General features: G+C 41.7%; 4 protein-coding genes across 8 annotated transcripts; 2 read left to right on the forward strand and 2 right to left on the reverse strand.

The window, feature by feature from the left end:
- Positions 1-22,410: 22,410 nt before the first annotated feature.
- MURE (ALBINO OR PALE-GREEN 13) lies at positions 22,411-27,062 on the reverse strand. Of its 3 annotated transcripts, XM_087328279.1 has the most exons (7): positions 26,166-27,062; positions 24,857-26,120; positions 24,664-24,780; positions 24,370-24,545; positions 23,418-23,563; positions 23,219-23,311; positions 22,411-22,816 (listed from the first exon to the last, which is right to left on the reverse strand). In XM_087328279.1, exons 1-6 carry the CDS (start codon positions 26,916-26,918, stop codon positions 23,293-23,295), a joined length of 2,475 nt encoding a protein of 824 aa, XP_087184405.1. In that variant the 5' UTR covers positions 26,919-27,062; the 3' UTR covers positions 22,411-22,816; positions 23,219-23,292. The 3 variants fall into 3 exon arrangements, with proteins under 3 accessions (XP_087184405.1, XP_087184404.1, XP_087184403.1); XM_087328278.1 differs by having other exon boundaries at positions 22,411-22,812; positions 24,857-27,062; XM_087328277.1 differs by having other exon boundaries at positions 24,857-27,062.
- Positions 27,063-31,808: 4,746 nt separating this feature from the next.
- LOC147856786 (pentatricopeptide repeat-containing protein At5g27110-like) lies at positions 31,809-35,029 on the forward strand. Its single transcript, XM_087328694.1, has one exon. It carries the CDS (start codon positions 32,001-32,003, stop codon positions 34,740-34,742), a length of 2,742 nt encoding a protein of 913 aa, XP_087184820.1. The 5' UTR covers positions 31,809-32,000; the 3' UTR covers positions 34,743-35,029.
- A 2,503-nt stretch (positions 35,030-37,532) lies between these two features.
- On the forward strand, positions 37,533-39,592 carry LOC147856787 (plant/protein). The gene is made up of 2 exons (XM_087328505.1): positions 37,533-37,869; positions 39,149-39,592. Exons 1-2 carry the CDS (start codon positions 37,579-37,581, stop codon positions 39,419-39,421), a joined length of 564 nt encoding a protein of 187 aa, XP_087184631.1. The 5' UTR covers positions 37,533-37,578; the 3' UTR covers positions 39,422-39,592.
- Positions 39,593-39,958: 366 nt separating this feature from the next.
- On the reverse strand, positions 39,959-44,852 carry LOC147856788 (uncharacterized). 3 transcript variants are annotated; one of them, XM_087328502.1, is made up of 12 exons: positions 44,616-44,852; positions 44,043-44,169; positions 42,744-42,871; positions 42,591-42,660; positions 42,414-42,516; positions 41,673-41,790; positions 41,441-41,522; positions 41,238-41,299; positions 40,984-41,056; positions 40,816-40,899; positions 40,431-40,511; positions 39,959-40,337 (listed from the first exon to the last, which is right to left on the reverse strand). In XM_087328502.1, the coding sequence occupies exons 1-12, from the start codon at positions 44,849-44,851 to the stop codon at positions 40,131-40,133; spliced, it is 1,371 nt and encodes a 456-aa protein (XP_087184628.1). In that variant the 5' UTR covers position 44,852; the 3' UTR covers positions 39,959-40,130. The 3 variants fall into 3 exon arrangements, with proteins under 3 accessions (XP_087184628.1, XP_087184629.1, XP_087184630.1); XM_087328503.1 differs by having other exon boundaries at positions 44,043-44,174; positions 44,616-44,819; XM_087328504.1 differs by lacking the exon at positions 44,616-44,852 and having other exon boundaries at positions 42,744-42,866; positions 44,043-44,175.
- Positions 44,853-60,948: the final 16,096 nt, after the last annotated feature.

Genomic DNA, 60,948 nt, shown 5'->3' on the forward strand with positions numbered 1-60,948 from the left:
TAGGGGCCTAATCTAGGTGTGGTCCATGTGACCACCACAATTCCCCCTTGTAAAAAAAAGTTACTGTGCAGTCGAAGCGCGACGAGGCGTGGATGACGGTTCCAGACGGGGGGATGACACGGGCGTGGGCGTAGGCATGAGTGTGGGCGAGGGCGGTGGTAGTTGATGGAAGGGCTTCATGCGAGACTGGTGAGCAAAGGTAGAGCGGTTGTTGGAGGCGCGGCGGAGCAGGTGTGTAGTGTCGCGTATCTGCTTTTGAACTTCGAAGGGACCGATCCATCGGTGCATGAGCGATTCGCTGAGACCGCGACGACGGATGGGGAAGTAGACGAGGACTTTGTCACCGACGTGGTATTGATGGTCGACACGGCCTATATCGTGTTGTCGTTTTTGGCGTAGTTGTGCCTGGTGCAGGTTGCTCGTGATGGCTTTGCGGAGGAGGGGCTGGAGTTGTTGTAGGTGGGACCACCAAGACACTGCGTTAGCGTGGAGTCGTGTGGTTGGTTGCAGGACTGCCACTTCTGGGGGTAAGCGCGGGTCCCTTCCGTAAAGGGCCCGAAATGGGCTAATGCGGGTAGAGGCTTGCACAGTTGTGTTGTAGGCATGCGTAACGAAGGGCAAGATTCGGTCCCAGGTTGAGTGCAGCGGATCGATGTAGGCTAAGATTTGTTGTTTTAAGGTTCGATTGAGGCGCTCCGTCAACCCATTCGTTTGCGGATGGTAGGGTGACGTGAATAACTGTTGGATTCCTAGTTGTGTTGAAACGAGGCGTAGGAGCTCACCGTTGAACTAGGGTCCTCGATCGGACAAGATTTGGAGTGGGCAACCGTGGGGGAAGATGATTTTCTCCAATAGTTTGGAGGCGATGGTCATAGCCTTTGCATCTGGGATAGCGGCCGTCTCAGCCCAACGCGTCAAGTACTCGGTGATGACGAGGATGAATTTGTTCCCTCCTTGTGACTCGGGAAAGGGGCCCATAATGTCCCATCCGACGATTTCAAATGGAGCTTGAACTTGTATCGGATGTAAGAGGCCTTGAACCACTTGAGGTGATTTGATGGCCGGACATAAGTTGCATGCTTTGATGTAGGAGGCGACCTCGTGGCGTAGCCCAGGCCAATAGAATTTGCGACGAATTTTGTCGAGCACCTTATGAAAACCCAAGTGGCCGGACAACGGGTGATCGTGGAAGAAACGAAGGTAAGACTGGCGTAGTTGCTCAGGCACGTAGACTCGGGGTTCTTTGCCTACTTGACAAAAAAGTAGGACATTATCCTGGATCATGAATTGCTTGGTGAGGGATGATGTCGGTTCAGCTCGTAGGCGGTGGCAGATATCTTGGATTTGTTTGTCGTGTTGTTGCATGTTGGCCATTTGGGACGAGGATATGGGGAAATCGATTGTGTTGGAGGTGATCTGGTTCGCCTGAAAGGATATGCGGGATAATCCATCGGCGACGATGTTTTGTGGACCATGGCGATAGCGCAGAGTGAATGTGTAATCCTGTAGCGCCAAAACCCAACGAAGTAAGCGGCCGGGTGGATGAGCCTTCTTTATGAGGGAGAGCAATGGCTGATGGTCGGTTTCGACTGATGTATTTGATCCGTGAAGGTATGGGTGGAAACGATGGCGAGGAACTCTTTTTCAGTTGTCGAGTAATTTTGTTCGGCTTTGGTAAGTGACCGACTGATGTAGGCAATCGGGCGGAGTTGGTCGTTGTCGTCGGATTGGAGCAGGACCGCACCAAGGCCGACATTGGAGGCATCCGTCTCTAGATGGAAAGGCTTCGTGAAATCAGGGTGGGCTAGGAGGTCAGAGGCTTGGAGTGTTCTCTTGAGCTGTAGGAAGCTGGATTCGCAGGCTTCGGTCCACAGGAAGGGTGCGTCTTTTTGTAGGAGCGCGCGTAGTGGGGCTGATAGGTCGGCTAGCCGTGGGATGAAACGAAGAGAGAACGTGAGGAGGCCGAGGAAGCGTTGAAGCTGCTTGACTGTGGTGGGGCGTGGGAATTTTTGGACTGCTTCTGTTTTCTCCGGGTCCATTTGTATTCCGTCGGAGGAGATGACGTACCCAAGGAAGCGGAGGCATGTACTACCCCATCGGCACTTCTTCCATTGCAGCTGCAATCGATAGCGTTGAACACAAGTTAGGACCTCCTGAAGGACTTGAAGGTGTTCTGCCCAAGTGCTTGTATGTACCAGAATATCGTCTAGATAGACGATGACGACACGGCGGGTGATGAGATCATCGAAGATGGCATTAGCCATTCGCTGGAATGTGCTCCCCGCATCAGATAGGCCAAAGGGCATCCGTGTGAACTGAAAAATGCCTTTCCTAGTGCGGAATGCAGTTTTGTGGGCATCGTGAGGATTCATCGGGATCTGCCAATATCCCGAGGCTAGATCGAGGGAGGTGAAGTACTTTGATTTGCCAAGCTGGTCGAGGAGGTCATCGATACGAGGGAGAGGGTATCGGTCATGGGTGGTGACATGGTTCAGTTGTCGGAAGTCGACACAAAAGCGGTAAGAACCATCCCCTTTCTTTACCATGTGTGGCTCCGAGATCCACTCGCTCTTGGAAGGTGTGATAATCCCTTGTTGGAGCATAGTTTTGATGGCGTTGTCGATGCGCTCGTGGTCGAGAGGCGAGCGACGTCGGGGAGCTGCGTTGATGGGGCGGGCGTTGCCTGTAGGAATCGTGTGGTGAATCGGAAAACGGACCGAGGGAGGTTTTACAGGTGGTGTAGACAACGAGGGAAAGGTGGCGAGGAGCCGTCTGATGTCGTTGATGCGCTCCGCCGGTGATATCAGGTACTGTGTGTTGCTGATGTGGGTGGTATCCCGCGGAGTAGTGAAGAGCGCGATCGGAATGTGATTTGGGAGGATGAGCTGTTGTGCGGAGAAATCGAGACAGGCTCGACTATGGAGGAACCAATCACATCCCAAGGTGATTGGGAACAACTGGCGCGGGAGGACGTAGAAACGATGGTGGATCTGGGCGGAACTAATGGTGAGCATGCACCTGACTTGCGTATGTGAGTGGTACACCCATTGTTGGTCGCCGAAGAGGATTTTAATGGGCGGTGCGTGGCTCGTGGGAAGTTGTAATTGGGTGACTAAATCTGCGCTGATGGAAGAGATGCTGTTGCCGGAGTCGAGGAGAACTTCTTGGGTCGTGTGCTGGAGGCGGGCGATTGTGGTACAAACGGGCGAAGTTGATGAAGTGGAGGCATGGACGTGCGGGGGCTGCTCGATCGTGGGAGAAACGGGAGAAGTTGAGGACGTGGAGACGTGGACGTGCGGGGGCGGCTCTCCCTGCGGCACCCCGCGCATTAGTTTTCCGGGAGCTCAGAGAGGGAGGCAGCGTCAGCTAATTGGACGTTCTGCTTCTGTTGGTGATTCTGCCACTTTCGGCAATGACGCCGAATGTGGCCATAGTTGTTGCAGTAGAAACATTTGGGGCGTCCCTGGCTGTCTCATTCGGGCAATGCACGCTTGGCACGTAATTGCGCGTTCTGGATGTCGATGTCCATGGGAGTGACGGCTGGTATAGTGTTTGTATGATCATGACTGAGATTACCTGGTGTGTGCATGTCGTGCGCGTCTGCAGCTTCGATGCGTTGGGTAGTGAGGATGGCTTCGTGTAGTGTCGTCGGGCCTTGATCGCGTACACGGCGGCGGAGGTCATGTCGTATACGCGGCCAGAAAAAAAACAACTTCATGTCCTCCGACATGTTGGCGTCAGCCCGGCGTAGGATCTGCACAAAACGAACCGCGAACTGGGTGATGGGTTCGCGTGGTTGTTGAGTAATTGACTCAAGTTGTTGTAGGGCCGTTTGGCGGGAGTCTTGATGAGCAAAATTCCGAATCATGGCTGCCCGTAACAGATCCCAGTCGTTGCGTGTCTCTTCGGGTTGTTGTACAAGCCATGTTGCCGCGATATTCTCGAGGAGTGTCTTCATCTCCATTGCCTTCTGAGGGTGTGGCCACTGGTGGTAACTGGCCACCATTTCGAAATGATCCAGCCAAGAGAGGACGTCTTCCGATGGTAGGCCGGAGAACGGTTTTGGGCGAACTCGAGAGTCTAGGAGATTTTGTTGTGGCTCGGATCGTGCTGAAAGAAAGGACAACATGGCTTGGTTAGTATGGTTAACTTGTAAAATGATGTTGGATAGAGCTTGAACCAGTTGGTCGATTGGCGATGTGGGCTGGTGTCCTTGATTGTGTTGTAGGAATTCCGGATTCATCGAGTTTGCGTTGCCGTCGTTGTCGTGTTGCATCGTGGCGGGCGTTGTTGGGGTCGTGAGTAGGGGTGGCTTGCCCGTCATCTCCACCAAGATGTGAAATGCTCAAGATGTGAAATGCTCTCAAGAATAGCCTCCTTTTCATTATGTCTCAAGTTACATTTTATAGACTCTCTCTTAGCGTGGAGGGTGTTCTCCCGCTCCAATTAGCTCTACTAATTATGGGGCTTGGTGGGGGCCTAGTTTGGGTGTGGTGCATGAGGCTTGGTAGGGGCCTAATTTGGGTGTGGTCTATGTGTGGTGCATGGGGCTTGGTAGGGGCCTAATCTAGGTGTGGTCCATGTGACCACCACAATATATTTATTTATGAGAAAAATAAAAAAATACAAAAAAATATGGTAACAAATAGAAAAAAGTGAACTTTCAACAGAAATTCGATGTAGTGCATCCGATTTCTGTTGAAAACCCATTTTTTCAATTTTTATTTATTTATTTATGGGAAAAATTAAAAAATTAAAAAAAAAAACCAAAACTTTTTAAAAAAATATGAAAATATGGTAAAAAATAGCAAAAAGTGGACTTTCAACAGAAAAGTCCACTTTTTGCTATTTTTTACCATATTTTCATATTTTAATTATTATTTTTTGTATTTTTTTTGAATTTTTAAATTTTTTCCAATAAATAAATTGATAAAATTTGAATGCACTGCATCGGATTTCTATTGAAAGTCCACTTTTTCTTATGTGTTTCCAAATTTCCATTGAAAACTATTTTTCCAATTTTTACTTATTTATTTACGAGAAAAATGAAAAAGTTTATTTATTTATTTACGGGAAATGTTTTATTTTTCCAATATTTATTTATTTATTTATTTACGGGAAATTCATGCAATGTATCATATTTTAGTCTATGTAGCTAGAATTCGATGCAATGCATTATGTGTTAATTGAAAATGCAAGAGTATTGTTTAATGGAAATTTTTAAAAAAATTACAAGACTTACAACAGGAATCTGATGCACTACATCCCATTCTAGATGTATAGAGTAAAATTCGACATGTTGCATCAAATCTAGATGGAATGAATCGGATTTCTGTATGACATCAAAGGCTTACTATGAGAATCTAAGAAAAACGAAAAACATCTTTACGAAAAACATTTTTTTAGATTCTAATGATTTTGGTAGAAAGCTTCTCTCACATAATCAAATATCGTAAATAGAAAGTACATAATTAAATATCATAATTCAAAAGTGAGGAAGAAGGATGCATCAAGCACATATACTCTTACATTGGATAATGTTTATATACTAGTGTATGACTTATCTTTGACCAAAACAAGTTATCTGCGACAAACCACAATGAAGATACTAAAAGAGGATCTGGAATGTGGCTTCAAACACAACATAAAGACAAACAAGAAGCATGACTCATAACCTCGATGAGGTTGGATTGTAGTTGGATGAAGACAATGCATTAGTTGCCATTGATGATGAGGATGAGACCGCGTAAACTCGTACTAGTTCATCTAATGGGTATGAAGATGATGGCATAAACTTGAAAAATGATTGTCCGGATACGTTAACTGTAAATATTGTATTGTACATCAAGATTTGGATTCATGAAATTCTATAAATATTGGTGTTAGTCATTTTGGACATTCATTTGTAAGTTTGGCATGTCCATTATTTAGGCATTTTTTTGAACACCTAAATTTCTGTACATGCTAAAAATCAATATATTTTTGGGTCATTTTTAAAAATCCTTTACGCATGAAGCACCCCTTTTTGTGTATCACCCTAATTTGTGTCATTTTTTTATGGAAAGTTCTCAAAATGCGACATATTACCTGTTTCAAATGTCCCGGTGTTAGTAGCCGAGCGCAAAAATCGGCACATCCTCGAAGTAGCACGGGCCATGATGAACGAGAAGCATATGCCCAAGTCATATTGGGCCGAACCTGTAAATACGGCCGTCTACCTAATGAACCGGTGCACAACATTTGGAGTGCACGAGGTCACTCCGCACGAGAAGTTCTTCGAAAAGAAGCCGGACCTATCGCATGTTCGAATATTCGGCTCCATTGCATACGTGCACATCCCCGACGAGAAGCGTCAAAAGCTTGACCCGAAGTCGGAGAAATGTATCCTCGTTGGATACTCACTGGAGCAAAAGGGGTACAAATGCTACAATCCCTCAACTTGAAAATCTCAAGTAAGTCGAGACGTTGTTTTTGACAAGTCTGCATCCTGGTACACACCAGAGACAACTTCGCCTCCGATTCCACTCGACCCGGAATCTGCCGAACAAGAGCGAGAAGGTGGAGATTGCCTCTAAGACATGTTCGAAGATAGCCCGGTTACCACAAAGCTAAGTGGGCCACAAGAACCCCCGAGCGATCAAAGCACATCACGGCCTAGCCTGAAGATGGAGACAGGCAAGGCGAAAATGTCGGAATACGAAGACGATCGCTTCGACGACGATGAGTCGACTCACTCACTCAATAGTGAGTTCGGCGGCTTCAATGTACCAATCGGAGCTAAGAAAGCCCTCATCTCTGCAAATGAAAAGCTCTGCCGCTCCACCCATGAAAAGAATCTGGTTAGCCGATTCAGCTACAACGACTACATGGCATATCATTATGCCTTTATGATGAAGGTGGCGACAACACACGAGCCGGAAACATTTTCCGAAGCAGCCAAGGATCCATGATGGATCGAAGCCATGAACGAGGAGATGCAAGCACTACGCAAGAACGAGACATGGGATCTCGTTCCCACATCACCACACAAAAAGGTGATCGAATGCAGATGGATTTACAAAGTGAAGTACAACGCCGACGGTTCCGTCAACCGCTATAAAGCGCAACTCGTAGCGAAAGGCTACGCACAAATGCACGGAGTTGACTATGAAGAGACCTTTGCCCCGGTGGCAAAGATGACGACGGTACAGACCGTAATTGTGCTTGCCGCGGCGAAAGGGTGGCACCTCCATCAAATGGACGTCAAGAACGCCTTTCTACAAGGCGAATTAGAAGAGGAGGTGAACATGATACAACCACCTGGCTTCAACTCAAGCACCCTTCCGAAAGCTGTATGCCGACTCAAGAAGCCACTCTACGGCCTCAAGCAAGCACTGCGTGCTTGGCATTCGAAGCTAACACAATATCTTCATAAAATCAGCTTCCGTATGTCAAAATCGAACAACTCCCTCTACATACGAAACAATTCCGCAATTCCGATCGTCATCATCTTATATGTGGATGACCTAGTCATTGGAGATGAGCATCTCATCGAAATCAATAAGGTCAAATCCCTCCTTTCCGACAAGTTTGAGATGACGGACATGAAGGAGCTTCACTACTTCCTCGGCATTGAGGTAATTCGGACTCTGGTCGGGATCATGATCTCTCAACGGCACTACATCCTCAACTTGTTATACAAGTTCGGTATGGCTGAGTGCAAATCCTCAGCAACCCCGCTTGACCACAATCTCAAACTAGATGCAAACTCCGGCACCAAAGCGTGTGAGACGACTCAGTATAGGCAACTCATCGGGAGTCTCATCTACCTCACGATCAATTGACCCGATCTCAGTTATCCATTCGGTCTCCTTAGTCAATTCATGCAAACACCACGGGATACTCACTTGGGTTGCGCTAAGCGAGTTCTACGATACATGAGCGGCACAATGGATTGCGGCATCCTCTACAAGACCGCGATGCCAATACGACACGAGGGGTACACAGACGCCGATTGGGCCGGCTACAAAGCCGATAGAAGATCAACCTCCGAATTTGTTTTTTCCCTCGGCAGCGGAGCAATATCCTGGAGCAGCAAAAAGCAACCAACTGTCGCTCTTTCGAGCACAGAGGCAGAATATAGGGGCGTGGCAGTGGCCGCATGTGAAGCCGTATGGCTCAAAAGGATACTCAAGGATCTGGGCGTACCCATCAAGGATCCGACTTCCCTTTACTGCGACAACATGAGCAATATCTATCTAGCTCGGAACCCGGTGTTCCACACGTTGACAAAGCACATCAAAGTGCACGATCACTTCATCTGAGAGCACGTTCTAGTTGGCGATGTCAACCTACAACACATTAGCACCAATCTCCAAATGGCCGACATCTTCACTAAAGCCTTAGGAGCCAACAAGCTATGGCAATTCATGACCGATCTCGGATTGACGATCCCTGACCTGCCAAGCTTGAGGGGGAGTATTGAAGACACTACGCAATAACACGTGGATTCCGCAACCGCGCAACGAAGCCGCAAAGAGCCGATCTACCGTGCAAAGCCGTGAAGAAAGACACAAGTCAAAGCACAGACTTCGCAACTACGCACAACGTGTTGGGAGACAGGTCCCTCCGGATGGGAAGGGAGAAGAAACCGGATGAGTACCCGGCTACAGAGAGCCGGATGGTGCAGACCCGGTATGAACCGGATGAGGAGTACTCGGCTACGAAGAGCTGGATGGTGCAGACCCGGTATGAACCGGATAAGGAGTACCCGGCTACGGAGAGCCGGATGGTGCAGACCCGGTATGAACCGGATGAGGAATACCTGGCTACGGAGAGCCGGATGGTGCAAACCCGGTATGAACCGGATGAAGAGACATATTCGTAAATATGTTTCTAAGAGTCCATCGAGACTATATTTGTAAATAGCCGAAAAGTCATATTAGTATAAATATGACTTAGGGCAAACTTTTATTGTGTAGTTGTCATTTTTCTTGTTGGTGCAAGAATAGAGAGTGCACGTAACTGTACAGAGAGAGAGAGAGAAAGAGGTCGTTGCCTTTGTTGTAACCGCCGCCTGTGGCGAAGATCTGTGAGCACGAGGTCAGTGCCTCAGTGAACTCACTGTTGTATATTCTAACCTAGTGATAGTTTGCAGCCTGTGGGCTGCCGTGGTTTTTCCCCTAGTTTGGGGTTTTCCATGTAAACATCCTGTGTACCTCCTCTCTCCTTTTTGTGTTGCGTGTTTTTCCGTTTCCTGTTTTCTGTGTAAGAGAAGAATCTCGGTTGTGGCCGAGCGTTGGACATAAGGAGCATTGAGTTCCCGTCACAACGCAAGCTGGAGCACAGATTCCGCAACTCCGCATAAATGCGAGTCGACGCGGACTCCGGAACGCGAGTCGAAGCGGATTTCGGATACCGTTTGAAACCGACCCGACTTGAGCTTGAGGGGGTGTGTTGAGAATCAACCTCAACTTGGTCTAGTGTGTGAACTCACCTTGAGAGTGAATAGACACTCCAACGGTCAAGAGTCACCATTATGTCACCACTTTGTATTCTAGCATTTAGTATGAGTCATAGAATCATATTCTATGACACATAACTTATGAGCTTTTACATTCCCCATGCTCCATGAGTCTTGTAGTTAATGAAGAAAGAGGGTGACTATATAAAGCACCCTCCTCCCACCTTGTATAATGTTGAGTCTTTCTCCTTTGTTAATATACTTTACCTTGTGTATTCTCTGTGTCTTACTGCTTGTCTCTCTCACACTCTCTCTCTCTCTCTCTCATACACACACATAGTTCATATCTATTCCACTACACATAATCCATCTCTTGATTCTTTACAATAGACATGTTGCTCATGGGTATCGAGATCCAAGTAGATGAGGATGTCATCTAGATAGACCACCATGAATTGGTAGACATACTCACGGAAGATATCATTCATCATGTGTTGGAATATGACAGGGGCATTGGTTACCCCAAATGGCATGACATGATACTCGAATAACCCGTATCGGGTTCGGAACGTCGTCTTCCATTCGTCTCCTAGACAGATGCACACACTCGTTCGAGCCGAAGGCGATCCAAAAGCTCTGGAATCAAAGGTAGTGGGTAGTGATTGCGGATCGTTACCTTCTTAAGTCCTCGGTAGTCAACACATATACGCAAGGCACCATCTTTTTTCTTGCCGAATAGGATTGGTGCCCAGACCGGAGATGTTGAGTGACGAATGAACCCTTTCGCCAAGTTTTCGTCAATGTATGCATAGAACGCATCCAACTCTTGCTTGGATAACTCCTAGATGGGACCAAAGGGAGGACAGGCATTGTCCTGGATGTCGATTGGATAGTTGTACGATCGATGCTCTGGCATTCAATCCGCATTCCGTTTCTCAAAGACATCAGAGAACTCCCAATATTTTGAAAGAATTGAGGTTGAATGTTCGATCGAAGTAGCAGCTTGAGCAAGATGGTCATCCTCAAGCTTCACTTGACCGGGCGAAGTGCCGATGTCATGAACAACTTTGAAGTTATTGTTAGCTTTGCCCATCCGAGTTGTGAAGTCGAGGTATTCCCTACGCCAATGCACAATGGGATTGTGCGTCACTAACCAGGAAAACCCTAGAATGACAAGATGTTGAGGGGAAGAAATTAGATCGAACGCTATCATTTCCCGATGAAATCCCATAATGAGCTCTAGTGGAATCGTTTCTTCTATGATGGTACCCAACAGGAGAGGTCGTCCATCAATAACCTCGACCGGAATAGGCTTTGTTTTGACGACCTTAGGGATTGAGTGTATATGGTCAAAGAGAACATCCATAAAACATGTTGTGGCTCTAGAATCAAGTAGGGCGGTGGGGCATATCGCCCAAGTCCCTATCTGCAAGCTCACCGATATTGTAAAACCATTTCGAGATGGCGCCTCATGAGTACAACTAATCATCTAACTGATGGAGCCCAGTTGCATAGCTCTTACTGCACCTAGGCCTTCCCATTTCCTGGTATGCAACTACCTTTCACCGGGCAAGAGGCAGCAAGATGTCCGAACACGCCACAATAGAAACACAAGTTGTTGTCTTGACGATGTTGTCATTATGTGCTGGTCAACGATCGGGGCCCCACTTTATTCACCTTCATCGGCATAGGTGAATCGGTGGTTGGGACTTGGTTCGGGACATATGGCGGGGTTGGAGATTGAGAGGAAGAAGGCGAAAAAGAAGACGGCCCGGGCCTTGTTGCCCGGCTCGTACGCTCCTCTTGACGGAGCTCGAAGAGGCAGTTATCACAACGTACCGCCTATTTTATCGTTTCATTCCGCGAGGTCCACTCTGGAAAATTTAGTAATAAATTTTTTACATCACCTCTCTATCCCCGACGAAAGTGATCACGTAGGGCTTGATCGCCCCACCTCACATCGTAGGCAAGTTGGCGGAATTTTGAGGCGTAGGTGGAGGTTGCGCGATTACTTTGTTGTAGGGAATAGATCTTAGTGAGCGCAACTCGACGTCGGTCTGTTGTCCTGAAGAAAACCGTCCCTAGGCGGAAACCGAGTTTAGCGTGTGTAAACCGGCCCTTACATGCGAGCACACTTTTCGTTGTATAGTAAGTAGGTAGGTACAAGTCGGCTGAGGTGAAATCCTAGGTAGCACGCATTCAATAGGGAGAGAATCGAGGTTTATCTTTGTCCGAAAGGACAGAGAATTAATATGATGTAACGAATGATAACGGCCTCCCTCCTTGGGCTATAAAAGAGAGGGAGAGGAATGGAAAAGGGATCGCTTTTGTGGAGGAGGAAGTGCTATCGGACTGGGACCAAGCTCTTCTCCTCCTTTCTCTGTATTTGCTTTGCGCAGGTTTTCGGGAGGCTGACTCTGCTCCGTGGAACGCCCGTGCGCTTCCGGCAAAGTCTCCATCTCGCTCTTCTGTATGTGAGTGGACAGGCGTCAGTGTTCGCCTTGCCGGCCTGTAGTTGTAACCGTCTTGATATATCTTTGTATATTTATATACATACGCGTTCATATACTCAGACTTCTAGTCGTCTCGTTTGTTGCGTTGTCGGACTGTGATTCTTGTGTGCTCCCGCGTCTGTGTGTGTGCAAGTGCGTCCGCTACCTTTCCGTTCTCCTCCTTCTCAACTATTCCTCGGTCCAAGACCCCCATGGCTCTGCCCTTCCACACGCACACGCGTAATAACACGACATCTTTGGTGAACCCGACGTGAACAAGCGGCAAAGGAATAGAAAGATGAACGGGTCGGATCTCGCGGACGCCATGGCTTCGGCTGTGGATCGGATAGTGAGTGCGCGCGAAGGCGCGGGCGCCCTCGATAGGGCCATTGAAGCGGTCGTCAGCGTAATAGGCCGGTTCGGTGGGAAGGACGCCACGAGCTATTTGGAGGCCTATCGGGCCAAGATGGTAATGAGAGACATTCCGGAAGAGAGGTGACTAACCGGATTCCCTCGACTGGCGATGCCGGGCATCCATGCGGAGGTGCTCGAGGTACGGGCTGAGAGCCGGACCTGGGAAGAGCCGGTCGTCAGCGAAATACGGCCTTGATGACGCGCTTCGGCTCTCGAAACGGGATTTCATGGAATGGGTAAAGACCCCTGAAAAGGGGAGAAACGCGTCAGTGCTCCTCCGGGAGTTTGAAGAACGCTTCGCGCGTCTTTCGGCGCTCGACCGGACCGTACTAGACACGAGTCGCGTCTTGTTGTTCGTTAAGTCGGTGGATGCGAGGGACCAGGAGCAAGTGGGTCTCCTGCTGGAGACTGATGACGGGCTGACGGCCGGCTGGGCCGTGGTGAAGAGAGTTTGTGGTCGTTTTGACAAACGGCGAGAGTGGGTCGATAAAGGATCAACAGGGGCAAGCTCTGTAGCAGCAAGGAATCTTGAGCCAACCCCGCCAGCACGAAGGGAAGAGACCCGAGACTGGCTCGGGACCGGATCGACTTCAACCGGCATGGTCAGAGGCTCAAGTGGAGGAGCAGCTCTAGAGGAGCTTACTAGGATGGTAAAGGACCTCCAAATTGCACAAGCACTGAAGGACGGCGGCGAACATGCCCGTGACTGAAAGCCTCTGGCTGGAAACCGGTGTTTGTGGTGCGACGCGATCGGCCACGTCCGGAGGGACTGCGGGGACTTCGCCGAGGCAATGAGAGCCAACGTGGTTACCTATGGAACGGTTGAACCCGAAGGGCCCTGGACCTGAATGTCGGACGAGGGGGTATGAAACGGCTGATAGAAGAAGCGGCGGCTCACCACGTGGAGACCGTCCACTACTCGGCGTCGGTCAGGGATCCGGGTCAGAGGTGGTGAGGCTCGGAAGATGGACGAAGCCAGATTCTGGCCGCTAATGCTGGAAAGCCTCACCGGCGAGCGACTAAGGAAAGAAGAAGCGGACCGCGCGGAAAAACGGGTCCGGGAGGTAACCGGGTGGAGTGACCCGGTCGAAGAGAAGACGGGCTTCGTTGAAGCCGCATGCCAGAACTACAAGGCTCTGGTGGAAGACAAGCGAGTAGGTAAAACCGGAGGGGCCGGGCCCTCGTAACGGTACGAGACCCGATTCGGCCAAAGGCAGAATGAGGCCGGTACGACCGGCGCACCGGATAAAGCCAAGAAGGCCGGGTATCGGTTGAGCATGGAAATCGAACGGACCACGGACCTGCGAAAGGTCCTAGAGGAACGTATCCTCGATAGCAAAGTGGAGCTGTCACTGAGGGAAGTGCTTGGGATCGCCAAGAAGGAGTTCCACGACTCCATTGTAGACTTGGTGAAGAGGAAGAGGCTGTCGACAAAGCCAAAGCCGGAGAAGCCGGTGGAAGTGCGAACGACGCATGTAGAGGACATGGCGCTAGAAGACGAGTTGGAAGAGAGCCACTATTCGAGGCCGCACTAGGCCAGAGCGACCACGGAAACCCCTGTTAAGATCGGGGATGTCCAGGAGCCGGTGGTGGCGTTGGTGGACCACGGTTCAGAAATCAACTTGATGTCCATGGACTTCTACAAGAAGGGGAAATGGCCGATCCACACCAAACACGGCTGGAAAATACAGGCAGCGACACGCGCCACAGAAGAACTACATGGAGCCTGCCCGAACATACGGGTGAAAATCGGTGATGTCGAGATCGACCAGCACTTCTTCGTGCAAGAGATATCCTCACATCCGGTTATACTAGGAGAACCATACATCACGGCGGCACGAACGGAGACCAAGGTGCTGGACAACGGTTCGGCCTATGCAAGAGTCAAGAGCCAGGACAAGCGTCACTCAGTCCAGTTCCTGACGGTGCGACCAAACCATGAGCGTAACCGCGAGACCCTCGGAGGCGAAACCCGAGGGGATTATTAGAGAGGGCTATCAAGGCATGGGGCCGCGATAGTCCGGACACCCCAGAAAAACCCCACAAATGTACAGTAGGGAAGAAGACCTGTACCATAGGTAGGAAATTTTGGTTCTCCGACAACAGGGGTTGTACTATAACCGGCGTCAACGGCCGGGAAAGGAAGCGAGCGAAGGAGCGGCTTAGGGGATGCAGAGTCCTCTCCCTCGATGAAGAGATCAGCGGCGCCGTGGAGGCGGTCTCTTTTGACGACACCTTGGGCGAGTTACGAAAGGTGATCGGGGAAGACCTTAGAGAAGACCGGACTGTTCTGGTTAGTTCGATGGGGATGTACGAAGTCATCGCGGACTTCGGGGAAAGGATCGGGTTGGATCGGACGGCCCGCGTGGATACAAAGTACAAGACTGTGGACCGGAAGGTGAGGCCAGTCGCGGCACCCTTGCCAGAGGGCAGCGAGGAGCAGATAAAAGGGGTCGCGTCGGACCCAAGTTTACGGAATCCGGCTGGCATAGGGCACCGGTTCACCAACATAACGCTATGAGAGCTCAAGATCGGTGGGGGCGGCTTTCTACTGTCGGTAGAAGAGGACCGGTTTCGGAGAATGCTCGGGAGGCACGGGAAGGCTTTCGCATTCTCATCGGAGGAGATCGGGTGCATAGACCCGACAGTTGTTGAACCGATGGTGATCTTCACGGTACCGCATGTACCGTGGAATCTCAAACCGATTCCGGTGCCGAGAGCTCACATCCCGAAGTTGATGGAGCTTCTGAAGCAAAAGGTGGAGATGGGCATCCTCAAACCATCGAGTGCCCCGTATTCGAATCGGTGGTTTACGGTGCGGAAGAAGAATGGCACGTTGCGCTTCATTCAGGACCTGCAACCGGTCAACAAAGTGACCATTCGGAATGCAGGAATCGGACCGACCATAGACGAGTTCGCAGTGGCCTTCGCCGGAAGGTCGATTTACTCTGTCGGTGATCTGTACTCGGGGTACGATCAGTTCCAACTAGCCGTGGAGAGCAGAGACATTATGACGATGCGGACTCCCCTCGACCTAGTGCGAATGTGTACCCTACCACAAGGAGGGACGAACTCGGTGGCTCACATGGTGAACGCGATGAACAAAGTGCTCACGGATTGTATCCCGAACATCACCATGCCATTCTTAGACGACATCCCGATCAAGGGATGCCCAGTGGAGAAAAAGGACGAGACGATCGGACCGGACAGATGTTGGAATTTCGTGGCGACTCACATCGATGACTGTGAAAAGGTGCTCCAGCAACTAGAAGGCGCGAGGCTCACCTTCTTCGGGGAAAAATTGGCCTTCCGGCAATCAGAGATCATGGTCGTCAGGCACCTATGCGGACCATACGGTCGGAAACCGTCTCCGACCAAGGTGGAAGCCATCTCCGCGATGAAGCATGACTGCAATTCAGTTACGGAGGTACGGAGATTCTTGGGAGCATGCGCGTTCTACCATATCTGGATCCCGCATTACGCCCATGTCGTAGAGCCGTTGTATGGGTTGCTGAAGAAAGGGCGTAAATTCGAGTGGGAAGACAAGCATACGGAGTCAGTCTGAAAGATGAAGGGAGCACTTGCCACGGCACCGGCGCTCCGAAAGGCTGTCTACAGCAAAGACACTCCGATTTACGTAACCGTAGACACGAGTCCGACCGGGATTGGATGGGTGATCAACCAGGAGGATGACGTTGGCATGAGGTTCCCCATCCGGTTCGGCACAAAGGTCCACAGTGAGCGACAGCGAGGATACGCCTAGGTTAAACGCGAACTCTGGGGTATCATTTCGGCGGTGAAGGCCGATAAAGACTACCTGATCGGGACAGAGGTAATAATCGAGACGGACTGCCTGCCGATTCTCGGCATGGTTTCCGGATGCGCAACGCCGGACCTGGCAATGCTCAGGTGGATAGCGTACATCAAGTCCCTAAATCCGGAGATAAGACACATTTCCGGAAAGGAGAATGTCATGGCCGACATGCTCTCAAGGGCGAGGTTCGAAAACGAGGACGGCATGGTTTCGGAGGACAAGGAAGTCGGCGTAGATTTCTTCGAGGCAGCATACGTGACAACCAGAAAGGGGAGCAGTCCGGCGCTTAACGAATTCGACGAGAGCAAGTATGACGGGGAGTGGCTCCGGATCGGCGGGCTCCTGAAAACAATGACATCGGACACGGTGTGGACAAAGGAAGAGACCAACTGGATCCGGAAGAAAGCGTATCGATTCTTCCTTCGGGACGGGTACATATGGAAGCACTTGAAGAAGAGGGACGGCATCCCGCTCCGAGTGGTGGCGAAGAAGGAGGAACGGGAGGAGTTGCTGGAGGCCTACCACGAGAGTCCCTGGGCCACGTTCGAGAAGCTAAAGGAGAAGTATTGGTGGTCGGGACTGTACCGGGATGTGCATCGGTTCGTGACACTTGCGAAAGCTGTCAGATGCACTCCATAGTCTGACACCAAGACGAGCTTCACCAGACCTACCCTCCAACCATCCATTTCAAGTGGATGGTGAACTTGGTGACGATGCCGATGGGAGTAGGACATATGTGATACCTGGTGCTTGCGCGGGAAGACTTAACGAACCAAGTGGAAGGTCGGGCACAACAGAACAAGACAACCGCGGTGGTATGCCGGTTCCTGATCGAAGAGGTAGTGTGTCGGTACGGGTGCATCGGGAGGATCGTGGCTGACCGTGGAGAGTTGGACGCGCAAGAGGCTGAAGAGTTGTTTGACCGACTAGGGGTCAAACTCTCGCTCACCACAGCGTACAATCTGGAGGCTAACGGGAAGGTGGAGCGCGGACACGGGCCGATTGTCAAAGCGCTAGTATAGGCGTGCAAAGGCCAAGTCGGGAACTGGCCGCGACTGCTACCTTATGCCTTGTGGGCGGACCGAACTACGCACAGTTCGGTAACCGGGTTCATGCCGGCAGAGCTTATGTATGGACAGAGGCCGATCATGCCAACGAAGCAAACCATCTCCTCATGGGCCACAATGGATTGGAGAGATGAGATGAGCCGGGAGGAGCTGCTAGCGGCACGGATTCCACAGCTCGAGCGAAGGCCGGAGGATGTGGAAAGAGCCGCGGAGAAGCTTCAGTTGGCAAGGTTGAAGAACAAAGAGCGGTTTGACCGGACTCACCGACTGCGACCGAAGAAAATCGAGGAAGGCGACTGGGTCCTAGTGTATGACAACAACCTCGACAACCAGCACAGGTGGTTCGAGCCTTACGCGGTGACAGGCGCCAACGACAACGGGACCTACCATCTTGCAGAGCTCGACGGTACGAGGATGGCAATACCGGTAGCGGGGAAGAGGGTCAAAGCGTTTAAGAAACGACACGACTACGAGCTGGATCTGGAAAGCATGGACGGCGACGACGGGCAGTCTGAGGCGGATAACGACCCGGAAGACGAGGAGTAAAGCATGGACCGGTTTTCTCCGGCAAGAGCCCAATTTTGGCGCATACCGGTGGATGCGCGGTTAGGTGGGGCGGATGTCATTAAGAAAATCATCCCTAGGCGAAAACCGAGTTTAGCGTGTGTAAACCGGCCCTTACATGCGACCACACTTTTCGTTGTATAGTAAGTAGGTAGGTACAAGTCGGCTGAGGTGAAATCCTAGGTAGCACGCATTCAATAGGGAGAGAATCGAGGTGTATCTTTGTCCGAAAGGACAGAGAATTAATATGATGTAACGAATGATAACGGCCTCCCTCCTTGGGCTATAAAAGAGAGGGAGAGGAATGAAAAAGGGATCGCTTTTGTGGAGGAGGAAGTGTTGTCGGACTAGGACCGAGCTCTTCTCCTCCTTCTTTCTCTGTATTTGCTTTGCGCAGGTTTTCGGGAGGCTGACTCTGCTCTGTGGCATGCCCGTGTGCTTCCGGCAGAGTCTCCATCTCGCTCTTCTGTATGTGAGTGGACAGGCGTCAGTGTTCGCCTTGCCGGCCTATAGTTGTAACCGTCTTGATATATCTTTGTATATTTATATACATACGCGTTCATATACTCGGACTTCTAGTCGTCTCGTTTGCTGCGTTGTCGGACTGTGATTCCTGTGTGCTCCCGCGTCCGTGTGTGTGCAAGTGCATCCGCTACCTTTCCGTTCTCCTCCTTCTTAACTATTCCTCGGTCCAAGACCCCCATGGCCCCACCCTTCTACACGCACGCGCGTAATAACGCGACATCGTCTCCCCGAAAATAGCTTCAAACTCCTTGTAGAAGGCTGGGAAATCTTCCAAAAGTGGAGATATCGTTTCCACCAAGGGAGCGAACCACACCTCCACTGATCCTGTCATCATTGAACCCAAGAGACCGACCTGGTGGAACCTTGTGGCGTAACGACGGGGATGTAGGTGGATGATAAGGTGAACAAACTGTTAAGGGCAGAAGATTTGAGGCCACAAGGATGTGATTGACAAGCCTAAAAGCATTACAAAGACACGATTGACAAGCTAAGGGCAAGTATCATTGATTGATGTTGTTCACCTTGAAATCATTCAAGGTGAACTCAAATATTTATACTAAGCGGCATGCATGCCTGTTGCGTGCATGTGATACACTAGCGCATGTATGCATGCATGTGGCAAGTGTGAATAATACAATGGAGCGATTACGCTCATGATACTAGTTTAAAGCTAAAAGAACAATGGTTGTATATTGGACATGTTGGTTAACCCATAACGCTAGATTATAACACAAGAGGTCATGAGTTCGAATGTTCATGTGACTGTTGTCATGTTTGTGACATTAGGCCTCATATTTATAGTCAGACCTAAAGCACCCATTCAAGTTCACACTTGGCCCTTATGGGTTGTTTCAATTCCTAGGATTAAAAGTAATCCCTTCTTTACACTCTCGATTAACCCGCACACTTTATCCTCGTGTGTAGAATACTATGGTACAACTTACCACGGGATCATTTATGGTCATACTCGTAACAACAGAAACGCTCTTGATTGTGCAATGTATACAAGAAACTTTAGCAAGATTAGTAAGAGAGATGGCACATGCTATAATAGCAAATAGTTTGAGAAATTTGTAACATATTTGACTTTCTTATTGTGTCACCCCATAATATCATGTTAAAGAAAACATAATCGTCTTCAATTTCACCCAAGATGAATTGATGTTTTTTCCTTTCATTTCTTCCAATCAATAAGCCTTCCCACCTATGTTGTTCCAAGCATCTTAAACCTAACCTTATTAATACGTGTTTTTATTAGCTATTTACTGTAAGTTTGATGAGACAAACATGATCTATCTATCTTAGCGCATTGCTCACTTGTTTTAACACCTTGTGAGTTATGATGAATGCAATCATTTAGGTAAGAGCCCACATGAACTAGGTATGCATTTTTCATTCATGCTCGTGAGTGGTGTAATAAGTGTAATAACATTTATCGCATGCATGGGTTTTTAATAAACATATATGAGACACATGTCCATACATACATACATAAATATATAGGTGCGTGTCTGTGTGTGTTTATGTATGTATATACTTAGCATTGTTATACACAATCATATCATGATATTTGACTTGAGCATGGAATTTCTTTGAGTGCTTTGTGTTGCTACTTATATAATTAATGCTCAACGAGAAATGCTATAGAGCTTGGAAGTAATATTGTTATTCAACAATGCAATGCTTCATGTTGGTTCTTATATTGTTAATATATCTTAATAAATGGTGTGTATGATTACTGAATAATCTGATCATTTACTATGGTGTGGCAACACATGCTTTAAAACCACAAATAGAATAGGCTAGATACACATTCATGACACCCAATTCTTTGCATTATGACATTTTGATTCCAAAGTATCAACCACTAAATCCAATTATTACTCATTATTTCAGTTATAATATCTACATTATTCTCATTTTCCTTAGGATGGCAGTACTTTGAAATTTGATCAATAGAATATGAATAATGATTGTCATTGGGTGGTCAGGTAATGGGGGATGCATGATCATATGCATGTTGCATAATTATGTGGAAATTTGTCTCAACGAATTGGTGTACCGATTTAACATTCTAAATCATGCATGTTACGTATGCCATACATTAAGTGGTAGTTGTATAATCTTTATAATATTGTGACAAATCATCAAAATGGTCTTTACATATGGAGATTATTAAACTTTGGCCACAATAGTTTCAAAATCTCTAATGTGATTGCACAACATTACAAATACAATATAATATATGTAAAATGTTATTTTCAAAGTCACTTACTCAAAACATGCATCAATAATGTAACATTACAATACGTGAAAAATTGTCCAATTCATCATATATTGGCATTTTCAAACTCATGAATCATATGTGTCTCCCATTTCCTATAGTTTAAAAGAGTCTGTTTTGGGTGAACTTGTACTACTTTGATACATTTGCATTCAACATTTTAAAACTCACTAACATGTTTCTCCTATTTCCAACATTCTAGAAGAGTCGTTGAGGTGAATATTAACTAATTGAGACTATTTTAGTATAAGTTGTCATTCACAACGAAAAGGTTATGGGTTCAACTATCTTCAACTCTCTCATAAAGCAAGGGAATATCTATGGTCAATTCATGTGTATGTGTCAACAAGGCCATTTCCCTAGAACACTAAGTGATATCTCCTTGATTGATAGAGGATCACACACGTACATGGCTATTATGGTGGTAAGAGGGAACCTTATTTCACGGCTACGCACTCATGTAATTCGCTAAATTTTGGATGGGGTCACAAACCAAACCACCTAAGCGGGTCTATAATTGAGTACAAGAAAAAATCATAGTTGGTTGTGCGGCCATGACATCACAACCATTGTGGTGGTACTCAACCATGTAACTTGGCTTATGTTTGGATGGCAAAGGTGCCAAACACACCTAAATGGGTCCTTCAATTTGACTAGGTCGCCATCTAACCTCATATTCAAGCAATTTGTAATATTTGGATACGAAGTGGTTTCTTCCATGACATGCTCACCCAATCATTAACTTCAAATATTTATAAGAGTCCATGCACTACTTACGCTTAATATAAAGTTCCAAGAGTATAATCCTAACCTTTAACAAGAAAGGTCAACCAAGAAAAAGGAAGGGAATCAATGTGAGATAGATGGAAAATAAGTGTACTATTCATTGCATGATTGCTCCCACTACTTGACAACCTAATGTTGGGATGCTAGTGACAACATTGTTGCCAAACTTTGCTTTGCCTAGACAAGGCTTAATAACCAAAGCTCTCAATGAATTTGGCATTTCCAAGATTATGAAGCCATACACAAAATGCCTCCTTTTTGAAAGATGCATTTCCACATGATCAAAACGCAAGCTGTTTGGATTTTAAGGCATGAGAGTTTGCCAAAACATGCTTGTAGACCATCAAGTATGGCAGCAATTTAACTTGAAACGTGGTGAAAATTTCTTGCTTGGATAAAACAAGAAGAGTTGTCATGTACACAAATATGCCATGGTAATCTTTTGTGAAGATACAATTCCAATTTCTTTCATTTTCCATTCCAATACGGATAAAGGAGCAAGTTTCCAAATAGATACAATACAATGTCTGATCTTGCTAACCATGTTTTCTTGGTCTCTCTGTTATATAGGAGACGCACAATCATATTTCAAGGACTTTTCATTCTCCAAACTATTTACGGAATTTGCGTTTCAGAGCATTGTGTCCCAGGCAAGCATATTATTGCTTCCACATAGCAACAGTCTAGCCAACATGGGTATTCTTGTTACTTTCGCTACTCGGGGTTGTGGCATTCATAGAAGATGAATACAGTAGATAAGAATACGGATGCTTTAGATTAATTAGGCAAACTTGTTTGATTTGGTTCTGCAGTATTACGACACTACAAAAAATGGCATTTTTGAAAATTCTCAAAATGGTGATCCAACACTCCTGAATCGATATTATCTTGTAACTCATCAGCAGCCATATTTTACTACTGTAAACAATTCAGAAGTCAATTCAATTGGCTCATGCACAAAATATCGTGAGATCTTAGGACTATCTACAGAATTGTTTTTTTGGCAAAAAAAAAGACACAAGGAAAAAGATGAATTTATTACCATATTTAAATAAAATTTTGTTAACCAAGATATATATGCTCTAGCCAATCTAAATTACAAAAATGTTCATATATCTTGCATTCCATCCCCATTGGTTATATGTTTGTGACAGACCTTCTAAAGATAGATAAGACATACCTTCTTTGGCAATTTCATGTGCCTGGGTGGAAGATAGAGAAACCCAGAAAATAGCAAGAAAAGCTCCAACTTCCATCATTATATATATCTGTACTTGTAACACAATATGAAAGTAATCTTGCATAACATTTTCTCTGTCTTATTTCCTTGTTTCACTGAACTATAGACCTTGCACAAACGCGTTCTTTTTTATCCGATATGCAGCATCACAGATTTTCTTCTTGTTTTTTCACCTCTGTTTTGCCTTGCTAAATAAAAGAAGGAAACATATGAATCTTTACGCATATTGAAACAAATCTGCTTAAAGTTTGAGCAAAGGTAAAAAAGACATATCAGGTGCAACATATAACTCCCAGTAAATTAACATAATTTTCCAGGATCAACACAGGGGCAGGGCCTGGCTCATTCAAATTCACATCAGCTGATATGAATCTTTCACAGCAATACCAATAAAAATGTAGCATATAAATGCTTACATTTAGATTAGTTTATGATGGGCTCAATTGCACACACTTCATAGCAAAACATGTGTTGTTATTTTCATGAATGTGTAAAGAGCCAAATATATGAATCGACCTAATGACTATGCATGTCAGACCGTAACCTGTTTACCTTCCATGTAGGGAGTACAATATTATGAATTGGCTTACCTTGTGCATCCACCTCTGACATTCTCACTATAAATTACAAAACCACTAGTAAACTCCAGGTCAATGAGCCACATTCAGTGACTTTCTGGGAGTCTGCAAATGGCACAACATTTCAAACATTTTGGAAGTTTCAGCATTATACCAGTGTATAATATATGCGTAAATATTTTACAAAAATTGAAAAGAGAAGCAAGTTAACCTCCAAGGGAACTCGCTTGTATCTATTCCTGCAGCATGAAGAGCATCTACATGCTGAAGGGCTTCCCGACATTCTTCTCGGTCATCCAGATACTCTTTCTTATCACCTATTATCTGGTATGTCTCATGGCCCTTTCCAGCAATAATCTGCAGTTCATTTATTAATCCTAAGTGATAAAAAACTGAAATGGGGCAAACTATGCTGGGCAGTAAGAGTAAGCAATTACCAAAGCCAAGTGGCCAATGTGCCAATAATAATGGATATGGAGCCACTGCTCCACAAATATGCAATGACACTACCAGTTCTTTCATATTCCTAAGTAGGCAGATGAATTGTAAAAGATGTGCATGTATCAACATTCACCGAAGGCTCAGAAAAACAAGGAAGAAAGTGAGTGATTTTGAAATCCTGACATTTGCCTCCGTACCAAGTGTGTATAAGCGGGGCCAGATTGCAAATTATGATTGTTATCTTCAAAGTTTGACCAAACAACAGTAAGATCATTGCTGCAGCAGGAGCCCAAATTTTGGACTTCTAATCTTGTTTGATTAGAATAAAAATTCTATCTAGGAGACTAAATCTTGGGGTCAGAGTGGAATAAAAACTTCTATTAGGAAGAAATTAACTTTAGGTCAAATCTGGAGAGAATAGCACACCACTATTATCTGCAGTAATTTACGTCTCTTTAAAATTTAGGTGTTAAGATTCTGTAATAATTCTAAAGCCTAAGCTTGAGATTATCTGTTTTCAATAATCTAGCAAAGAAAGTTAGGCTACATATCTTCCAAAATATGTTTTTCCTTACTGCAAAATCAGACGATTCACTCCTTAAACAAGAATTCTAATTCTTGTTTTCTATCTACCATGACTCAAATAACGAAAACATTATAAAGAGTGATCTGATACCATTAATGATTAAACATAAACTTTCAAGTGATGAAACAGAACTTACAACGGCATCTCCTTCCTCTCCCATTGCCACTGCAGCTCTAACTGCAATACCTCGAGCATCATATACAAAGACCCTATGACCATTCCGCAAAGGTGGGTAGTAATCTCTATCACCATGTTCCAAATACTCTTTCATCGACCAGCCCACACCAGCTAACATGTCATCCAATATGTATACTACACAAAAATGTCATTGCTTTACCACCCATGGGAAACTCTTATATTTAGAAGTTTGTGAATTGCACTTTGGATGGCAAAAATGTTTTTTAGAATTGAGATGATTGACGGCACTTACATGGATCTTCTTTCCGTGGATTATCAGATGTCAAAAGGGTGATTTCACTTTTATCTGTAGCAATCTTGGCCATGAGTGGTCGCTTCCCTCTCTCACAATCCCCTTCACATCCAACAACTGGAAAAAGGAAAAAAAAAAACTTTAACTCTCCCAGGTCAAAACCAAACTATATGGAACTAGAAATACACATTACCTGTAATTAGTCGCCTTGCACCACATTCTCTGACTGTATCAAGCAACCTTGAGAGACCATCAGGAGACCGAGCATGATCAACTATAACTGCAAAATCTTGTTCTTCATCGATAAGTTCACATCTTCCAGGAACTGCATCGACCTCTTCGATCCCTTCTACAATGGCCTCCAAAGGTGCATTTATAGCAATTCCAACTGCAACTGCTGCAAGGATGCTGTATACATTGTTCCTTCCCAACAGTCCAGATGAAATCTCTACATTACCTCTAGGAGTGTGGATTAACATATCCGTCTCAAACAAACTGAGTTGAAGTTCTAGAGTAAATACATCGGCCTCTCTGTTTTCCATGCTATATGTAATTATTGGAACATCAGGATTACCTTGTGCAATGAAAAAATCTGCATGTTTGTCATCTATATTCACAACTTTTGCATGGGCTTCAGGATCAGTCATTTTTGCAAATAGTTGCGATACAGAGTTTTTGCCTATTTCATGTAAATTGCCAGAATCACTATCATTTATGGTCAAGTTTGTAAACACGGCAATGTCAAAATCCAATTCCTTGTAGCTATTATCAGCAGAAACCTCCATTACACACACATCAGTACCATTATGTACCATGGTGGCCATTAACTTCTGCAAAGACACTGAATCTAGACTTATATCCAAAGCCTCCAACTTCTTTTTTCCATGTATATAGTTGGAAATAGAACCCAATAAACCAGTCTTCCTTTCTATTGCCTCATACATACTCTTTAGAAGGAAAGATGTCGTTGTTTTTCCATCAGAGCCACCAATGCCGACCACTGACATTTTCTTAGAAGGATTTCCGTAAAAAGATGCTGAAAGGGATGAAAGTATTGAAAGTGTGTCATCGACAACCACCACTGCTTTCACACTCTCTTGTACGGATACTTCTATGTTAGCAACAATTACAACAGCACCTTTCTCAGAAGCTTCTGCAAGGGTAAATTGGACATCGCGAGATAAACCAGGGCAGAAAACAAACATATTACCAGGTGTAACTTGTCTTGAATCATATTGAATACCAGTGATTTCTACATCTTGATCTCCATTCACAAGAATAGGCAAAACTCTCGCTTCATCAAGAAGTTCACTCAGACTCATACAAAATGTGGGTTCTGTAATCTGCTCTATGTCCTCATCGAGGGTGAAATCAAGATCGAATGATGGATCAGCCAAGATGTCATCATCGTCTTCTTCTTCTTCTTCGCCTTCTATTTCTTCTTCCTCTTCCTCTTCCTCTTCCTCTTCGACAACATCTTCAACCCCTTCTATTTCTTCTACATCTTCTTCTTCTTCTCCATCTTCCTCATCGATTTTCTTAGTTCCTATACCAATAGCTTCTCCTTCTATTCTTTGTTTGTTAACGTTTTTACCTTGCTTTGAAGCTTTTTCTCTAAGTTTCAAACTAGCCACAGCTGCATCTACTTCGGTGAAGAAATCTCCACCATCATCATCATCTACGATCTCTTTTCTAATCTCCCTATCAGCTAAACGAATGATTTCTGGACCTTCTTTTCTTCTTTCTTCGCCTTCTTCCTCCTCTTCCTCTTCCTCACCTTCAGGATCAAGACCTATAGCTTCGCGGAAAACAGCTTTATTCTGCTGATAGTAAGCTTCTTCACGTTTCCGAGCTTTCTGAGAAGCTCGATATATTTTATCGAACTTAGTGATGGTCTCGTCGTCGTCGTCGTTGTCGTCTTCCTCATCTTCAACTTCTAAAGGATCAATCTCTGCAGGGCTAGGAACATCTCGAGGGGGCATAGCGAAGCAAGGCTCGAACGAGGAAGAAGCATGGCGCCGACTTAAAAAGAGGGAAGAAGAAGAGGGAAGGAGGGGAAGAAAGCATGTTACCTGGAGATGGGAAGTTGAGCTGAATTCTCTGATTAAGCTGTGTGTGTGGATTCCACTGCTTCTTCTTCTTCTCCTCCTTGTTGTTGTTGTTGATGTTGTTGTGAGGAGGAGAGATGGGTGCAGGAGAGACCATGAAGAAGAAGAAGAAGAAGAAGAAGGGGAAGGAAGAAGAAGAGGCAACATTTCATTCCATTTGCCAGTACCCACCACAGGCAGGCAGGGAAGGGGTTCAGGGCTTTAAACCCTTCTCTCTCTCTCTCTCTCTCTCTCTCTCTCTCTCTCTCTCTCTCTTATCCCTTTCTCCTTCCCCTGTCTCTCTCTGTGTGTTTTTTTGCTTTTGTTTTCAAAAGCAGACAGTTAGTTATATATCAATTGTATGTAAAAGAACCCAATTACCAAAAGCAGAGATTTATATCAAATTTCAATTGTATGTAGAAAAAACCCAATTACAAAACCTGAATATTATGTATGTATGTATCTGTATGTATCTGTATGTATCTATATGTATGTATGTATCTGTATGTATCTGTATGTATGTATCTGTATGTATGCATTTCATGAGGAAATGATATTGCACATGCAGCTCCACCATCCAAACATTTTCACATGAGAAATGACTCTCCCTTTCAGCTTCACCTGAATAAATCCATGATTTGGGTGAAAAACGTAACCATTATTATTAGGGAAAAGTACCAGGATACCCTTGGAAGTTCGTCTATTTACCAAAATGCCCCGGGAAGTTCCAAATTTACCAAACTACCCCTATGTCCAAAAAATTACACTTTATAAAGTAATTATAAACTCAAATCTACAAGCCCTATTTACCAAAATACCCTTCAAACACAAATTTCTTTACTTAAAGAGATTTTTTGGGTCCTTTGTACTTACTTTGTAAAGTGTAATTTTTTGGACATAGGGGTAGTTTGGTAAATAAACGAACTTCCAAGGGTATCCTGGTACTTTTCCCTTATTATTATTATGCATCTTCAAATTCCAACGGCCTTTGAGATTTAGTAATCCAACCACATTCCACACTTTGAAGGGGTTCAGGGCTTTAAACCCTTCTCTCTCTCTCTCTCTCTCTCTCTCTCTTTTTGCTTTTGTTTTCAAAAGCAGACAGTTAGTTATATATCAATTGTATGTAAAAGAACCCAATTACCAAAAGCAGATATTTATATAAATTGTAGGTAGAGAAAACCCAATTACAAAACCTGAATATTATGTATGTATGTATGTATGTATGTATGTATGTATTTGTATGTATGTATGTATATATGTATGTATGTATGTATGTATCAGTATGTATGCATTTCATGAGGAAATGATCTACAAATGTAGCTCCAACATTTTCACATGAGAAATGACTCTCCCTTTCACCTTCTCCTGAATAAATCCATGATTTGGGTGAAAAACGTAACCATTATTATTATTATGGATCTTCGAATTTGAACAACCTTTGAGATTTAGTAATCCAACCACATTCCACACTTCTATAGCCTCCGATTAGAACTAACGATTAAACTGAGGAGTCGACTTCTCTTTTCCATGCCAATGCAACGATTGGGAAGAAAATGATCAATGAATTGCAAAGCTCTCGATTAGTTGATGATGCCCACCCAAAAAAAACAGATAAGGCATATTGTCAATACCTAACCAATTGTTGAGCACATATAGATGTTGAATCTTCAAACGAATGCATCCATTGCGCAATGGTTACCTTATTGTAGTGGTAAGTTGTTACACTACAACCACTATGTTTTATGTTTGAAACCCAATTTGGCTTTCAGTTTTAACCCCCACATTCCACAGTGGAATCTAGTGAGATTTGGCCTTAGAAGACGTTAATATATCTTTCTTTCTTCTTTCTTCTTCTCTCTCTCTCTCTCTCTCTCTCTCTCTCTCTCTCTCTCTCTCTCTCTCTCACATTTAATTAGCTTACCCTAGTTGTAAGTTGCAAGACTACTTGTACTACATCTTGGGGTCGAAACCCAATTTTCTCACCTCTTTATTACTCCATACATCTCTCTCTCTCTCTCTCTCTCTCTCTCTCTCTCTCTCTCTCTCTCTCTCTCTCTCTCTCTCTCTCTTATCGTGATTATCTTACCTTAGTGGTTGAACCCATATATATCCTCTTAAATTTCTAGATGTCATTGCGAAATGTAGGGGTTGAACCCATGGGCCATGACCTCTTCGCTTCAATTATTATTATTTGGTCAATCCTAGCCCTACCTCCCTTGTCCCTTTCTTTGTCAACCTTAGCTCAATCGTACTTGTCCTTTTCTTTATCAATCTTTGGTTTGCCTCACTTTTCCTTTCTCATTAATCTTGGTTTGACTTCACTTTTCCCTTTCTATGGTGATCTTAAATCAAATTCACATGTCATTTCTCTATTGATTTCAAATAGTTTTTCATGTTGCAAGTCATCTACCTTCTTCATTACTTTCTTCATTCTATCATATTGGGGGCATTACCTTCACTCTCCACTCGAGGCAAATTGAATAGTGTTGCTATTTTGTAGTTCTTAATGATTTCAATTGACTTTGCGTATTATTCTTTGTCAATTTGGAATGGGCTTCCTCATGTGTTCTTTACTATCGTGGAATCAACCACAACTATCCTTTGTTCTCTAATACAAAGATGATGGTAAAACATAACACTATTGGTGCAAGCTAGTGTTTGAGTATACATGCCAACATATGGTTCACGATCCTTACATGCATGTGGGGTGTCCCCATGTATAGGTGGCTATGCATTCATGTGACAAGTTATATACTAGATGGATTGGTCATAAGTTATTGTCATGGTCACCTTTCATATATGTTATCATAGCCATGTATGTAGTCCATATGTAGCCTTTTAAGTAGGAATATGCTCAATCATTCAATGGCGATATGAGACCAACTTCAACTATTCAATTTATCAATGAACAATAAAATGACTTTGAGCTTATGTCTATCGTATTTACTTTAGAGGCTTTTTTATTGTATCATAGTTTATCACAAAATGTATGATTGAGTAAATTATGTTTCTTTTGTTAGTATAGTTTGATTACAACAGACACCATCCAAATGTGGTGATAGATGATGCATGCATTTCTATTGGAGTAACTTTACAAAGTAGTGTATTGATCACCATGTTTAACTGCCATTGCTTATACCCTCTTCTTTGATTGTACTGTTTGTTAGGGTTTGCGCAAAGCCAATCAATTCATGCAATAGTTTTTGTTGAACCTTTATATCTCAATAACGAGAAGGATAACACAAAGAATTTGTACACACATAATATAAATTTAATTATCACAATGATAAGAGGGTAGTAGTCGCGGTCTCATCGGTCCACTAGACTCACCCTCACCGGAAGCTCCAAGTCAACCCCATCGATCTCCCATTTCCTATTTTGTTTGTGTTAAGCCTTGTAAAAGCCACTACATTCATGGCATTATTGTGAAGTCAGCTCAACATTATGTAAAACAAAAACTCATTGTCTAATAGTGTGATTTGGGTGTTTGAACTTGGTGTTTGTTGTTAATCACGTTGTTGCGTAAGCACACATGCGTGTGGTACTCAAATAGGACCATGGGGGTCTCAAACTAGGGAGGATGCAAGGACTAGGAGGGCACAAACGTTAGGGAACTCGAAAGCTCAGAAGAGTTGAAAGCTCCGACAAGTTGAAAGCTCGAGGTGTTGAAAGGAAGTGAGCCGAAAGCTTGTTACAAACTCCTCTCGTTTCTCCTCTCACTCTTACGTAGAGGACAATGATTATCACGCGCTTGAGGTAATGTTCAGGACAAATGACAAAAGCATTGAACTCGAGATTATGATTTAAGAATTAAACAACGCATGAGACCAAAAGAAAGCCTCTTATTAGGCAAAAAGTTAGATTAATAAAGAACCCTTTATAAAAATAGGGTGTACAAACGTTTGAGCGGAAGCTTACAACGGTGGTAACTAAGAGTTAACCACTCATACAAAACAGGAAAAGCGAAGGTAGGGTAGGGTTGGCGCTTTCAATGACGATGAGTCGAGTAGCCCGTTGTTCATGACTACTCATGTCGGCTATGATGTTTCAATTCAGAGTAGTGTTATCAGTCACTCCGTCCTCCCTTGGAAAACCCTCCTTTGATGTCACCATGTAACGAGCTTGGTGATGTCAGAGACCACGACGATCACCTAAGAAGAAGAAGAAGAGATTGAGAAGGAGAAGTGAAGGAACGATGTACCTTCATGCCAAGGTGTCCCAAACGTCGGAAATGGAGGGGCCTCCTTCTCGTCTAAGTTGTTGAAAACCCTAGACAAAGAAGAGACGAAAAAGAAAAGAAAACTTAGAAGCCAAAGTCACTAAAGAGAACCTCCAAACGACAAAACTCAAAGAAGACCCAAAATGTGCCATCTCCCCTATTCACATTTAATGTAATTATTCCTCTTTATGTTCGAAAAGAAAAAGGAGAATACTCCTTAAATCGTGTCGCATTGATAGAGAATCGAACTCTTCACCCTTGAACCAAGTGAATAGCTCTTTTTTAATTATTACTCGTAAATTTCATAAATACATATTTACACTGTGCGCCCCTTTTCTAAAATTCCCCTTCTTCCCACATTTCCCACCTTTTTCTTTTCTCCTTTTTTCTCCACATTCCCACCTTTGGTCACGACAAGACGCTAATCTTGTGCGTTATCTGTTAATTGTGGGATCATCATTGTCCATGTTTGCGTCGTACTCTACACTCGTCTCGTCTATGCTCAGAGTCCCTAGCAACGTTCGCCTCCTTCTCTGTGTTCAAGTTCTCGGAGCCATCGATTCCTTCTCTGTGTTTCGAGTCCCCCGAGCCTTCAACTCCTTCTTTGTGTTCGAGACCCTTGAGCCTTCGACTCTTTCTGAGTGCTTCGAAGAGGAAGAAAATAGAAGGATCATTCATGAATCATGAGAACCGAAGGGTAGAGGGCTACATTTGTAATTTCCAGAAAGTAGACGACCAATATCAATAAATATAAATTTATTATTATTATTATTATTATTATTATTATTATTATTATTATTATTATTATTTCTTTGCGTCTCTTCTGAAGCAGAGAGCCAGCGATGGCGAGCTAGAGAAAACAGAGACACAGACAGATCGTGGGAGAACAGAGGGAAGCAGAAATGCAGAAATGCAGAAAGGCAGGGACACAGAATTCACATGAAGAAAAAAAACTGAGCGAGAGGAACAGAGACAATGTGATAGATAGATAGATAGACAGATAGATAGATAGAGAGGATGGGAGAGAGATGCTTAGATCGATCTCTGCCTCAATCCGAAGCTTCAGCGATGGAAACGACTTGCACTCAGCTTGGAAATGCAGAAAATATTGCTATGTTCCTTCAGCTTCTTCATCCATTGCAGACCTCTGCCATCATGGATACCTTCAGCAGGCCCTCACTGCTATTTCCCTACATTCGCAGAAACAATTCATCTCTTCAGGAGACGTTTTCTTCCGTCTACTCCAGTTATGTCATCAGAAAGGCTCACCCTGTTCTATTCGAAGATGTGAGATACTCATGGCCTTCCATGGTTTGGAAAAATCAAGTTTTCTTGGGGATTACTTGGTTAGCACAATGGCTTCATGTGGAGGAATCGAGGAAGCTTCCAGATCTTTTCAGAGATTGAGATATGGATCCATTTATTCATGGTCTTCTCTGATTTCTGCTCATGTAGATCAAAATAACTTCAGTGAAGCTCTCCATATCTATGATAGAATGGTTGAAGCCGAGGTCGAACCAAACGCATATACATTTGTTAGCTTATTCAGAGCTTGTAGTGGTTCGCTTGACTTACAGGAAGGAATGAAGCTTCATGATGAGGCTCTAAGAAGGGGTTTAACTTCAGATGCTTTTATTGTGAGTGCCATTATTACAATGTATGGAAAATGCAGGCAAATTATTGAAGCGGAGAATATGTTCAGAAGCTTCTCAGAGCACGATTCAGTGGTCTGCAATGCTCTTCTCTCAGCATATATTGAGCAGTCTGATACTGAAAAGGTGCTAGAAATGTATACACATATGCAAGAGATAGCCGCTATTAATATGAGCACGCAAACATACCTTATAATGCTTCGGGCATGTTGTGCTGCAGCGGAGAAAGAAGAAGGTATGGCGTGTGATGGATACCTCATCAAATTAGTTTCCATGAGAATTGGGAGGACACTACATATTGAAGCGGAGAAGAAGGGCTTAACTTCAGACTTGTTTGTTCATAGCGCCCTTATAAGCATGTATGGGAAATGTGGGGGTACGAGGGAAGCCGAGAAAGTCTTCTCTATGGTAGCTTGTCATGATGTTGTATCAGAAAGTGCGATGCTTTCGGCGTATTTGGAACAAGGTCAAGCAGACAATGTGTTGCAGCTTTACACAGCAATGCAAAACGTTGATGAACAAATGCTTGTTGTTAGCTTACAAGCATTGTGCATTCTTGCTGAGAAGAATAAACCTGATGGAAGACCATGGAGACTAGAGTGTCTTGAGATTGGTCGTGGTCTAGATGCAGATGGAAGAAAGAAGGGGTTTTCTTCAGACATCTTTCTAGGAACTGCACTTGTCAATATGTACGGCAAGTGTGGGCGCATTGGTGAGGCCGAACATGTCTTCATTAAGTTTAATAGAAAAGATGTGGTGCTTTTTAATGCTATGCTTGCAGCATATGTAGAGCAAGGGCAAGGAGTTAGAGCCTTACAGTTGTACAGACAAATGCAAGAAGAGGGCGTGTCTCCACATCAGCGGACATTTGTAACAGCTTTGCAAGCATGCTCTTTGCTTGCTGAGATAGAAATGGAGGTTTTAATGGAAGGATCTATGAAGAAAGAGGTAGCTTTAGGTATTGTTCAGGCCTTACATAACGACGTTCGAACTAAAACCTTTGACTCTGACATCTATATATGTAATACATTTATTAATACATATGGCAAATGCTGGAGTACCACCGAAGCTGAGAACGTGTTTACTGGAATGCGTAGGGTTGACAGTATTTCATGGAATGCAATGTTTTCAGCGTATATGGAGCAAGAACAAGGTGAACGGGCTCTACAATTATACAAACAGATGTGTGAAAAGGGGGCGAAACCGGATGACACTACTCTGTCCTACCTTTTGCATGCATGTTGTGTGACAGGAAGCATGAAACTTAGTAGGTGTATTCACCACACCATCATTGTCTCTGCATATGATAAACTTCTCTCCTTGGCAAGCATGCTTATTCGCACATACACAAGTTGTGCAAACATGAGTGATGCTCAGGCAGTCTTTGATGGCCTGGATGAGCCTGATGTTGTATCATGGACCTCACTAATTTCTGGTTATGCCAAGGTGGGTGACTTTACCAGTAGTCTTTTCAAGTTCAAGCAAATGCAAGGTAGTAGCACTGCACCAAATGGAGTGACTTATCTCTCTGTTCTTTGGGCATGCAGCCATGTCAACCTTGTTGAATTGGGCATCAACTACTTTGATTCAATGCGAGATTATGGCATATGTCCGGAAATTGAGCATTATAACTGCATGATAGACCTTCTTGGACGAGCTGGAGATTTTACTCGAATTAAGGACATGTTATCCATGATGCTTGTGGAACCCGATCTCATCACATGGTTGTGTTTGCTGACGGCTTGTTTAAAACATGGGAAGGTAGAGCTTGGAAAGCATTGTTTTCATAATGCCATACAGATTCAACCTAACCATGCTGCACCATATGTTTTGATGTCGAATATTTACACAAACGCAGGGCTACTAGATTGTGCAAAGGAGGTGGATGCCTTACGGCAGAAAGAGGCTGCTTGGAAGAAGCCTGGACAGTGCTGGATAGAGATAGAAAAAGAAGTACATTTGTTTGTTGTAGGAGATCAGTCCCATGAATCGTATGACCATCTTGATCACTTGTTGCGACAGAAGAACTCAAGGCTCAGGAGAGAAGGACATGTTCCATGCACAGATTCTTATGCAGCTGAATGGTGTTGGAAAGATAAAATCTTGAGTTTTGTGTGAAGAGATGTGTTTGAGAAGAGTAAGCCAACAAATTAACGAAGGAATGAGAATTATCCTTTACAAAAGACTTGTTCTCATTATGGCCTTGATGAGTTTTGGAGGACAAACTTTTGGTTAAGAGGTTGTTTCTTGGAATAATTGAAGCTCAGGCTTTTTGTTTGTGGCAAAAGGAGGGTAGGGAAGGCCTGTTTATTTTCCAACTGACATTGTTTCTTGATTGTTGGGAAGAAACAACATTATCCTAAAACTTAAAACGGCAATGAACACTGTTAAAAGGCATAGAAGAAGAAGTGTTTAATGGAACCGATAGCACTGGTAGCTGTGGTTTCTGGCAAAAGGAGGGTAGGGAAGGCCTGTTTATTTTCCAACTGACATTGTTTCTTGATTGTTGGGAAGAAACAACATTATCCTAAAACTTAAAACGGCAATGAACACTGTTAAAAGGCATAGAAGAAGAAGTGTTTAATGGAACCGATAGCACTGGTAGCTGTGGTTTCTGGCAAAAGGAGGGTAGGGAAGGCCTGTTTATTTTCCAACTGACATTGTTTCTTGATTGTTGGGAAGAAACAACATTATCCTAAAACTTAAAACGGCAATGAACACTGTTAAAAGGCATAGAAGAAGAAGTGTTTAATGGAACCGATAGCACTGGTAGCTGTGGTTTCTGGCAAAAGGAGGGTAGGGAAGGCCTGTTTATTTTCCAACTGACATTGTTTCTTGATTGTTGGGAAGAAACAACATTATCCTAAAACTTAAAACGGCAATGAACACTGTTAAAAGGCATAGAAGAAGAAGTGTTTAATGGAACCGATAGCACTGGTAGCTGTGGTTTCTGGTGATCATATTTGCTAATTCCTTGATGTAATATATTGATTTTCTTTGTCAGCTCTCATGAGTTGTGACCATGCAAAGAAATGTTGTAGATGAATGAAATAGGAGGACTTCATCACGAGGTCTATTACCTTTTCTCGTGCAGTTAAATAATAGAAGAGTGCAATGGCTTATTGGAGATGCTAATTTTGATTTGGTACCAATAGCACACGGGCACACACTTTATATGGCTGCTCTTCACTTACAATCTCTTACATTCCAAACACCCAACACCAGCGACCACAATGTTTTGCATGTTCTTCATGGAGATCAATTCTCTGAACTCAAATGCCCACCCTGGCTGAACTTAGCAATAAAGCCATGAATCCAACATGTGATGAGCCTTATTTACGGAGCTATGACTGCATGAGAAATTTGGCTTATCCCAATCGTGACTCATTGGGGTAGTTGGATTGTGATATGATGGTATGGCCACAAATCTATTTGTGTCTAGAGGTATCAATATGAATTCCAACTTTGTATCTTATCTAATGATTCAATCATACACATGTAAGTACCCATTTATTTATAGGAGGGCCAGAACATAATGGTAGTACAAACAGAAGTATATGCTCATCTCCATATTAATTGGAGTACTACCGATTTAACATAGGCATATACATAGACAAAACAATGGTATTCCTACAAGTATATGTTAATAATAATATTGTTCAAAGAGTACGACTACTTGAACAAAGACAGACACACAAACGAAGGCTTTTTCCAAATTAAAAAGGTGTAAAGAGTGCAATCAAACATTGTGATACATGAGATGTGATGAGGGTTGTTAATCTTTGTTGCATGCATTATCTTTTATGGAATTCAACTCATATACTATGGTTTAATCTCAGTAAAATCATTCATGGAAAAGTCTACCCATGAGTCAAAATACTATTTCAAAGATACACGCACGTTTCTAGCATCTCTTGGTCAATCTCTTCCAAAGCTCAAATATTGAATCAAGATGGTGGGAACTTGAGTAATAACCAAAATTGAACATTGATTTTCATTCATTTCAATAATTCTTCAAAGAGCAAAACTGCAGCCATCTAGGCTGGTTGCTTCCTCTTGCATGAGGGTTCTCTCATTTTCTTTGGAGTTGTTTGTAAGCATTCTCCCCTAGTTTTGGATTGCAACTAAATCAAGACGAAGTGGGCATTTGAGACACATAACAGAAAATTTTATAATGTTATTTACTATTGATTCTCCTCTCTCCACTTTCTATCTTATATGTTAACTCGTAATTCATTATCGCATTTTGCAAATAAAGGATCTCAAGTGTTTTCTATCATGATTTTCGATTGATTCTCCTCTCTCCACCCTACATCTCATAAATTAACTCATATTCATCGATATACTTGGAAACAAGGGACATTGCATCACATTGTAGCTTGTTTTTGACTTCCTCATTGTATTAGTGTGGATCACAGGGCGAGAGATTTGATATGTGGCAAGTGAAGGATCGAGAAGTTTGTTGGTCACCACCATTAGAAAGGTATCGTTGTACCAATCCAGGCCAAAATGATAGAAAAACAATAAAAGAAGTCCATGGGGATGATGCAAAGACAAGGATATTTGATGTTATCATAGATCAGGGAACACGACTTCTCTCATGCATGATGAACATGGATCTTTCGTCAACGGTTGCTTCAAGACACTTGGGCCCATGGCATATGCCCAATCGTTCGTTAGGAACCCTGTGTGAAAGCGGCTGGCATGCCTCGAGACATCATCGAGAGCTCTGCGTGTCGCCATCGAGGCAGTTTCCGGAGACTTCTCTCCCGACAACGACATTGAGGCAGGAAGTTTCCGGAAACTTCTGTTTCCGAGACGACGAGAGACCCAAAGAGAGTCCGGAGCTTCTTTTTTTTGTCCCTAGACCTCTGAATATGAGAAGTTAAATGGAATGAAGTAAAAAGAAGAAGAAGAAGAAGAAGAAGAAGAAGAAGAAGAGGAAGAAGAAAGGATGGCTTCTCTGTGGTGGAGGTACCATGGAAACCTCTCCTCCTCTCTTCCTCTCTCTCTTCCTCCTTCTCCATGCCTATCTTCATCACTTCCTTTTCTACTATCCACCGCATCTGACTTCAGTGCCCCCCCAATCTGCACATTTTGCTCGCCCTTTCGATCTGCCTGTGTTGTAAGAGCTTCTTCTTCTTCTTCGTCTCCTCCTCCATCTCAGGATCACACAGAAGATGGACCATTTCTTCAAGAACTTCTCGTCCCATCTCAATGGACTTCTCCGCAGGCTGCGCTACAGGTAAAAAAGCGAATGCAAATATACTGAAAGGCTGCACCCGGCCTATGATGAAAATTGATTCAATTGAGTACAATTAATGCAGAGGAATCAATGTGATGATACATGTAGATGATGATGATGATAATGATGACTTTAGTGTGAGTTGTGAATCGTGATCCTAATAATGCTACTACATTACGCAGACATGATTAATCATGTGATGTATGATTGATTGTCTATGCTATATGATGGATATGCAGTGATATGTAACTGCATGGCTAGCTAAGGTGATGGTGTGCATTGAGGATAGCAAGATTTTTATACCACCTTGTAGCAGGTTGTAGAGATGTCAGATCATTCAGGGCCAGAAGTGGTCACCTCCTGAAGTCACCCATGTGGTTCATGACTCTGGTGTAAACATAATTTAGTGGAGTAGTGCCCATTTGTTTAGCCTGGTGGCAGAGTCTCTCAAGTTGTGCGGTGTGATTCAAGATCAACCACAACTACATACTAAAGTGCTCCCAAATGTGATCCAAGATAAACAATGTGAATTAACCACTACTACTTAGCCTCTGGTTATTGTGAAGAGTTTCAGTTTGCTACCATGTCTTCCTGAAGCCTCTTTGAACCTATTGATGCATCTGGATTTGTTAACAGATGGTATGTTTCCCAATATTGTTTTCCTCCTAATAGGCTCACCGTTCAGGCGTGTGAGAGATCTCATGTAGTTGTGTAATTCATGCTTTGTACCTGTCTTTATGTCAAAAAGCCATTTCTTTCTCAGTGAGTTGTTGGGTTTCCCAATAGAAGATATGTTTTCATCATCTCATGTTTGTGGCCAAACAGTTGCATCACAAGTTCAACCTCAGTTCATATTTCTCTTTTGATTTGCATCATAACCTCAGTTCTTGCATCTCATGTTTGCTATATGTCAGATTACATATCTTGAAATTGTGGTGTTGTGAAATGCATTATGTAATCCACCTTTCTTTCTCCTTCATAATTTCTATATACTAGGGTGGAGTGGCGTTAGTCACTGTTTGGTTCTTGCAATTACATTTGATAAACCGTACATTGGTTTCAAGTCTCCCTTCAGTTACCAGTCTCAGATTTCACATGCCACAACAGTTAATCAATGTTACTTCAGAAGTAAACTATCATATGCTTAGCATGAAGAAAGCCATTAATCTGTGATTAATTAGTTAAAAGTTTAAAATGTTTGGACTTTTATTCTCTCTCCCACTATATATATATATATATATATAGCATTGTGAATGATTATTTTTTGTGAATTGGGCAGGAATCAGAATGGTTAAAGAAAAGTCTTCATCAGTGGCTTGATGATGAATTCTGTCCTGAACCAGCTAATGATGAAATTAGTAGGCGGTGTTCCAAAGTGTACTATTATTGTCTCTTAGAGAAACAACTCGATATGGGAGAGATTCTTCTACAAATGGTTAGGGAACTAGAAACATTTTCATTTAAGAAGAGCTTCCATGGAGCCTTCACATCTGCAAATGCAGCTGTTGACATTATAACAAAGAAAATCCACAGTATGGAAGAGGGAAAATAAAGTGTATTATGATTCTTGCAAAAAAAAAAAACTTGTAAAAAATATAGTGCATCATTGGAGACGTGTCTAGACTATATATACTGGGAATAAATCTTCCCACAAAACATGATGCCTGTTTGTTGGGCATTTCAATTGTAATAACTAATTTTCTTTATTTATTGCTCTTTTGCATACCTATGTACACAATGGTTGTGCTGTAAACCATGTCAAGCACATGCTAAAATTGACAGAACCACATAGAACATCCCAATAACTCATTTAATACTCTATGCTGCTTGTTTGCTACTCTTAAATATTTATATATCAGTGACTAGTTTTGGCTTAAATTATCTTCCTAACAGTTTGGAAGATACAAGTGCTTTTCTCAGATCTTTATAATGCACATGTGTAGTGTTTCAACATACCGTGTATAGTGCACAAATGATAAAATCCTTCCATACCACTTTCTTGGTCTTTGAATGTTGGGTAAATAAACTTGCACGTATTTCAACCATGCAAAGTTTCCCACAAAAAATCATTTATCATTATTCCATGTACTGTGCTGAAAGTCATGTTGGTTAGCTTCTAGATTTTCATAAAAATTCCAAAAATGTAGCTTAATATACAAACAAGCTTAGTACTGAGGTTTGAAAATTGTAACTTAATATACAAATAAGCTTGGCACTGTGGGGATCCCTTATGAAAATTGGAATTCACAATACAGTCAAAATCACACACATTCTACCATTGCCATACTTTGCCTGAAGCATCTCGGTTCTCCTTGCATAGGTAGCTGATCATTTACAAACGAGGGTTTCTCGGGCAAAGTAGAAGCTAGAGAAAATGGTGTTATATCATCGTTTAAAATGGGCAGAGGAGCATCAAGAACATCATCTGGTATTACAGTGAGTGTTTTCTTCAACAGATCCGAACAGCTCTAGCATTGTAGATCATTATTTATATTAGCAAAACCAGAATGTACATTATTTCAATGATTCTAGAAGAATCAACACATGTTTTCACAACTCACCGTACAGTCCCGGAATGCGGCATCTAGAGCTCTCCTCCAAATTCCTGCACCTTGCTCCGCATGGAAGAGATGCAACAAAGGCTGCAATTGGAAATACAAATTGAGTGCCACCACATTTAAATCTGACCGACAAAAGCTTAGAAAGAATGCTAGACAAAAACAAATCAAACTTTGGAATATACTATCAAATACATTTGTGAAAGCATATCATGATTCAATCAATTTAGCTTTTCTACTGAATTCTCTTGAGTAATCTAAATGCACCTGGTGCTTTTCTGATAGCAAATTAGCTGCTCATTGTTACTTGCCCCATGCATAGGAGGAACTTCAAACTCAGACCTCACATATATTGGGGCACACAGTCAATTACAGGCGAACAAGATACCTTAATGGTATGACGTAGACTTGGCCTCCCTGGTCCATGCTTCCCAATAACTGAATCTGCATATTTCTCATATAATTTTAATATCTGCATAATTTTCACACGTGTTAGAATGCATATCAAGAATAAAGAAAAGATGCATGAATCAACTAAAAAAGAAATCCAACGTACATCACGCCTGCTTGTGGCAGGTGCAGGAGCCCCATATATGACAGAATCAACTCGGGCTAATAAAGACCAAGGACTGCAATTTAAAAGATTTAATGTGAAAAAGAAATATATCAAACAAAACTACAAAAGAAAACTTTCAGATCCCAAGATGTAAATTAAGGATCTGTAAATTAATGTTGGATTCCATACCAGAATATGAAGCAAATACACATGTTTATAATAGAATATTACATTAGCATTGAAAGTCTACTGACCTGCTACATGATGCGCGGCCAACCATGACACCATGAGCACCTAATTGAAGAGCAGCCTCCACCTAAGAAATTTTTTATCTCTCACTTCTCCCTCTCAAAAGAAATTATAATAATTTCAAAAAAATGTAAATAGTTCTTTCATTTTTTGCTACGTAACTCAGTTATGTTTTTATTTACGATAATTTCACTAATTAAATTTTGACCTGTTGAATTGAAATCACACCTCCATTCAATGTGAAGTTTAAATGAGGAAAATCTCGAATCAGAGCATATACATACTCGTATCTGTGAGACACAAAATTAATTTTACAAAACTACATAACCATGATGTATTAAACTAGAGTGTTAAAAAACAAGACAAAACTACAAAATGCCAATGCAGGAGCATCTTCCCCGTGAATGGAAGTCTGCATATTAATTTTGATTATCACTTACTTGAGGGGAGGGACACTTCTATTTGCAGCAGGACTGAGGCCCTTTAAGATGGCTTTCCTCGCATGAATGATGAAATGTTTGGTAGGGGATAAAGTTGAAACAGTATCCACAAATGCACCTGATAAAATCGCAGTTAGATGCAACAACAACATCAACTTATGGATCAAACATTTCACACGAATAGTAAATAGACACGTTCAGCTTAGGAGAAGTAGACAAGCAGGCTGAAAGACCAACAAATGTTTCACTTAGATGGGCTGGATGTTTCACCACAATGTATTTGCCCATTGTACATTGACAAATTTCAGCCTAACCTAATTACCCCAGATTTTACTTACTTGGCAGTATGCCCACCTCGTAGCATATACTATCAGGGTACAACTTATTCATACATTAACTCTCTGCTTCAAGGAAGCACCATGCAATATCTATATTATAACTAGCCTTTATCATCTCAACAATCTACAGACTTTATTGTCATGAGAGATTGGCCAAATGGGGGAAAGAGAAAAAGTGAAATGCCTAATAAGAGCAAGCAAAATGCAGACCCTAGGAGAAAAGATAACAAAAAGACAACTTCATGAATGAGAAAAATAAACCAGCTCTTATTAAATTTTCTATCTTGGTTATATGCATCTCATTAAGTCTATCTTGACACTGCATTCAAGATTGAAGTCACATCACACGGAAAAAAAATTCGATCAGTGAAAATCAAGCACACCAAATCTTACACATACTCACAGAGTTCATCATATGATTCAGCATCATCCACTCCAATGCGGCATTTCACACTAACAGGAACATCACAATTCTCTGCAATCGCTGCCATGGACTGGCCCACGAGCTATTGAACCATGCTTTCTGCTTAGCCCAAAAAAACCCAAAAATATCTAGAAGGAGTAGAACACCAATATGTACCTTAGGGTCAAGCATAAGCCGTGCACCAAAGCATCCATGACCAGCGACTTTCTCACTTGGGCATCCACAACTGCAAATTCCTTTGATGAATCTTCAAATAATCCAGGTTTGGAAACAAAATGAAGCATTGCTAAGTCCAAAACTTTAACATACTTCAAATTTATCTCATCATAACCATATGGACTGGCTAGTCGAGTAGCATTTGCAAGTGTAGATACATCACTTCCTCCAAGTTGTAGAACAATCGGATGTTGCATGTCAGAAAATTCCAAAAATCTATCCTGGAAACAAATACAACTAATCAGCTGTCAGGAGTTATTTTCAGAAATCCTACAAAGAGTGATCTTAGTAGTTAGAAAGGATCATGAACCCAATTTTACCAAAAGAAAATTAACCTTCATCTAAATTTGCAGAAATTATTTACAAACAAACATATGAATATTTGAATGTTGAAATCATTCATTGACACTTCAAAAAATTCAAGGTACTTCTATCTTCACTTTCAATTTTTAGAAGGGAATTCCATATACTGCAAGTGTAAGTTACCATAAACTTTGGTTTCTTCCAAACGCTGGATAGCAAATGTACTTCTTCTACCTTTACTTTCAAGTTTCAGAAGTGAATTCCAAATTTTACAAAGTTACCATACACTTTGGTTTCCTGCAAACATATTGAATAGCAAATGTACTTCTACCTTCACTTTCAATTTTTAGATCTGAAATCCAAATATTGCAAGTGTAAGTCACCATAAACTTTGTTTCCTTCAAACGCTGGATAGCAAATTTACGTCTACCTTCACTTTCAAATTTCAGAAGTGAATTCCAAATATTTCAAGTGTAAGTTGCCATATCCTTTGGTTTCCTCCAAACATTGGATAAAAAATGTACCATTTCTTCATGATTCATGAAAGGACCCATCGCTCAGCATCCCAGGTATTTAAGTTAATCGATGGCAATACAGACATTGCCGCATAAATATCCAAGTTATAAGCCATTTAATAATTTTGTGACAGGAGAAGCAAAAGAGCATGAGATCATTTTCTCTTTATGTACAGCTGTATCACCTGTACTATCTCAGGTGTTAGAACATAGTGCCTTAAACTCCTTGTGGCTGCCAGATGACAATGCAGTAGGACAGAGTAGGCAGGTAACTAGAACTGGACAATGCCATCTCAGGAGAGCATGAAGAGAGTAGAAATGATCAAGATTCATTGAAGGGGAGGTTACCCCTTAACACAATTGATCAATCAATATTTAACTTAGTAACTAAAATAAAATAAAGAAGGAGAGACTACCCCCTTAACAAAATTGATACATCAATATTTATGTTAGTAACTAAAAGAAGAACAAAAAAGAGTACAAGATTTTCTCTTGATGCACATAAGTATCCACACGTTATAAAGCTATATATTTCACCCTTCATGGAGGAGAATTAGAGAAACAAAAGGAGTACCAGATTTTTCTCTTGATGTACTATTGTATCAGCCACCACCATCTCAGTGTAGAGCCATGTGTGGCGTGAGAGCAGCCGTGCAAGAGTCCGGAAGTGATTATCTGTATAATCCATCATAGGTGCAACACTGCACTGTGGAATCAATTAGAAAAGATATCACAAACGAAGCAGAATCTCTTATAAAACTCTCCATTGAAAATTCAAAAGAAACAAACAATGCTCAGCTATAAACTCTTGTAGACGCTGACAGACAATGCTAGAACCTTTTTGCCGATTTCAATTGGCAAATTGTTCGGCGGAAACTCTTGTAGATCGCAAAAAGAATCAGATGTTCTACTAGAATCTCTAACGATTGGCAAAGAAAAACAGAATTTCTGCTGAAATAAATCTAAAAACAAACTTGTGTATTTCTAAACCATATTATCTGCTAGAAACTCTTGTGAGCGGCAAAAGAAGCAAGATTTCTGCTAATATCTCTGCTAGATAGAAAGAAGAAAAAATGCATTGCTAAAAGAAGCTATTGATAAGAGAGATTGTTCTAGGACGCCAAAAGAAACCTAAATGGAAGAATACCTGAACAGCGGAGGCAAGTACTGAGAATTCCTCTGATGCGGTGGGGCAAGGGAACAAAGGGAACGGAAAAGATAAGGGCTCCTTCTTCTGCGGAATGCAGAGCAGAAGGAGGGGTAATCCCATAAACAGGAAGGGGAAGAGGAGGAGGAGGAGGAGGTAACAGAGAGATGCAAGGTTCGTGGTCGGCACAGAGGGACCATCGCCATAGCCGAAAACACTGAAGCTCCTCCTGCCATGCCTGCCATGCCTGCCTGCTGTGTTTTCTTTCTTCCTTTCGAAACAATATATATGTATATCATATATGTATGCATAGAATGAACCATACGTATCATACGTGCATTCTCATTCGCGAATGTTTCATGCAAACGTGTATGGTAAATCATCTCCAAGTTGGATTGGATTGACTATGGTCTATAAATTTATATATGTATAGATATGTATGTATGTTTTGATGATGATGGTCTGGAAGCGTATATACTTTTGTAATTTTGGAAAACGTAGGGTTCATGATGAGGATTGATGACCATGGTGGTGTGGAAGGGTATACTTTTGTAATTTTGGAAAACTTAGGGTTCATGATGATGGTGGTGGTGGTGGTGGTGGTGGTGGTGTGAACGGGCTAGCCGCTACACATTTGTAATTTTGGAAAACTTTAGGGTTCATGGTGATGATGATGATAATGATGACCATTCATAACGACGACGGTGTGGAAGTGCACGCATTTGTAATTTTGCAAAACTTAGGGTTCATCGAGATGGTGATGACGATGGTGTGGAAGGGCACTCGTTTGTAAATTTGCAAAACTTAGGGTTCATCGTGATGATAATAATGATGATAATGGTGTGGAAGGGCACGCAAATGTAATTTTGCAAAATTCAAGGTTCATCATGATGGTGCTACTGATGATGATGATGACGATGATGATGACGATAGTGTGGAAGGGCACTCATTTGTAATTTTGCAAAACTTAGGGTTTATTGTGATGTTAATGATGATGATGATGACACTGACGATGGTGTGGAAGGGCATTCATTTCTAATGTTGCAAAACTTAGGGTTTATCGTGATGCTAATGATGATGGTGATGACATTGACGATGGTGTGGAAGGGCACTCATTTCTAATTTTGCAAAACTTAGGGTTTATTGTGATGATGATGATGATGACAATAGTGTGGAAGGGCAGTCAATTGTAATTTTGCAAAACTCAAGATTCATCGTGATGGTGTGCAAGGTACTCATTTGTAATTTCGCAAGGCCACCGTGTAAGCAACACGTCCATCTTCTACACCAAATGTTGGTCATCATGCAAGCAACGTGTCCCTTTCTCGAGCTCAAATCCACAACCTCGGTGATGACAATGATCTGATAATTTTAAGTCATTATTCTCTATCGGTTCGAGGGAGAACGTGAGATGCATTATCTTTTATGGAAAAAGGAGGAGGGAGGCAACAAGACACTTATTCTAAATGAGCAATGATTTTTAGAACCGAGTCTTTCATCAACCATAAGTTTATATGGGTATTTTTTATGAGTAGTTAGAACATTAGGGACATAGCCCAGATGGATGTAGTTCAGTTGGTAAGGTTGCCCAATGGAGACCAGGTGGTCATGGGTTCAACCCCTACATTTCGCAGTGGCATCTAGTGAATTAAGAGATATATATGATGTATATAATAGAGAGAAGTGAGAAAATTGGGTTTTGAACTTAAGACACCGTGCTTGTAGTGTTAACAACTTACCACTAAGGTAAGCTAATTACGGAAAAAAGAAAGAAAGAAATAAAGAAAGAGAGACATTGGCAAATGATATGTTATGGTTTCAGTTAGAGAGACCAAAAACAGAAAATGCGGGTTATGTTCCTTACACGATACAAGATTATGAATTTGTAGTCACTTTTTGTATGTATAAGGTTGCATATTTCACGGACAAGGAAGTAGAAGAAGTGGAGGAGAGTGAGGAATGATAGATGGGTTGCTTATGAGCCCATTCTAATAAAGAGCGTGAATATAAGCTACATTGTGTGATACAAGACGCTGATCATCAACACTTATTGTATTTACAATGTTGCATGACAATAGAATACACAACAACGTATCATAACTGCACAATGTGCAAAATGTGCACTCATTCATGCATTTATAACTGCACAATGCACGAACTATGCCTGCAACCCTAACCACATGTGTGTGTCAAGACTCTACCTACAATCATACAATCTACAACCCTACAGGTACAATCTGTCACTGGCCGATGGACATGACAATGCAATCAACAGATGGCGTGCTGTTACGAATGGGATGGAGAAGGAGAGCAACCTTAACCGCATGTGTGTTGTGTGCGTCAAGACTCTACCAACAGTTCTACGAGCTTACAACGTATACAACCTTGTAGGTACAATCCATCACTAGCCAATGGCCATGACAAATTATAATGCAATGCAATGGATGAAGTGTTGTTATGAATGGTGGCGATGGGCGGTTCAGTTCGGTTTCCAGGCAAAGACAAAAAACCAAACCGTTTATATAAAACAAAAACCAAACCAAACCGTTTAGGGAAAAGTTGAAACCAAACCGAGCCATTTAAGAAAAAATTTAAACCTAACCATTTAAATCAAACTAATTAAACATCCAAATAAATAAAAATACATTAAATTAACTAAGATTTAAGTTAGATATATTAAATCAATAAAAGAAACTTTAATTGAACCATTAAATTAAATAAACATTTGAAGTTAAATTAATTAAATCAATAAAGCACCATTAATTAAATCATTAAATTAATAAACAATCAAGGTAAAAAAAAGAAGTTAACCAAAAACCTATAAACCTTTAAACCAAACCTATAAACCCGAGTTTTAGAACCGAAACCGAACCGTTTATAAAAAATCCAAACCAAAGCAAACCATTAAATTTGTTTTGGAACCAATAAACCGTTAAACCATGGCTTAACGGTTCGGGTTCGAGCCGAAACTGTGCCCATCGATAATGAATGGGATGGAGAAGGAGCGAGAGTTTGGGTTGATTGAGGGTTTAGGGTATTTCAGTAAATAGTTGGAAAAGTCGAACGGGAAATAGAGGGGTATTTCAGTAAATAGTTGGAAAGGCTGAAGGAGGGTATTTCTGTAAATAGTTGAAAATTGTGTGTGAAGAGAGAGAGAGACATCAGTTTTCATCATCAAATCAGAGAAACAGAGGAACAGAGGAGGAACAGAGGAAGAAGAAGAAGAAGACGAAGAAGAAGAAGAAGAAGAAGAAGAAGAGAAGGAGGAGGGAGGGGCGATGGGAACTACAGGGGATTTCTTCAGAGCGAGGGATGAGTTCCGTAAGCACCCTTTCATAAGCCATAACTTCCGCAGGGCCACTCCCGGGCTCGGCATCGCCCTCGTTGCATTCGGAGCTTATCTCTTCATCGATGGTATGTATGAGAAGCTCTACAAGCAGCCACAACAGAAGACTACTACTGGTGTTGGCCATGCCCATCATTAGCCCTCACCCTGTAAGTACTTCTCTTCTTCTTTAACTTGCTTTTTATTTTTGGTTTCTTCATATGTTCTTTTGCATTTCCTCTTCTTTTGTCTTTGTTCCTCATTGATCTGTGCCTTTTTTTTGTTTTGTTTTGTTTTGTTTAAGACTTTTTGTTTCATAGATCTGTCTGTTTGTTTTTTCATCATCTGAGTTTTCTGTTTTTATCTGCTCCCATAATATGAAATTTGTTAAAAAAAGCTTTTATGAAAATTTAGCTCCTTTTTCCTCCTCCCATAATAGGAAAGATGTAAATGCTGATGAATTTCTAGCTCTCTTGCTTCCATAACATGTGTTATGCTGTGAAATTTAGATAAAATTCTGTGCTTTTTTATTTTCTCTCTCTTGTGATATTGGCGTATGCTTATACAATGGTTTCCTATGTTCAAAATATACGTGTCACTTGAAGGATATGCAAATCTTGTTCTTTATTCACCTCTGATATCCACAATTATTGCGAGATTGAACATGCTTTATGCATATCGTTTTGTTTTCATGATACATAATTTGATGTTTTTCGAAGGGGGAAACTGGAAAGAGTTTTGTTGTTATGGTAACCAAAATTGAAGGTTCATCTCAAAATTTATGCTCACTGTGCTTACAATTGTGTCTATAGAATATATATATATATATATATATATATATACAATTCTGAAGAAAGTTAGGAGTATTCAGAATGTATATAAAAACTATATATATATATATATATATATATATATATATATATATATAATTCTGAAGAAAATTAGGATTATTCAGAATGTATATAAAAACCTTTCTTCACCCATTCATGAGAGCACAGAATTTTTTTAGGTTTCGCTTGTCTGCAATTTTAATATGCATATCACTATTTGATGATGTCTTTTGATATAATTGATCATTCTTGATTGAATCATCAAGATACGCTATGTGCTTATATCATATTTGTTGAAGATTATGCATATTTGCCTATCATGCTCACAGATGTCAGACGTTTCTTGTTTGAAGCCTTTGGCATTGGATAACATATGTACACAGTGTACATCAGTCATGCTCGATGATCAGTTGAGATAATGATTTATTGACTGTTTCTTGACATGTGGGAAACAAAATATTCAAAAAAGTGGTTCTGTTAATTGAATCTTTTTTTTTTCCTCACTAACCAATGTTTACTTGTTAAAACAGTTTCGTTGAAAATGGGATGATCCAATGGATGCTGGGTGGGCATTTTCATAACACCTTTTTTTTGTTATCTTTCTACTAGCAATCATAATTTATGCAGATGGATTACTATATGATGCCAGTTGCATATGAAAGCTCTTTAAATGTGGCTTTTTTGTCTGTTTTCAACAAAAGGGTTATCATAATGAATCCATATAGAAGTCTCTTATGGGTTTTTCATTGCTGTATTTAGTTTTTTCTACTAATGAATTCAGATAGAAATTTCATTATTTTGTGGTTCCAATAATCATTGAGAAATGCTATGTAAAGTGGATATGGAACTCTTGTACCGTTCATTTTACATGCTTCCTATCCAATCAATACTTTTGTGAACTTACAAGCTGTTGTATATATACTCTTGAGTGCAACAAAGCATTTGTATTGGTATACAATGCCGATTTTGTTGACAGATTCAAGTAGTTTCTGATGGGCAAATGCATGGGTAGCAATGATGACGGTGATAAATAATATCATGTATTACATGTTTCATATATTTCTGTGTGTAATTTTGTGGACGTCCTTCGGTTTTATTCATATCGGCACATTTTTATGCATTTGATTTTGTTATATTTTGTTCTTGTATTGAAGCCCATTGATGTTTCATATGGTTATGGATGGAAATTCAGATTTTTCTCTTGGAATGCATTTAAAATTTGAGCAAATTGTTCCTCACTGTAGGCGAGGTTTTATGTATGGTGATATCGTATGGCCGAATTCAGTCTCATCTTTTGGCAAATAAGAGAATGGAGTGTTGGTGATGTGGGCTTCCTCGTTGGGAAGATGTTAGATGATAATATTGCAAAATTAAATATGACCCGCAAAATACCCTCGTCAATGGTTTGGTATTGGCATGGATTGGAAACAAATTGCTGGACAATTTCCTCCAAACACATGTTTTGTGTCAAGGCTTAATGTGCCATCCATACTCTTGTGACCACAACTAGAATTGATTCGTCATTCTGATCATTTTTTGCACATGTCAACCTCTTGATTGTGGAATCAATGTGAGGTTAACCTTACAAGTATGGTGTGATACCATGGTGATGGTGATTTTGTATTTATTGTCTAGCCAAACCTTTCTTATATGTAACTTAAGTTGTGTTGTAGAAAGGAAGAAAACAATGGTTTTATAATGTTGTGATTCCCCTCCATTGGCAAACTTGAACTTGGGTGGTCTATCCTATCTATGTCTAAGACGAAGCTTAGTTGGAGGGTAAAGTTGGAGGTCTGATGCGAATGTTAGTAGGCTTTGTTATACATTAAAATTCAACAAGACCTTTGCCCAATGCAAACTATACATTGCATATGGGAAAACATCACAGAGTGCCCTTGCCTCATATGAGGAAATTCTGGCTTCATTTTCACAAAGTAAATAACCGAGTTGTAGTATAAGTGCTTCCTTTTATTCGAGATTACAATTTTGGGTTGACATGGCAATTGTATTTGAAGATGTACAATCACAAGAGGCGTACCATGTTGCCTGGGTGCATTATATTGGCTACTAGGAAGTTGGTATAGAGTTGCACTTTTTTTCATGTCTTTGCAGTGGTTAGCATTCTCTGAGGATGATACAAAAAATAATGGATCATTTTGCATTACGCGGTTGAGTGTTGCTCATAATAAACCAAAGAAACAAAACAAAAAAGTGCATTCAAACCAATGCCTCCAGTATGGTACTGCAACGTTATTTGAAAATGTATAGTAAGTGATGCATATGATGTTGCCTAGGTGCATTAGATTGATAGTTAGGAAGTTGGCATGGGATTTACATGTTTTTTCATTTTGTGTGGTGGTTAATATATTTTACAAGAATGCAAAAGAATGGGCTATTCTAACCTTTACTACGTCATTGAGTGTTGGTGGATGATAAATCAAAGAAACAAAACAAAAAACACATTTTTACCAATACCTCCTGGTAGGCTCCGTTTCATGTTGGTGGATTATTAGGTTTAAGAACATTTCTCTCATGACAACAAACAAGTATCATTAGTTGATAGAATTCTATGCTTGGATTGCACGTTGTGCTAATCGAATATTGATACATTAAATTATCTTCATTATCATGTTTAAGGCATTGAAATAGTTTTAGCATAGTTGAATCCACAATGAAATGAACTTGTGTGTGTCAACATTGATCTTTTTTCTCTTCCACTACACTTCAAACTCAATGTCCTTAATCGGTAAAGAGAGAGAAAGCATGATTATTATAAAAGTAACATAATTCAAAGTACAACAACATAGAATAACTTGTAGAGCCATAAAGTTAAATCACAAGCTCATTTAGAACCGTAAAGATAAATCGAAAGCTCACGATATCTCGCGCATTGAAGATCAAGATACGGCGAGGAATTTGAATCAAGTGGTCATAGCCCCCCCCCTTAGATTTACTTATGCCCTTTCAAATATATTTAAAAGATTATTACTTATTATACAATAAAGCATTCATATTTTAAAGGTTATATCACACATAATAATTAATCAAGGCTTTTCCCCTACAAGAAAAGGGGCTTTACAAATTCATTTTCCATCTACACAAACCCAAAGGGATTTGTCGAAAAACGTAACATGGCCCGAACAATAATAGTGTCCATTTAAAGGGATTTTGATTGGATTTATTCCATTGAGATGGGAACTTTTATTTATAACATGAGTGTGGGAAATGACGCTTCTTAGAATGTGCTGAAAACTCTTGATAAATAGATAAATTTGCACCTCTTGGAGAGTGAAGGGTCGTCGACAAAAACTAATGAGAAAAGACACAAAGGGAGAGAGATTAGAAGAGAGAAGGGATTTGAAGGAGAAGTAAGGAGGAAAGCACAAGGCAGAAGGCAAAATCAAAAGCAAGAGCCAATAGCGCCCACAAAAGTAAAAAAAGCAAAACGAAAGACGCTCTTGTCTTTTCTTCTACATCATGCTTTGAGAGAGGAGAGAGATGTTTGTGATGGTTGGATGATAATAAATGCATAACATATATAGATGCACATACTGTGTATATGCATGTATACAGAGAGAATTAGGCAGGAGTTTGGAGGTTATGTGAGACAGAGAGAGAGAGAGAGAGAGAGAGAGAGAGAGAGGTGTTTGTGATGCTTGGATGATAAATAATGCATATACACATACATATATGCATGCATGCATGTATAATACATTAGTTTGGAGGTTGTGTGTGTGTGAGAGAGAGAGAGTTTTGTGATGCTTGTATGATAATAATGCATAACATATATATGCATGCATGCATGTATACAATCAATTAGGGCACTAGTTTTGTGGTCACCCAGAAAAGGTGGCCCAATATTTGAGCCCAAAGTCCCTATATTGGGCATTCAAGCTAAATGACACAAACATAGTTATTATAGGTATACATACAAGTTTTTGCCAATCCACTACCCCTTGCAACAATCCCTTACACCATTATTGTTTCTCGAGTATAAGCTTCTTCAATACCCTATGCCATATATATTGTTTTCTTATTGTAATTGTCTTCCTCCTGAACTCTGGCATATAAGGGGATATTGGTGTCCATGGTGATGACGTATTGAAAAGAGGACAGTTTAAGCGTTTGGTTGCATGCATCCATCACTTGAATTGCTACATTCAATATTTATGTTGTTTTTAAATCAGGAATTAATCTTTTGAGTTGACACAGGAAGGATCAATGAAGGGGAAAACATCATGTGTTTGTAGCACGTGCAATTGTGGGCTTCATAATTGCCCTACTTTCCCTATGTGGCCATCAACAAAGGATGAACCGACACCCATACCATTTGGGAAACAATGGAAGATGAACGGAGTGTCCATCGTTACAACAGACTTTACGTCCAAGCCTATATATCCACATGTGCCCCCTCGCCCTAGTTCTCGTAGATGGATATCTGATAAAGAAACCACCCACCATGACCATTTTCGACCCTTGCCCATTGCACCTTTGAGTCCTTGCCCACCCTTACACCCACCCAAGTGTGGGGGCTACAAGAATACTCGTTCCACTTACAAATCCGACTATAAGAAAAATCCCCCATGCCCCATGTCCCAAATATCTGACCTTACACTTGGACAAGGTGGACATACATTTTGGACTTGAAAATTTTATATTCGAATACACTTTACTTCAAATTTTCACTATATTCTATTGTTAATACCTTGGTGTTTGAAAGAAATTTAACCTCTTTATTGTCAAATCAATCGAGTTTGTGCTATGATGCAAGCTTTGCTTCGTAATAATTTTCATCAACACGTCCTAATAAGTGTATTCACATGTTTGCATGAGATGAAAATCAATGCCTCTTTGGCTATATAAGTTTCATAATTTATTTTTAATAGAGAGAGATGAATAATGTTGAAGCTAACACCATGGGGACTACGGGGTCAAAAACGTTATTCGAGCCTCACTTTCAACAAATTATTCTAGATTGCTATGACTTTGATATTGCTTAAGTATTGAACTTGATAATGCATGACTAGCTTTATGTTTTTAGTCCAAATAATGTGTTCTTTAGAAGGATGTTAAACTTGAAATTAACATGTTTTATATAACATGCAAATATTTGAACATGATTGTATACAACTATCCATGTTTAGTTTACTCTCCAGAACATATTTTCATGAAAAATACAAAGAGATCATGAAATCTAACATGCATGAAATTATCAATGGTAAGACTGAGAAATCATATACATCACAAATTATTGAGTAAAAATGAATACTTAAGGAGAACATTGGGCATGCATTGGTGTTGCTAGATACGCTTCTCAAAGTCAAGTGACAAGTTGATAGTTGTCGAGAATCAAACTCAACTTCCCTAGTGCGGGAACACAACTTCGGAATACCCAAGTGTGTGAACATCCCACCTCCTTGTATCATAAACTAAGTGTCATAGAAGTTAAGTCCTATGACACATATTTAGTAGTTAGTTAAGTCTCCACCTATTTCCCAAGTGGTGGTTGTAGTGAGAGAACATAGAGAGAAGGTGACTACATAAGCACCTTCTCCTCCTCTTTATAGTAGTTGGCTATTATTCTTGTTAATATAGTTTTACTATTTTCTATATACTCTGTGTTTTCTCTCTCCCGCACACACATACATACATACACATTCCGTTGCACAAAATCACTCTTGATTCTTTACATGGTATCAAAGCGATCGGTAGCTTAATCCAAGCCCATTCGTGTGTGTTGTGTATACTCTGACATTCTCGAAGAACCGACTGATCCTTGTAGTAGCAATTTGCATAGTTCGTGTCAAAGAGAAGAAGAAGAAGAAAACTCACTCCATAGAGTTCGATTATCATGAATACTCAGATGGGAAGCGCTCTTCCCACCGAGAAACTCAACAGAAATAACTTTGCATTTTGGGAGTAAAAGATGCACGAATACCTTGTCAGCCAAGTATATTGGAGTTACATCAAAGGAGCACAAGAAAATCAACCAAACCCAACACATGCCGACCACCCACCCAACTTGGGAGCAAGCGGTGAGTCGTGTGTTATACTGCCTTGCATCATGCGTTCATGATCACATGCTCAACTACATTTGAGAGGCCAGAATGCCGAAGGAGGTGTATGGGAACCTCAAAAAGATATCCGCGGCCAACACGACCACACGAAAAACTTCAACTCCATCAAGAGTTGAACAACATCCAACAAAGGGATATATCAATCAACAACTACACCTTGAAGATCAAGGAATTGTGTGACTCCCTTGGGTCGATCAATGTCAACATTGACGATGATGAAATGGTGTAGATATGCCTCAATGGCCTAACACCCTGATTCGGTACAATAAGGTCGGTCGTCCTCGTGAGGGAGAATTCTCCCTCCTTCGATCTCCAATCTATGTTGCTGGTCGAAGAAAATCACGTCTAAACAAGGAGCAATGTGCAAGACAAACACATGCTCTAGTGGTGGAAGAAGAGGCTGATTCAACCAAGGCTGACACAATCACAACCGCACGAACCGAATTTTTACTACCGGCAAGATGTTGCAACCACATAAGGTGGAACGTCTGGAAGAAGGGGAAGCAATCATGTCGGACCAAGCCGACAAAACAACTCCACCTAGTGCAGATATTGTGGCAAATTCGGCCATTACGAGGCAGAGTGTTAGAAGAAGAAGAGTGAATTGGCCTTCACAAACCAACTACGCCTCCAACTCCCACTACGACAATCGTTGCAGAATGTTTGTAATGAGGTACAGAGTGAACCCAATGATGACCTCCAACCCATCAACACCTCCAACTCTGAAAATGTATGGTTTGTTGACTTGGGCACATCCAATCACATGACGTCTCATGAAGATTGGTTTCGAGAATTGCGAAAACTAGAACAACCCACCTATGTGGAAACTGGGGATGACACAATTCACCCTATTCAACATGTCGGTAATGTCCCATTTGGTGAAGAGGGCAACCAAACCTACATCAAGAACGTGTTGCATGTTCCACCAATAACGGAAAATCTAGTCTCGATTGGCCAGATTGTGGAACAAGGCATGCAAGTTCGCTTGACTAACAGAGGGTGTTTAATCGAAAAGGAAGGTCGAATTATCAGTCGCGGTCGAAGAGAAGGCTAGATGTTCATTCTCGATTCTCACAAGATGAAATTGGTAATGTTTGCCAACGACCACGAGGCTGACACCGACATAGAGCCGTGGAACAAAAGGATCGGCCACATCAATCTTCACAAGCTCAAAGGAGTGCATTTGAAAGGAGTTGTCATCGGATTCCCGACCTTTACCAAAAAGGAGATTACATGTGTATACGAAGCCTGCCAACTCGGCAAACAACATTGACAATTGTTCCCAAAAGAGAGGAACGTGAGTAAGGGGATCATGGATGTAATACATTCAAATGTATGGGGACCAACAAACGATAACATTTGGTGGATGATGATATTATGTGACGTTCATCGACGACTTTTCCAGGCACACCTGGATATTCCCTATATGAAAAAAAGAGTGAAGTGTTCTCACACTTTCAGAAATTTAAACACGAACTCGAAAAGGCAACTGGTTGCCATTTACGATGCCTTCGATCGGACAGAGGCAAAGAGTATTTCTCTGACGTCTTCACAACATACCATCGAACAAGAAGGAATTCGATAGGAGTTTACTTGTCGACACACACCTCAAAAAAATAGGTAGCCGAAAGGAAAAATCGGCACATATTGGAAGTAGCAAGGGCATTCATGAATGAGAAAAACCTGTTGAAATCATATTGGGTTGAAGTGGCGAACATGGTGTCGCGAGGATTTTCGGCCATGGTGAGAAAACCAAGTGGGATGGATAAAATGGGGATGTGCAACATTGCACATGCACTTGGAAGATTTGTAAAAGAAACAAATGTAAAAGGAAGGGTAAATGTAAGGTGTTAAAAGTGCACTACGAAAATTCATAAAGTGTAAGTGTGATGTGCACTTATGTGCACATGCACATGTAGACTAAAGGGAGAGTACATGAAGTACGCGTGTAGTGAGTAGTGAGCATAGTGTGTGTGTGAGGAGAGGGAGTTAAGGCTCCATCAATCTCTCCTCCTAAGATCAAAGCCAAATATTCTCCCATTGAAAGAAGGGGGGGTTGACCGAGCTTCTTTATGTAATGTGCCTCACCCCTTACTACTATAAAAGGTAGTGAGGGGCCATTTTTGAGGGGCGTCAACTTTTTGGGTTTGTTTGGGTTGCCATTACGGTTTCAGAATTTTGGGTTTTAGGATCTCATTTTAGGGGTTTCATTCGTCTTCTTATTCTTCTTCTTTTCCCCTATCCGGTTAGGGTTTCATCTAGAGGGTTTACATTCGGCCTACATGGCCACAATTGTAATTGGTGTTGTGCTTTCCATAATGTATCTTGTCTTGTTTAGATCTTATTCTCTTGATTCTTAATCTTTCTCTTCCTTCTCGGTTGAACTCACAAGTTTCTCTCCCTCCTCCCTTGTCCAAGACCCCCGTGGTCCCGTCCTATCCGACATGCACTCGCGGATTTCCGCGACATTTGGTGAACCCAACGTGAATCAGTGCACAACATCTGTGAATCAATGCACAACGTTTGGAGTGCACGATGTTACCCCCCACGAGAAGTTCAATGGAAAGAAGCTAAACTTATCCCATGTAAGGATATTCGACTCTATAACATTCGTACACATTTGTTAATAATTAGGTAATTAAGCAAGGGTTAATTAGTACCTAATTATATGATTAAATTAAGCGGAAGATTAAGTGATATGTGTGTGAGAGGAAGTTAACACTATGAACAACGAGACAAGATGGGGGAGGATTAACTATATAAAAAAGCATCATCAAATACAAAAATACCCACAATGAGGTATATGTATATAGATCTCATGTGCAAGGGTGAACATGTGTGAGGAGAATATAGGTACAAAGGTGTAAGTCCTATATTAAATGTACTTAGGAGTGGAGGATCTAGAATATCCCACTTAAGTATAAGGTTATATTTAAGGCCTTATAGTTGACACAACACTTCTAACTAGATTCTATTTAGGTAATTACTAAGTTAAGTGGTTGACTAGCTAACTAACTATAGTTGAGCTTGATATCTCAACAACATTGCTGATGAAAAGCGGCAAAAGTTCGATCCAAAATAGGAGAAGTGTATCCTCATTGTCGAGGAAATCCTTGTGTGTTCGTGAAATGAAGCGGGACCGTCGAGGTCCTGAACTGGAAGGACTCGATGTTTTTACTAGCGTAAGCGAGAAAGTATTGAAGAGATAGATAGATAGATAGATTATATTATCGTCTTCGGAGGTCAAATATGACCTATGAGACCAAAAATATTACATTTCACGTGATACGTGTGAAAGTGAGTAGTGACTCTCGATGCTCAAGAACTTTACCAATGAATGTTGCAATTGAGAGTGCACATTGTGGTTGTGAGAGGAATTCATGCAAAGATTGGGCTCGATCGAAAAGATGTGGAAAGCATGGTCGAATATGATCAAAGGAAGAGCATTGTATCAAAGTGTGATACTTAGACTCGCAAACTTGTTTAGGGCAAAGTGTGCATAACCGACCACTCTCATCACTTGTACCCCAACGCCCTGTTTCACATCGCAATGCATGTGAGCTAAGTCCCATGGAAGCAATGGTTCGAATGGCAGATAACGGTATGGGCTCTAACATGTATGGATGTGTACGATTTCCTCGTTCCGCAAAGAATATGGTTTTGTAGTTAGGTGCAACATGTGTAGTATAATGTGTGAAGCGTGAGCCTCCACATTTGTCCCATGTCATGATATATTGGCGTTGCAAAAATGCCTCATTTACAGAGGAATCTAATGATGCATCATGAAGCAAGTGTCTCGCATCCCATCTACCGAACCATTTTTCTATATCTTGCATCCAACCGGAACACAAAATTTTGCTTTTATGCGTCTTTTGGATCTTTTTGCTTGCTTCCCACGCAATTCTAGGAAGTCGATGTGAGGGACTTTTTTGAACCTTAAGCATGTATTCAACAACCCTTTCCATGGCCATGATCTCAATGGGAAGCGATCCCGTCTCAAGGAGGAGGGTGTAGGGCGTTTGTTTCTTAACTTGTAGAAACTTGGTAAGAAAATGCTTTTGGACATTTTCAAACTCTTTCCACATAGATTTAGGGATGCTACCACCCCATACTTCCACCCCATAGAGAAGAACGGATGTCACCAAAGTGTCGAAAAGATATTTCTTGAGGACCCAACACTTAATATCTCCAAGATTGCCTGTGTTCTCAAATACATAGTATGCTCGCTTGCCCGCCTCTAAGCGGCGTGTAGCACATTCATTCCATCTATGATTTGAAGGAACTTCAAGGCCAAGATATTTGAAGCTTTCCACACATTCAAGTGGCTCATTGTTGTACATAATGCATGGTTTATCTTTTTTTTGGCTCATCACAAGCATAATCTTTGGTTTATCTCATTGTTTTAGAGAGAGAGAGAGAGAGAGAGAGAGAGAGAGAGAGAGAGAGAGAGAGACGAAAATTCCAATTCCAACTTTGAACCCTTGACTTCAAATTTGAGAGACAAGACACATTACCAATGAGATAAATAAGATTTTTTATTATTAAATTCTTGATTCAATGCATAGCTCCCCCCTCCTTTTGTCTTCCTTTCTTATATAGATGGCCCCATGCATATGATGCATGTGAGGGTACAAGACATGCATATAATGCATTAAATGCATGTGCATCATGAATAGTTTATACATGAAAAAATGTTAACAATAAACTATGTCTCTGTGCCCACACATGTGGTTTCGACTCTATAAGTTCTATTACGAGGACACCGAAGTGCACTTTGACCTTAAGTCTAAGCATGACATTGTTTTTTTTACCAAAAGCCTTCCTTCATTAGTATTAAGAAAAGCGTCGGAGAGCTACAAAACGTACAATCAGAGAGTGTTATATACAAAAGAAATGGTCAAGGCAAGGACTAGGGGTGATGAAATTTCCATATTGGTCCTTGAGAGGAGATTGTGAACAAAGGCAACTTCCTCCATAATTGTAGCAATTTTTTTCTTTTATTAAGAACAACCTCTGAAGAGCCTGACATGTTGTCATATTGCCCCCGCACAACCGCCAATAAACTCCCCCATAATTTTGGTGATATATTTGAGAGAATAGGAATTATGGAATCATATCGTCTTTTACAACGATACTTCCATAAGATCCATAATGTAAATGTAATTGTAGATACGATTTTCCATACATGGGCTACATGCATTTGCTTGCGAGGTTGCTGAAAAGGGGAGATAGTAATTAGATGTTTGTTGATGACTGTCATAGCCCCTGAAGCATCATTTGCTTCATACAACCAGAGATTGGAATGGAGAACCCCCAATACCGTTGATCTCCAGGAGAAGAGGCAGCTTGCATTAATCGCTAGGAATAAAGAAAGAACTTTACTCCATACCTGTTCGGTTAGTGAGCATGACCATAGAGCATGCTTGGTAGTTTCTTGCATGTCACCGCAATAACAACATTATCTAAGCATGGTTGCCACATCTCCTTTCAATGACTGACCTATTGGTAGTGTTGCATGTAGTAAAATCCATCTGAAGAGAATATATTTGGTTGGTCCCTTGAAAGACCAAATCCATTTCCAATGTGCCTTCAAAATAATGCTTTAAACACCCCACTTATTCTAGTGCTTTTGAGTTGTAGGAGTTGCAATATTCTTAGACATGAGTAAGGTTCTGCCAAATTTCATAGTATACTGAAAGAATAGAACTTTCTGCAATGGATCCATCATGGGACTAGTCCAAAACCATCCCCATGGGTCCCACATCAGCCTACTAATTGGCTGTCGTGCATATAACTAGAGCATATCCCACAAATGAGCTATTGACGGTTGTGGATCTAGTAGTCATTCCTTACCAAATTTGGCAATCACCTTAATTGGCACAACGAGTAGGTTTTGTTGTAAATTATTTGAGGGTGTATAAGGTTGCAATTTATTGTCCCGTTGAATATGGAAATAAAAAAGACATTTGTTTGTAGAAATTCCTTTAACAAAAATCTAAACATGTTTTATAATCATATGTATCAATAATGTTGTATACTCTTGGTCATATTTGAACTCCAAACCTTGAGAACAAATACATCAAACACTTGAGCTAACCAAA

Source organism: Azolla caroliniana, unplaced genomic scaffold (genome assembly GCF_043228905.1).
Source record: "Azolla caroliniana isolate FFs.n. ecotype wild unplaced genomic scaffold, voAzoCaro1.0.p SCAF_12, whole genome shotgun sequence".
NCBI classification, from domain to species: domain Eukaryota; kingdom Viridiplantae; phylum Streptophyta; class Polypodiopsida; order Salviniales; family Salviniaceae; genus Azolla; species Azolla caroliniana.

Bases quoted from the DNA above. Each gene is read 5' to 3' on its own strand.
- MURE (XM_087328278.1), bottom strand. From the start codon at position 26,918: ATGTTGCCTCTTCTTCTTCCTTCCCCTTCTTCTTCTTCTTCTTCTTCT. The intron at 24,781-24,856 runs GTAATGTGTATT...TCCTTTTTCCAG, and splicing joins TGCAAGGCGACTAATTACAG to TTGTTGGATGTGAAGGGGAT. The intron at 24,546-24,663 runs GTAAGTGCCGTC...ATTTTTGTGTAG, and splicing joins TCCACGGAAAGAAGATCCAT to TATACATATTGGATGACATG.
- LOC147856786 (XM_087328694.1), top strand. From the start codon at position 32,001: ATGCTTAGATCGATCTCTGCCTCAATCCGAAGCTTCAGCGATGGAAAC.
- LOC147856787 (XM_087328505.1), top strand. From the start codon at position 37,579: ATGGCTTCTCTGTGGTGGAGGTACCATGGAAACCTCTCCTCCTCTCTT. The intron at 37,870-39,148 runs GTAAAAAAGCGA...TGAATTGGGCAG, and splicing joins CTCCGCAGGCTGCGCTACAG to GAATCAGAATGGTTAAAGAA.
- LOC147856788 (XM_087328502.1), bottom strand. From the start codon at position 44,851: ATGGCAGGAGGAGCTTCAGTGTTTTCGGCTATGGCGATGGTCCCTCTG. The intron at 41,057-41,237 runs GTCAGTAGACTT...TTTAAATTGCAG, and splicing joins GGCCGCGCATCATGTAGCAG to TCCTTGGTCTTTATTAGCCC. The intron at 40,338-40,430 runs GTGAGTTGTGAA...CTACAATGCTAG, and splicing joins CCGCATTCCGGGACTGTACG to AGCTGTTCGGATCTGTTGAA.